General features: G+C 47.0%; 4 protein-coding genes across 5 annotated transcripts; 2 read left to right on the top strand and 2 right to left on the bottom strand.

The window, feature by feature from the left end:
• Window positions 1-23,716: 23,716 nt before the first annotated feature.
• NDUFA6 (NADH:ubiquinone oxidoreductase subunit A6) lies at window positions 23,717-32,202 on the top strand. The gene is made up of 3 exons (XM_047066890.1): window positions 23,717-23,872; window positions 30,910-31,025; window positions 32,002-32,202. Exons 1-3 carry the CDS (start codon window positions 23,734-23,736, stop codon window positions 32,131-32,133), a joined length of 387 nt encoding a protein of 128 aa, XP_046922846.1. The 5' UTR covers window positions 23,717-23,733; the 3' UTR covers window positions 32,134-32,202.
• A 1,540-nt stretch (window positions 32,203-33,742) lies between these two features.
• Window positions 33,743-37,071, bottom strand: SMDT1 (single-pass membrane protein with aspartate rich tail 1). Its single transcript, XM_047066754.1, has 3 exons — window positions 36,819-37,071; window positions 35,203-35,343; window positions 33,743-33,993 (listed from the first exon to the last, which is right to left on the bottom strand). Exons 1-2 carry the CDS (start codon window positions 37,002-37,004, stop codon window positions 35,206-35,208), a joined length of 324 nt encoding a protein of 107 aa, XP_046922710.1. The 5' UTR covers window positions 37,005-37,071; the 3' UTR covers window positions 33,743-33,993; window positions 35,203-35,205.
• A 495-nt stretch (window positions 37,072-37,566) lies between these two features.
• On the bottom strand, window positions 37,567-41,946 carry PHETA2 (PH domain containing endocytic trafficking adaptor 2). Its single transcript, XM_047066753.1, has 3 exons — window positions 41,690-41,946; window positions 40,867-40,950; window positions 37,567-39,824 (listed from the first exon to the last, which is right to left on the bottom strand). Exon 3 carries the CDS (start codon window positions 39,817-39,819, stop codon window positions 39,037-39,039), a length of 783 nt encoding a protein of 260 aa, XP_046922709.1. The 5' UTR covers window positions 39,820-39,824; window positions 40,867-40,950; window positions 41,690-41,946; the 3' UTR covers window positions 37,567-39,036.
• Window positions 41,947-44,363: 2,417 nt separating this feature from the next.
• On the top strand, window positions 44,364-52,100 carry NAGA (alpha-N-acetylgalactosaminidase). Of its 2 annotated transcripts, none has more exons than XM_047066451.1 (10): window positions 44,364-44,463; window positions 44,908-44,992; window positions 45,739-45,874; window positions 46,277-46,448; window positions 46,942-47,119; window positions 47,467-47,561; window positions 48,328-48,489; window positions 49,798-49,995; window positions 51,071-51,214; window positions 51,465-52,100. In XM_047066451.1, exons 2-10 carry the CDS (start codon window positions 44,977-44,979, stop codon window positions 51,597-51,599), a joined length of 1,236 nt encoding a protein of 411 aa, XP_046922407.1. In that variant the 5' UTR covers window positions 44,364-44,463; window positions 44,908-44,976; the 3' UTR covers window positions 51,600-52,100. The 2 variants fall into 2 exon arrangements, with proteins under 2 accessions (XP_046922407.1, XP_046922408.1); XM_047066452.1 differs by lacking the exon at window positions 44,364-44,463 and adding an exon at window positions 44,627-44,713.
• Window positions 52,101-70,098: the final 17,998 nt, after the last annotated feature.

Here is a 70,098-nt window from a genome sequence, read left to right as displayed (position 1 = left end):
GGGGGGCGGGGGGGGGGGGGGTGCCACTACCCCTGGGATTCCCCTGCCACGAGCTGGGGTGTCTCTGCGCCTCATGGAGCTCTGACAGGAGCCAGCCTCACTTACCTCGGAGGCTTGCTTCTTCCCACTCCTGACTCTGCGTCTCTAACAGAGGAAAACAGAAGTGACTCACAGCTGCGAGGGGCTGGGAGTCCTTCCCTGCCTGGCCCATCCTCTCACTGAACCTACCAAGGACGCCCAGGACAGCCACCCCATTCCAGGGGAAGAGGGGTCCCCAGCCCTTACCTGAGTGGTCACAGGGTAGCACTTATCCATCAGCCCCCACACTGGCCTTAAGGTCTCCCCTGCGGGCTGCGTGACAAGGAGGGAGAGGAGGGAGGCAAGGCTGAGGTGACGTCTAAGGCCACCTCAGCTACACACTAATCCACTGTTGATGTCTGCATGCACAGACACCTAAAAACTACCAGTAATTTGAGAAAAAGTTCAAACAATAATTGGTAACTTTGCGTTCATGAAACAAGAATGGGCTGTAAAACAGAAATGTTCAAAAAACCTCTAACTCTTGCACACAAAAATATGATATAATAATGGGAATGAAAAATCCAATCCAAGTGTAGAAGGTAAAGTTGGAAAAAAAAAATTTTTTTTCCCAGAAAGAACAGAGAGGAGATCAGGAGCTCCCACAGCTAAATCACAGATCTTTCTGAGAGAGGGAACAGAGACCACAGACCGAGGTGGCAGGGGAGAGATACCAAATGAATACACCCCTTTTTTATCAAGACAATTTCCCAAAGGGGAGGGACAGGAGTTTCCAGAAGAGAAGGAATCACCAAGTACCTAGGACAATGGATGATGGAGACCCACCCCCAGAGCCTTCCATCAATACATTTGAGAGCACTGAGGACAAGGAACCCCCAAACTTCCAGAAATACAAAGAAAAAAGTCTGTTTCAGGAATTCAACTTTCGTCAGACTTTCCTTTGAAAGTCGTTGAAGCCAGGAGACAGGATCTTCAAACGCTATGAGAAAAATACTTCTAGTCTAGAATTCTGTATCTATCCAAACTCTTGGTCGAATATGAATTAAGACTGTTTCAGATATGTGAGATCTAAAGACGCCCCCCCTCGGGAAGCAGGGGTTCTCCTAGAGGTTGGGTCCCCCCCAAATGAAGGAGTGATGTGGGCTCCCCAACATGGAAGTGGAGTGCTCCCCAGACCCATGAGAAAGAGAGGTCCCGGGACAGCTCAGCGGTGAACATCGTGAAGGGTGTCCTGTCCATATGGAAACAGAAGGAGGGAGGGCTCCATGAGCTATGGCTCCACGAAAACCATCATATTGATAAAGCACCTAATTTTTCTAAATGTATTGCAAGGAGACTGATTTTTTGGCAGACAGCTTGGATAAGTTGTAGGTAGAAAACTAAAAAAGAGGCAAGACCAAAATCACACACGAAGAGTGGCCACGGTATACTATTCCTGGCTCCGCTAGGAATATTATTTTTCATAGTTTAAAAATGTAAACCCTCAATATTGGTCTAATAAAAATTCTGATATACACCCACTGGCATGGCTAAAAACCAATGGCAAGTGCTGGGGAGGATGTGGGACAACCGGAACCTCGCATTCGGGGCCGGTGTGAGCGCAGAACGGCAGCAACCGCTCTAGAAAAGTCCCGGTTTTCTTGCGGGACTAAACGCACACTTAACCACACGCCCCACTCCCGGGGCCAGGTGTTTACCGAAGCGGAAGGAGAACCGATGTCGACACAAAACTTGTAGACAAATATTTAGTGCGGTTTTATTTGTCACTGTCCCAAACTAGAAACACCCAAATAGCTCAAGTGGTTTGTGGACAAACTCTGGTCCATCCCCACGAAGGACGCCTGCTCCGCTGCAAGGCACAAACTACTGCTGCGCATGCGCCCAGACAGGCCTCAGGCGCACCCAGCGCAGCGAGGGACCAGAAGCGCAGCCGCGTCGGGGATGCCTCCACTTCCGGGACAATCTGGCCAAGGCAGCAGTATGGGAACGGAAAACTCTTCACTGGGTCGGGGCGGGGGCAGTGGGGAAGGACTGGCTGCCCGTGAGTACGGAGGGACTGTCAGAAGGGATGGAACTGTTCTGGTTTGGGTTGTGGTGCTGCTTACACAGCTGTGTATGCCTGTCAAAAAAGGGGCCACTGGGGCGCCTGGGTGGCCCAGTCGGTTAAGCCTCCAACTTTGGCTCGGGTCATGAGCTCACCGTTCGTGAGGTAGAGCACCGCACAGCTCAGAGCCTGGAGCCTGCTTTGTATTGTGTGTGTGTTTCTCTCTCTGCCCCCCCCCCCCACTTATGATCTGTCTCTCTCTCTCTCAAAATAAACATTTAAAAAATTTAAAAAAAAAAAGAAAAAGAAAAAAGAGCCCACTGCCGTGGTGGGGGGCTTAAAAGCCAAAATGATATAAATACAGCAAAACAGCAATGTTACTTAAAGGATTTTAACAAGCAAAAATGTCATTACTCAAAAATTTTACAACCCCAAAACAAGGCTATAGCTGTCTACACTGGAAGGCTGGGGGAGGTGAAGTGCTGGAGGGGCAGTAAATGTGCAGTTGTTACGAGAGCTACATCCTCAGCTTCCACTGTAGGAATTCATTGGCTAATGTTTATTTTTATTTTTGAGAGAGAGAGAGAGAGAGCGAGTGGAGGAGGGGCAGAGAAAGAGGGACAGAGAGAATCCCAAGTAGGCTCTACACTGCCCCGACTTGGAGCTCCATCTCACAAATCACGAGATCACGGCCTGAGCCGAAATCAACAGTTGGCAGCTTAACCCTATGAGCCGCCAGGTGCCGTGACAATAAATTTTTAAATGGAAATTTGACCGGTTGCTTTAAGAATCAGCAACAACAAAGAAAGGAGGTGAAGTTGGATTCAGTGGTCTCCAAGGCACCTGCCAACATGGGCCTTCTTAGGGTCTCCCCACCTCTGAATGGTCACCCCCAGAAGGTGTAGCACATACTTCTCAGAGTTTCTGGGCCACCGATAACCTTGTTTCTATGGGAGTCTCCTCTTCCCAACAGTGCTGTGCAGAAAACAGGAGGCCCCCAGAGATCAGGTATGTGGCTCTGTACTATCACTTGGGCGACCTGGATCTAGTCCCTCTGGGGGCCTGTTTCCCATCTGTGTAAAGTGTGAGCTGCTGGGTTGCCGTGAGGCTCAAATGACATAACAGATGGACAGCACGTAATCTAGCACGTGGCCCTGGGTGAGCGTCCAGCATCCATTTGCGTTCTTCTGACCCAGGGCTGGGAGCAGGGGCTTCGGCCATAGGTTCTCGGATCTGGGACATGGGGGAGAGTATGCAACCCCAGGCAGGTGTCCTGCCCGCCACCACCTCATCCACCCATGGGCGCTGAACCACATTCCACGGCTACTCACATGAATGGGGGATCATCTGTTCCTTTTGGATGGTGGAGGCCACTGCCACAGAGGCCCGGGGTGACCAGCCAGCCAGCCCGTGGGGGGTGGGGCCTCTGTTTTAACACTTTGCCAGGAACACGGCAAATTTCTGCAGAGCCCCCGCATGCACACACATACACACACACGGTCAGTCAACAGTTGAGGTCAAGGAGCGTGACCCCTGTTCAGGCTACAGTGAGACCATCCCAGCCTCTAGGCCCCCGAGGTGCCTACCTGTGGGGATTCCCCAGCGATCTCTTGGTCCGGGACTGGCTTCCCCACAGACTCCTGAAAATAGTAGTACACCACTCCTGAGGGCGGGTGGAGAAAGACCAGTTAAAACATTTAAAAGAGTGATGTAATCACTTTAAAATGTCAGTATTTACAATATACCAGAAACCATAGCCTTTTAAACTGAACTTATAATGAAAGATGGTAGGCAGCAAAATGTATGCAGGGTGTATGATTTCTCAAAAGGTATGCAAGCAAAAATTGGAAGGTCACTGCTGTGATTGTATGGGTTTTGGTTCCTGGATTTTCTGGGGAGCGTGGAGGCATGGGTTTTAGAAGCAAACGTGGGTTCAAATCCTAGTTTAACTACGAAGGGCAGAAAGAAGGGAAGGGAAGAAAGGGACAGAAGGGCAGCCTTGACTCTGAGCTGCACGGCCAGTCCCTGGGAGCTGGGCGGCCTTCGAGGGGCCCTTAGGAGCCCCGGTAGGCGGTCGGAGGTGGGGGTGGCCCTGAGGCGGGAACCAGCTTCCCAGCTCCTGCCGTCACCCACTCCCAGGCTCCTACCTGCAAGAACGAAGACCTGTACTATGTACAGGGACTTGTAGAGCCTGGAAGGAAAGCAGAGTTGAGTGTAAGGCTGGGGTGTTGTCTCATGCCCTCGCTGGTGGGTGGGTACCGGCTTTCCTCCCAACCCAAACCCCAGGACCACATCCACCAGAGCGTGTCCGACACTGTGGGTGGATAAATCCTTCAGCCGTAACAGGGCCCAGCCTGGGCTTTCTGCTGCCCCGCAGGCAAGGCTCAGTGCCTCTGCCAACTTTGACAGCCAGCCTTGGAGCCTGGAGCACACTCCCTTCTCCTTTCCTCTTGTACTTGTTCCACGGGTCCACCTTGCCTTCCCGGCCAGGGAGCAAGGACCCAGCGTTGGCTGGGCATTCATCGTTGCTCATTCAGCGCTGGGTCAGCTCTTCTCCCTGAAGTCCTCCAAAGCTCCCCCTACTCTGGGAAGATCCCACAATCCAGATCAGAAATAGTATCCCCGTGACTCACCCTCCTCTTCTGGGACCCCTCCCTTGGGAGAAGCAGAGCATCTTGATGCTGCCAGGACACTGGCTCCCAGTGTGTGTGTGTGTGTGTGTGTGTGTGTGTGCGCGCGCGCGCGCGTGCGCACACACACACACACACACACACACACACAGAGGCATGTCCCCCACGTGCCAGGACCAGGCCCTCCACCCCAACCCTGAGTCCCAGGGATACTGTAACAGTCAAGGAAAAGGGAAGAGAGAACCCTATTTTCCTTCCTCTTAGACCCGGGGGCGGGGGGGGTCCCCCTTCCTGGTCATTGGAGGCCCTGGAACAGGGCCCGCTGAAACCTCACCTCTCTCTCTGGCAGCATAGTCCAAACACCATTTTCAGTCTAAGAAGAAAAGATGGTCAGCAGTCAATGCGTCACGCAGACCGGGGATCCCAGCGTTCCTTTACCTGGTGGCTTGTGGGGACTGCAGTGGGCCAGAGGCAGTGGGGGGAATGGCAAGGACATCTGCCCACAGGGCTCAGCCCGGGGATGGCCTGCAGGTCACAGCCGGAAGCCAAACTCAGGATGGAGTGGGCTAGCGATGAGAGCTTGGAAAACACTCAGGGATTCCTCCCAAGACCTCAGAGCCCCAAGCAAAAGCTGGTTTCAACACCCTCAGAGCTGGAAAGGCAGCTCCCAGAGAATCGGGATGGGAAAAGGGGGTTGGGAGAGGAGTAAGGAAAAAGGTATCGCTCTATTGAACATTTGGTAAAAAATGACCCCAGGTGTAGGTGGCTAATTATTTCAGAAATGCTGCATAACGGAAACTACTCAAAAGTATCGGTAGCTTTTAATCACTATTATTTACTAGTATAATTTAGGAGTCCTGGGGATATCCCTGGCCTCTTCAAAATACCCTCTCTGACTGAAATCCCACCATCGGTGGCCGATTCCATACGAACCACCACCACTGTGAAGTCAAGGTCTCCACTGTGAGCGGGACCCAGTGTGGCCTGGAGCCTCTGCTTCCCAGGGAGCTCCCCACTCTCACCAGGGACTATTTCGGAATCTCCCTTTAAACCTCAACCCCCACTCCGCCTTCCCCACTTCCAGCAAAGAACACAGACGCCCCCACATGGGCGTTCCCTCAACTCTCTGCCGCCTCGCTGCTCCCAGGCCGTTTTATCCTCAGGAACGCGGCTGCCCTCCACTCTCTGGGCCCAGCCCCACCGTGTGCTCCACGCCATCGGTTTTCTCACAGCCCGGGTGTTTGGGGTCCCCTCTCTCACTGGTATATTCAGCCTTTCCTTCTCTACCGGCTCCTAATCAGCATTTCACACATCACTCGTGTGTTCCATTAAAAACAGGCCTTCTCGAGGCGCCTGGGTGGCTCAGTCGGTTAAGCGTCCGACTTCAGCTCAGGTCGTGATCTCACAGTCCGTGAGTTCGAGCCCTGCGTCCGGCTCTGTGCTGACAGCTCAGAGCCTGGAGCCTGCTTTGGATTCTGTGTCTCCTCCTCTCTCTGGCCCTCCCCTGCTCATGCTCTGTCTCTCTCTCTGTCTCAAAAATAAATAAAACATTAAAAAAAGAATTTTTGAAAAAGGCCTCCCTTGAACCAGATCCCTTCCCAGCTACCGTTGTAATGGCGCCCTATCCTTCACACCAGCCCTCGGGCCGTCTGCAGGGAGCGTCTTCACTCCTCCCCTCGGTCCACGGCTGCTTCAGCGTGGTCCTGTCCCCGCAAACCTCCAAAACCTCTCTCGCCAAGGTCACCAACAGCACTGAGCCACCAAGCCAGTGGGCCTTTTCCAGGCGTGGCTGACTTCAGCTCTCCGCAGGTCACTACGGTGCCTCCCTTGTCCGGAGTCACCTTCTCTGAGAAAAGTGCCGGCAACATGTTTGGCAGGAAGCTTTCTAGTCATTTCTAACTTGGCGTGAGCAAAGTTATCAGGCTTTCTCCGAGAGGCGGTTTGGGGGCGGAGAGGAGAGTAAATGAGTCCTGAGAGGGAGAGAAGAGGGAGAAGGGGAAGGCCAGGCAGGAAGGGCTGCGGGGACAGTGAGCTGAGAGTCGCAAAGACAACTTCCACCTGCTCCGGCGCACTACTGAGGGCCGCCCTTCGAGCCGCCTTACCACAGCTGCCCACCTTGATGTCAGCGATTTGCAGAGTGCCCTTGGACCCTTTCAGTGTCCAGGCAGCCCACTCACCTCCCTCTGGCTCCAGGACCGAGCCCGTGAAGGGCACTGCAGCCCGGCTCAGTGTGGGGGGCCGGGGCGCGGCCCCTCCCTTTTGCAAGGAGAGTGGTGTCTGTGTGTGACATCACGTCCCAGGGGGCTTTATGACAGGACAGCCTCTCCACCTGTGGCCAGAACAGCTTGTCAGTTGCCTCAGGGTGGCTTTAAACCCCCTACAAAGGTCAGAGGCGGGACCTTTGGAGCTGTCTCTTCAGTTCCATTCAAGGCCACCACCGCTGCCTGAGCCCCTACGATGTGTCAAGTTACGTGCCGAGTCCTGTAGGGACTCAAAGACACAAAGGTGTGTAAGGCTCAGTCTTGTCACGCAACCCAAGAGGATGTTTTCTGCATCAAAAACAGGAACACAGCCTAACCATTTCTGACTGTCATCCATTCATCCATTCATTCAACCAGGGTCCGCTGAGCCTCCGTTTGGGGCCAGGAAAAACGTGGAGGGGATAGAAAGGCAAACAGGACATAGAGCCTGCCTTCGAGGAGCTTGACAACACCAAATAGACATATTCTGATTCAAGACAGTAACTTTTACCCTCCCCAAATTACTATGAATGTAACTAATAATGACAGAAGTATGGGTGAGTAAAACTGAGGAATGCTTAGGGGCACGTGGGTGGCTCAGCCCGTTAAGCATCCGACTCTCGATTTCGGCTCAGGTCATGATCTCACAATTCATGAGATCGAGCCCCATGTGGGGCTCTGTGCTCACAGCACGGAGCCTGCTTGGGATCCTGTCTCCCTCTTTCTCTCCCTCTCTCTGCCCCTCCCCCCCATAATAAATAAAACGTTTAAAAAAGACCCTGAGGAATAGTTTCATATATACATGAAATATTTACCAAGATGACCACATTTGCAGCCATAAAACAAGCCTCACTAAATTTAAAAGATTAAAGTCACTTCTGGGGCGTGCCTGGCTGGCTCAGTCAGGAGAGCATCCAACTCCTGATCTCAGGGTTGTGAGTTCATGCTGCACATTGGGTGTGGGGCCTACTTAAAATTAAAAAAAAAAAAAAAAGTATGTTCTTTGACCACAATGGAATTAAATTAGAAATCTGTAACAGAAAGATCCCTGGAAAATCTCCAAATATTTAGAAACTAAACACACGTTTAAATAACATATAAGTGAAATAAAAAATCTAAGAGAAAATTCAAATGTTTTTTGAACTGAATGAAAATGAAAAAAATATCAGAATGTGTGGAATGCAGTTAAAGTACTACCTAGAGAAAAACTCACAGTACTAAAAATATCTATATTAGAAAATAACAGGGGCACCTGGGTGGCTCAGTCAGTTAAGTGCTGGACTCTCAGTTTCGGCTCAGGTCATGATCTCCTGGTTCATGAGTTCAAGCCCCGCATAGAGCTCTGTGCTGACAGCTCAGAGCCAACTTGAGATTCTCTCTCTCCCATTCTCTGTGCCCCTCTTCTGCTCTCTCTCTCTCTCTCTCTCTCAAAATAAATAAATAAAATTTTAAAGATTTTTTAAAAAGGAAATAACAAATGTGGGGTGCCTGGGTGGCTCAGTCAGTTAAATGTCCAACTTCAGTTCAGGTCATGATCTCATGGTTTGTGAATTCAAACCCCACATAGGGCTCTGTGCTGACAGTACAGAGCCTGCTTGGGATTCTCTATCTCTCCCTCTGTCTCTGCCCCTTCCATGCTCTATGTCTCTTAAAAATAAATAAACTTAAAAAAAAGAAAATAACAAATGTCTCAAATGAATTGCCTCAGTTTCTACTTTAAGAAACTGGAAAGGGAAGAGCAAATAAAGCCCAAAGTAAGCCCAAGAATTGAAATAAAAAAGATTAAAGTGAAAATAATTGAAATAGAAAACAGAAAAACAATAGGAAAAAATCAACAAAACCAAAAACTTGTTTTGTGAGAACAAAATGCATAATTCTATAGACAGACTAAACCAGGAAAAAAATAAGATATGAGTGATTAATATCAAGAATGATAAAGGTGACAATGAAGCAGATTCTATAGATACCAAAATGATAATAAGGGAATATTATGAACATGTCATGCCAATAAATTGGACAACATAGAGGAAATAGACAAAATCTTTAAAAGGCACTAAATACCTCATCTCAGACAAGAAGAAATACAAACACTGAATAATACATCTATTGACATTGAGGGCAGCATTATCTGATATCAAACCCAGACAAGAAAACTACAGAACAACATCCCTCATAAACATAGGTGTAAATATTATTAACAAATTATAACTTGAAACCAACAACGTATGAAAAGTATAATACATAATACCAAAGGAGTTTACCCTCAGGAATTCGAGGTTGGCTCAACCTTCAAAAAGCAATCAACATAATTCACCATTGTAACTAAATAAAAAAGAAAAATCATGTGATTATCTCAACAGGTGCATAAAAAACATTTGATAAAAATCAGCATCTATTCCTGAAGAAAAACTTCCAGAAAACTAGGAGTAGTTGAGAATATCCTTGACTTGATGGAAGACATCTATGAAAAACTTAGTGCTAACAATACACTCAATGGAAAATACTGAATACTTTCCCCCTAAGTTCAGGAATAAGGCAAGGATGTCTGCCCTCATCATTTCTATACAATATTGTGCTGGGAGTTTTAGACAATGAACTCAGTGAAAAAAGAGAAGTAATTGCCCCTTACACCATTTGTAAACCTACCCTACTCCTGAATGGTGCAATGATGTCAGTGAGAAAGCATACATCGAACATCCCTTACCATGCCTCATCTAGTCCAATAACCAACCTAACGTCTGCAAATCTGATTTATTATCACTTGCCAGTTGTTTTCCTGAAGTCAAACTGTATACTTTGAGTAACAGATTTCTAGAGTCAGAGCCTCATTACTGCAATGATTCATCCCTTTATATAACTTATAATACTGTTTGTGTCCATTTCATAAAAGAGCTGTAACATTTTCTCCATCAATTTCTGTAGCAAATTGCAAATGAGACCAAAGCCTCTCACTTGCAAATGTATAATGTTGCTTATTGATTAAACTAATGTTTTTCAAATTTGACAATCAGCGTTAGCCATTATAAAAGACGACCAATCCTTCCAATGAACTTCAAAGCTTAACATAAAAAGAAAGAAAACTGGAGAGACAGACAGAGATGTAAAAGGCGATCAGATTGGAAAAGAAGAAGTAAAACTATCTTTATTTTACAGACAACATGATTGTGTATAAAGTCCTATGGATCATACAAAAAACTGCTATAGTTTAGCAAGGTTGAAGGATACTAGATCAATATGTAAAAATAAATTATATTTGCAGTGAACATAAAACTGTTCTAAAAAATAAAGTGTATTTAAAAATCAATTATATTTCTATATAATAGCAACAACTGGGAATTGAAATATTTTTAATTATACCATTTATAATACCATCAAAAATATGAAATTTATAGGGGAAAATGTGGCAAAAGATGTATGCGAGATCTGTACAGTAAACACCACAAGGCACTGCTAAAAGAAGTTAAAAAAGACCTACATAAATGAAGAGATATACCACGGTCATGGATCAGAGGATTCAAGATTGTTAAGATGTCAATTCCACCCTCAAACTGATGTATAAATTCAGTGTAATTGTAATAAAAGTTCCAGTGAACTTTTTTTCGTTGTTAAAATCAATATGCTTTATCTAAGGTTCATAATGGAAATGTGAAGGGCCTAAAATAGCCAAACAATAAAAAAAATAAATAAATAAAGTTGTTTAGGAATCAAGACAATATGAAGTTGTTGATGTCAAGAGAGACTGGAGAGAATAGAATCCAGATAAAGGTCCGTACACTGTTGATTGATTTTAGACAAAGGTGCAAAGGTAATTCACTGGAGGAGTCTTTTCAATAAATGGTCCTAGAGAAACTGGATATTCATAAGGAAAAAAGTGGATTTTGATTCATATCTCACACCATGTACAAAAAATAACTCAAAATTAATCATAGACCTAAATCTAAAACCTAAAACTATAAAATTTCTAGAGGAAAACATAGGAAAAAATCCTCGTGACTATGGATTAAGCAAAGATTTCTCAATATAACACCAAAATCATGATCCATAATAGAAAAAAACTGATATCCTGGACTTCATAAAAATCTAAATCTTTCCTTCTAAAGACACTATTAAGAGAATAGAAAGGTAAGCCGCAGACTCAGACAACATATTTGCAAATTATATATCTAATAAAGAAATCTGTCTAGGATATATAAAGAACTCTCAAACGCAATAATAAGAAAACAAACAAGTGATTTTTAAAACGGGCAAAAGATTTAAATAGGTACTTCACCAAAGAAGATAGATAGATGGAAAATAAGCACATGAAAAGGCTCTCAACATCACCGGTCACTAGGAAAGAAAATGCAAATTAAACCATAATAAGATATCACTGCACACCTACTAAAGACTCTCTCAAATTAAAAAGACTGACCATACAAAACATTGATGAAAAGTGGAGTAACTGAAACTCTCAACCACTGCTGATAGGAATATAAAATGATGCAACCACTTTTTGGAGTTTGGGAGTTTCTTTAAAAATAAAAACACATGGGGCGCCTGGGTGGCTCAGTCAGTTAAGCGCCCGACTTCAGCTCAGGTCATGATCTCAGGTTTGTGAGTTCGAGCCCCACATCTGGCTCTGTGCTGACAGCTCGGAGCCTGGAGCCTGCTTCGGATTCTGTGTCTCCCTCTCTCTCTGCCCCTAACCCACTTTCATCCTGTCTCTGTCTCTCTCAAAAATAAATAAACATTAAGAAAATAAATAAAAACACATGGGGCACCTGAGTGGCTCAGTCGGTTAAGCTCCCAGCTTCGGCTCAGGTCATGATGTCACAGTTTGTGAGTTCGAGCCCCATGTCTGGCTCTGTGCTGACAGAGCCTGGAGCCTGCTTTGGATTCTGTGTCTCTCTCTGCCCCTCCCCTGCTCGCTCCCTGTCTGTCTCTCTCAAAAATAAATAAGCATTAAAAAAATTTTATAAAAAAACAAAAACATAGACCTACCCTGTTACCTAGCCATTCCCCTCTAGGTATTTACCCAAGAAAGAAAGCATATTCCGTACAAAGACATACACACAAATATTCATAAAAGCTTTATTTATAATAGCCCCAAAGTGGAAACAACCCAAATACCCATGAACAAATTGTGGCGGCACATCTGTATGACAGAATACACTCAGCAATAAAAGGAATGGGCTACTGATCCCCATAACAATAAGGACGAATCTCAAAATAATTTTGTTGAGTGAAAGAAGCCAAAAAAAGACGAATACATACTGTATGATTCCATTTATATAAAATTTTGCAAAATGCAAGTAAGTTTTCACGACAGAAAAGCACATCAGCGGTTGCCTGGGGATGGAGGTAGGAATAGGAAGAGATGGGATGGAGGGATTACAAAGGCACATGACGAAGCTTTTAGGGGTGCCGGCTTCGCTCACTGTCTTAATTGTGGTGATGCTTTCACAAGTGCATATCAAAATATCAAACGGTAACACGTGCAGTTTGCTGTATGTCAACTACACATCGATAAAGTTGTTTTTAAAAAGAGTAAAGTTATATGAACGGTCCTATCTTCTCTTCCTCCAGACTATAAACACTGCAAACATCCTTTAAACGTTTAAACAGGTACTCGCGTAATCTCCAAAAGAACCTACCTCAACTCTTAACAGAGCACACATAGGTATTTCTTTATAAGGATAAGAAACAGAAAAAAAAGGCCTGTGGAAGGAACTGGCGACCCAAAAGGAGGAATTCCGCAAGAGGATTCAGAGCAATCAATGACCTCCTAAGCGACAATTACCCCCCAAAATAGCAGAAAACTAGAAATGTCCTATTTTGTATTCTCAACAATATTCAAGAAGACATTGTATCTATGAAACTGTAGGCAGTAACAAAAACTTACCCTGATGCAGGCCGATAGTTAAATTTTATTATTATTTTATTTTTTGGAAGATTTTATTTTTTAGGTAATCTCCCCACCCAGCTTGGGGCTTGAACTCACAACCCCAGGATCAAGAGTGGCACGTTCCACCGCATGAGCCAGCCAGGGCCCACTAAGTTTTGAAATGTAACGGAGGGGCGCCTGGGTGGCTCAGCCGGTTAAGCGTCTGACTCTTGATCTCGGCTCAGGTCATGATCTTGCAGTTTGTGGGATTGAGCCCCGTGTCAGTGTGGAGCCAGCTTGGGATTCTCACTCTCTCCCTCTCTCTCTCTGCCCCTCCTCTGCTCATTCTCTCTCTCAAAATAAATAAATAAACTTTTAAAAAATGTAATGGAAACACTGACTAGCAGGTTGGATACTACAAAAACAAAACAAAACAAAACAAAACTGAATTAGTGCATTAAGAGAGGAGACCAAGAAATTCTCCCAGAACACAGAGGCAAAAGATAAAGAATGGACACATTTGAGAGAAAACAGATGGAGGACAAACCTAGAAGACCAAATAGTCATAAATAAGAACACCAGGGGGAAAGAGAGTTGAGGGAGAGGCAATGAAATAAAAACGTTCCCTGAAGTAAAGGAAGCTTTGACTCTTAATCAGTCACATGCTTTTAGATTAACTCAATAAGGCAAAAATAACACTAAGCATATATATCTTGGTAAGATTTTTGAATTTTAAGGATAAAGAAAATATTAAGGGGGCACCTAGCTGGCTCAGTCAGTGGAGAAGGTGACTTTTTTTTTTTTTTAATGTTGATTTATTTTTGAGAAAGAAAGAGACAGAGTGTGAGCAGGGGACGGGCAGAGAGAGAAGGAGACACAGAATCTCCAGGCTCCCGGCTGTCAGTACAGAGCCCAATGTGGGGCTCAAACCGTAAGATCATGACCTGAGCCAAAGTCAGACGCTTAAAGGACTGAGCCACCCAGGAGCCCCTGGAGAATGTGACTCTTAATCTCAGGGTTGAGAGTTCAAGCCCCATGTTGGGTGTAGACACTACTTAAAATCTAAAGAAAGAAAGAAAGAAAGAAAGAAAGAGAGAGAGGAAGAGAGAGGGAGGGAGGGAGGAAGGAAGGGAGGAAGGAAGGAAGGAAGGAAGAAAGAGAAAGAAAGAATGAGAGAGAAAGAAAGAAAGAAAAAGAAAGAGAGAGAGAAAGAAAAGCAAACATTAAGGCAGAGGGGGAAAACCCCAGATTACCTAAAAAGAATAAAGAATCAGAATGCGTCAATTACCACACGCAATACAGAACGTCAGAGGAGAGTGGATGATGTTCTACAGAGTACTGAGAGAAAATGATTGATTGTGACCCAAGAATTCTAGGCTGAGCCAAGCTGTCAGTGTCAGGACAACAGAAAGGTTCTCCGTGGCCACTGGGCCCAGACAGCAGCCTGCCACCTGTGGACACTGCCTCTCTCCTGCCTCAAACCACAGAGGTAAAAGAGAGTAGACCTGAAAATAAATCCGTAATAGTGCTGGAAAACAAAGAACGGGGCCCTGTTAAACTAGAAGCTATAAGGAACCCCTCAAGAATGGAAGGCGGGCAGAATGAGGTTGACAGAGGAAACCAAAGCACAGATTATAGGCAGGAGCATCACCGTGAAAGGTGGAAGGTCTCTGGGGGTCTCTGTTCATTAAAATGCTAGATCTCGGGAGCAGGACAGAACCCTATTAGGATAACTGCTTGGGGGATTCATGTGAAGCAGAAAGTTGATGGGCTTCCTCTCTCCTCACCTGTGGCAAAGACAAAAACATGGATTAATCACCAGGTGAGAGCAATGAATGTGAGAATTTTTTTTTTTATAATGTTTTATTTATTTTTGAGACAGAGAGAGACAGAGCATGAACGGGGGAGGGGCAGAGAGAGAGGGAGACACAGAATCGGAAACAGGCTCCAGGCTCCGAGCCATCAGCCCAGAGCCTGACGCGGGGCTCGAACTCACGGACCGCGAGATCGTGACCTGGCTGAAGTCGGACGCTTAACCCACTGAGCCACCCAGGTGCCCCAAATGTGAGAATTCTTGGCCAGAGAAGTGCTTTATGGCTGGTAACTAACACCCAGCAGGAATGGGGAGCCCCGGTGCCCCAAAGTCTAACCACAAGCATACCCTGATTAGCAGTGTGTTTTCATGACCCTACATAGACTAATAGCACTCCACAATAAATAAAAGCATTCAAAGAGAGTCTACCAAAGTATTTAAAAAGTATGTTTGGGGGCGCTTGGGTGGCTCAGTCGGTTAAGCGTCAGACTTTGGCTCAGGTCATGATCTCATGGTTCACAAGTTCGAGCCTCGCATCAGGCTCTGTGCTAACAGCACGGAGCCTGGGGCCTGCTTCGGATTCTGTGTCTCCTTCTCTCTCTCCCCCTCCTCCACGTGTACTCTGTCTCTTTGTCTCTCAAAAATAAATAAACATTAAAAAAATGCTTTAAAAAAAAGAGTAGGTTGTAACCCAGGAGTAGAAGAGATCTTCTTACAAGTAAATTTATACTATGTAAATATTTAAATCTCTATATGACAAAGCCATCAACAAAATTGAAAACAAACAAGAAATGGAGGTTTGCAGTGTATGTGACAAAGATTAATAGAGAGACTACAAAAGGCATTCCTACAAATCAATAGGACGATGAAATAGAAAAATGGGCAAAGAAGATGAAGAAATGTAAGTGGCCACATAAAAAGCTCAATTTCATTAGTAATCATGAAAATTAAAACAAAGAGCTGTTGGGGTATCTGGGTGTCTCAGTTGGTTGAGCGGCCGCCTTCAGCTCAGGTCATGATCTCGTGGTCTATGGGTTCGAGCCCCATGTCGGGCTCCACGCTGACAGCTCAGAGTCCGGAGCCTGCTTCAAATTCTCTGTCTCCTTCTCTCTCTCTCTGCCCCTCTCTCGACCACGCTTTGTCTCTGTCTCAGAAATAAACATTAAAAAAATTTTTAAACAAACAACAAAAAAAGAGCTATTATTTTCTCCCCTTAAATTGGCAAAACTGTAAAACTGACAATGTTAAATGTTCAAGTGGGTACAAGGAACCCAGTACTTTCAATCACTGATGAGAGCAAAATTTGGCAACATCTATTCAAAACACACATACCTTTTGCCTCAGCAATTCTATTTCTAGTTATCTAGTACAGAGAAATACCCACTCGGGCAGGCATAAATGAGGCATGAACGAGGATGTACTTTGTTTTTAAAGATTCTTTTTTTTTATGTGCGGGGGAGGGGCAGAGAGAGGGGGGGGAGAGAGAGAGAGAGAGAGAGAGAGAGAGAGAATCCCAAGCAGGATCTATGCTCTATGCAGAGCCTGACGGGGGGGTCCATCCCTTGACCCAGGGATCATGACCTGAGCCGAAATCAGGAGTCAGATGCTCAACCAACAGAGCCACCCAGCCACCCCGTATGTATTTTTTTTTTAATGTTTATTTATTTTTGAAGGAAAGAAGGATAGAGTGTGATCAGGGAAGCGACAGAGAGAGAGGGAGACACAGAATCCGAAGCAGGCTCCAGGCTCTGAGCTTCTGCACAGAGCCCAATGCGGGGCTTGAGCTTCTGCACAGAGCCCAATGCGGGGCTTGAACTCACAGGCTGCGAGATCATGACCTAAGCCCAAGTTGGACGTTTAACTGACTGAGCCACCCAGGCGTCCTGTATGTCTCTTGTTTTTTTGTTTGTTTGTTTTGTTTTTTCTTGTTTGTTTCTTTGTTTTAATGTTTATTTATTTTGGACAGAGAGAGAGACAGAGAGACAGAGCATGAGTGGGGGAGGGGCAGAGAGAGAGGGAGACACACAATCCAAAGCAGGCTCCAGGCTCCGAGATATCAGCACAGAGCCCGACGCAGGGCTTGAACTCACAGACCACGAGATCATGACCTGAGCCGAAGTCAGACGCTCAACCGACTGAGCTGCTCAGGTGCCCCTGTCTCTTGTTTTTTGTTTTTTTTTTAATTTTTTTTTTCCAACGTTTATTTAGTTTTGGGACAGAGAGAGACAGAGCATGAACGGGGGAGGGGCAGAGAGAGAGGGAGACACAGAATCGGAAACAGGCTCCAGGCTCTGAGCCATCAGCCCAGAGCCCGACGCGGGGCTCGAACTCACGGACCGTGAGATCGTGACCTGGCTGAAGTCGGACGCTTAACCGACTGCGCCACCCAGGCGCCCCGGCTGTCTCTTGTTTTTAATAGCACAGAGTTGGAAATCACTTAGGCCTATGAATAGGTGAACAACTGACATACGAAATATGCTATATCCACATTACAACTTCTTTCCAGAACTAAAATGAATCAGATCTAGATGAACTGAGAGAATGATCTTGGAGAAAAAAGGGAGATGCAAAACAGCAGGTATGATAGAAGTCAGGTATGGACACCCTCCCCCAAAATTTCAGCCCACAAATTCAAATGTGCAAGAAATGGTAAAAGAGCACACTTCTTTCTTGTTACATAAACATTTGTAAGTTACATGTCAGTTACATAAACATTTTAAACTCCAAGCTCTCAGGGATCCTCTGTCTCCCTTTCTCTCTGCCCCTCCCCTGCTCACACGCATGCACGTGCTCTCTCTCTCAAAAATAAATATTAAAACAAAACAAAACAAAACAAAGGGGCGCCTGGGTGGCTCAGTCGGTTAAGCATCTGACTTCAGCTCAGGTCATGATCTCACACTCCGTGAGTTCGAGCCCCGCGTTGGGCTCTGTGCTGACCGCTCAGAGCCTGGAGCCAGTTTCGGATTCTGTGTCTCCCTCTCTCTCTGACCCTCCCCCATTCATGCTCTGTCTCTCTCTGTCTCAAAAATAAATAAACGTTAAAAAAAAATTAAAAAAAAAACAACAAAAAACAAAACTCCAAGCCCTCAAGTTTGTGGGAAATGAACCCTAAGTAATTCTTGAGGCATTGCTGCCCCTCACCCTCAACCTAGAATTTTACCCAGATTTTGGGCAGTGCCGAGGCTTGTGAGGGCAAGGACTGTGTCTCCGTCTTCTCCAGGTCCTCTGTATTTGGCTCAATGACCAGCAGAGAACGCCACTCAGGAAATGTCTGGAAAATGCATGCGATGGTCACACAGAGGATAAGTGGCCGGGCCCGAGATCCAGACTCCTGTCCATTACTCTCTGCTGTGCAACATACACAGCCCCGTGGGGCCCTGTGCTGGGCTTCACCACACTTGGTGATCTCCCCCTTCCTACTGAATATTGTCAAGGGAGACCTAGTGGAGAGTCAGGACTTTCACCTTCGATCACGGGTAAAAAGAAACCTCCCTCTCATGGTGTCTGTGGAAGCCACAAGGGGAGGAGCAATCATGAGGCACTCCCACCCTTACCAGCCAGACAGCAGGGAGGTCTGAGAGGAAGACTTGTAGGGAGCCGGAACTCCCACTCCTGCTAATTACCCTGAGGGCTCCCCACCCCGCCGCTCACAGTCAACTGAGGCTCAGTGGAGGGCCTGGACCTCTTTCCTCACTTGCAGTAATAAGGAAGCTCCACCATTTCCCCTGCAGGAGTGGTCTCAAAGGAAGCTACCTTAAAAAAAAAAAAAAAAGTTTAGGGGCACCTGGGTGGCCTTGTCAGTTAAGCTTCGATTTCAGTTCAGGCCATGATCTCATGGGTGAGTTCAAGCCCTGTGTCTGGGCTCTATGCTGACAGCTGAGAGCCTGGAACCTGCTTCGGTTGTGTCTCTTTCTCTCTGCCCCTCCCCTGCTCGCACTCTGTCTGTCTGTCACTCTCTCTCTCCTCCCAAAAATAAATTACAAAAACATTAAAAAATTTTTTCTTTAAGTTTAAATAAGATCCAGGGTCTCCTAACATAATATCCAAAATGTCCAGGTTTCAATAAAAAAAAAAAAAAAAATCACTCATCATGCCCAAAACAAAGAGTATCTTAAACTGAATGGAAAAAAAAAAAAATCACTAGATGCCAACAGCAAGATGATAAAGGCAGAATTATCTGTAAAGATTCTAAAGCAGCCATCGTAAACATGCTTCAACAAGCCTTTATGAACATGCCTGAAACAAAATAAAAAATAGAGTCTCAGCAAAGAAACACTAGATAGAAAGGAGAACCGGATAGCGATTCTAGAACAATAATTGAAATAAAAAGCTCAGTGAATGGGCTCAAAAGCAGAAAGGAGAGGACAGGAAAAAAAAGCCAGTGAACTGGAAGGTAAAACAACAGAAATTATCCAGTCTGAACCACAAAAACAGACTGAGGAAAAAACGAGCAGAGTATCAGGGACGTGTGGGGCTATTTCAAAAGATCAAACATCATGTTATCAGAATGTTAGGAGAGAAGAGAGAGGGCAGAGCTGAACAAATACTCAAAGAAAACTTTCCAAATTTGGTGAAAGGCATAAAATGACAGACTCAAGAAGCTGAGTGGACTCCAAACAAGATAAATCCAAACAAGTTTACACCAAAACACATTATGGTCAAACTTCTGAAAACTAAATAAAGGAGAAATCTTAAGAGTAGCCAGAAGGAGGGCGCCTGGGGGGCTCAGTCGGTTGAGCGCCCGACTTTGGCTCAGGTCATGATCTCGCGGTCCGTGAGTTTGAGCCCCGCGTCGGGCTCCGTGCTGACAGCTTGGAGCCTGGAGCCTGCTTTGGATTCTGTGTCCCCTCTTTCTCTGCCCCTTCCCCACTAGTGCTCTGTGTCTCTCAAAAATAAATGAACATTAAAAAAAAAATTTTTTTTTAAGTTAACAGGATTCTCATAATCTGATTGGTAGACACAGGAAAGAAAACTAATACTTATCAAACATCTGTGTGCCTCGAAACACTCTCCTAGGCACTTCACATTATCTAGATTATCTCACTTACTCCTCACAACCCTGGGTGATAGCCACCATTATCCCCATTTTACAGATGTGGAAACCAAAGTTCATGGGGGAACGGTAACTTGACATACAGCTTGTAACTGGTATCAGGAACTGACAATAAATGTTTTTCACCATATACTACATTGCTTCTAAGTCTACAGAGGTATTTATTTTCTGTACTATCCTATTTCCCAATCTTCTAAAGTATTTTTAATAAAGACAAATAGGGTTGTTGTTTTTTTTCTTTCTGTTTTTAAGGTGATGAGAGCAAGAAGGCATTATTAGCTGGGCTTTACACATTTGAGAAATCATCAGATTCCATGTTTTCCAGCAGCTTTATTGAGATATAATTAACATTAACGTAGAATTTATCCTCCATCCGTGTTAAGTGCACAATGTAATGAATTTTAGTTTATTTACAAAGTTGTACACTGTGCCACAAACTAATTTTAGAGTATTTCCATCAGCCTCAACAGAAACCTCATGCTACATTCACTCCTCATTTCCACTCAGCCCACTCATCTATATAGATTTGACTTTTCTGAACCCTTCATATAATTGAAATCATACGTGTTTTGTATCTAGCTTTTTCCATTTAGCATAATGTTTTCAAGGTTCATCATAGCTACAAAGTATTCCATTGTATGGATATGCCACATTTTGTTTATCCTTTTTTTTTTTTAGATCCATCCAATTCACAGATTTTTAGTTACTGTGAATAATGCTGCTATGAACATTTGTTTATATGTCTTTGTACGGACAAATGTATTCATTTCTTCTGGACAGATACCTAGGATTGAAATTGTTGGATCACATAGTGAGTCTATGTTTAACTTTTCTTCCAGGGATACATTTATTTATTTTTTAAAGTTTATTTATTTATTTTCAGAGCGAGTGAGAGTGGAGGAGGGGCAGGGAGAGAAATCCCAAGCAGGCTCTGTGCTGTCAGCACAGAGCCCAACGTGGGGCTCGATCTCCCTCCCCAACCGTGAGATCGTGACCTGAGCCGAGATGGAGAATCAGATGCTTAACGGACTGAGCCACCCAGGTGTCCCTACGCTTAACTTTTTAAGAAACTGCCAGACTGGTTTCCGACGTGGCTGCATTATTTCACATTCCCGCCAGCAGTGAAGGAGAGTTCCAATTTCTCCGCATCCTCGCCAACACTGACTATTGTTTCTCTTCTGTTCTGGGCATTCGAGTGGGTGAGAAATGGCATCTTGTTATGGTTTTGACTTGTGTTTAACTAATGACTAACAATGCTGAGTGTCTTTTCATGTTATTTGTTGATCGTTGTGGCTCTTCTTTGGAGAAATAGCTATTCACATCCTTTGCCCATTAAAAGAATAAGACTTTGGGGCGCCTGGGTGGCTCAGTCAGTTGAGCGTCCGGCTTCGGCTCAGGTCATGATCTCACAGTCTGTGAGTTCGAGCCCCGCATTGGGCTCTGTGCTGACAGCTCAGAGCCTGGAGCCTGCTTCAGATTCTGTGTCCCCCTCTCTCTCTGCCCCTCCCCTACTCATGCTCTGTCTCTCTCTGTCTCAGAAATAAACATTAAAAAAAAAAAAAGAATAAGACTTTATTTTTTGGAGCAGTTTTAGTTTCACAGCCAAACTGAGTGGAAAGTACAGAGATTTCTCATATACCCCTTCCCCCCCCCCAGGCTCCCCTACTATATATATCCCCCATCACAGCGCAACATTCGGTACAATCGGTGAACACGGACATATCATTGTCATCCAAAGCCCATAGTTTGCATTTCGGTTCATTCTATGGGTTTGGGCAAAGGTATATGACATGTATCTACCACTATAATATCATACAGAGTCTCATTGGCCTAAAAATCCTGTGTTGCGCCTATTCATTCATTGATTCCCCCCACCCCCTCCCCGCCAGCCCCTAGCAACCAATGATCTTTTTATTGTCTCCATAGTTTCGTCTTTTTCCGTTAAGCCTTGTAGCTGGAATTATACCGTATACAGCCTTTCCAGGTTGGCTTTTTTCACTTAGTAATATCCGTTTAACTGTCCCCCGTGCCTTTTCATGGCTCGATAGCTCATCTCTTTCCAACGCTAAAGAACACTCCACTGTCCGGATGTACAAAAGTCTATTTACCCATTCACCTCCTGAAGGACTTCTTGGTTGCTCCCAAGTTTGGGGAATTATGAATAAAGCGGCTGTAAACCTCTGTGTGCAGGTTTTGGGGTGGACAAAAGTTTCCAACTCCTACCCATCACACCAACGAGCGCGATCGCCGGATCATACAGTAAGAGCGCGATCACTTTTGTGAGAAACCGCCAAGCCGACTTCCACAGTGGCTGTATGATTCTGCATTCTCACCAGCGATGAGAGGGAGCTCCTTCCTGCTGCTCCACATCCTCACTGCCACGCGGTGCTGTCGCCCTGGCTTGTTTTTAAATTGGGCTATTTGTCTTTTTATTGTCGAGTTGTAAGAATCTTTTACATGTTCTAGATATAAGTGCTTTATAGAATATATGATTGGCAAATAGTTTCTCCCCAGTTTGTGGGTTGTTTTAGGGGCCTTTTTTTTTTCATTGAAAAAAAAAATAATTCATGATAGCTACTAAATTCACGATAGTGGTTACTCCTGGAGGAGGCAGGAGCATGGAGCGGGTTAGACTGCAGCAAGGAGATATAATGATGTAGGTGCTGTGAGAGACGGAGCACAGACTCCGGGGTCAGCTCCTGGGTCTCAAACCAACCCTGTCAAGTAACTTCAGCTCTCCATCTCAGTTTTCTCATCTGTAAAATGGGTCTAACAGTGCTTATTCCACTGGTGTGGTGTGATGCATAAACAAGTTAATGCCCCTGGAGAACTTAAGCCAGTGGCTGTCAAGAACACAGTATGCTTATATAAACTTCTTAAGGTGGGCACGGAAGTTCTGAAGTTTCCATTTTCTTATAATGCTTTAAACTTGAAGACGGTGCATGTTTTCTTTTAACGCACAGCACACTTAAATGCACAGATTCATTTTAAAAGGTACTACAGGAACAAAAATCTGATTCTTAGCCCTTTCGAATGGGAAAGCCTGGGACAGATGCCAGGGCCATGTTCCATGCTGGCTGACCTCAGCCCTAGCTCCTGCTCCTCCCCCAACACACTCACAAGGTGCCTCCCAGCTGCGTTTGGAGGTCAGGACAGGAGGGTCACATCAGGTAGCAGGTGGCCCAGACGCTACACCTCAGTTTCCTCACCTGTAGAAAAGGGGTGCTAACAGAACCTCTCTGATCCATGAGTTTAAATACGACCAAGTAGAATACCTAGTGCACGTTAACTGTTACTTTTCCCTTGGCACGTCAGGGCTCCCCGGGATGGTCAGGGGTAACCTCAATGCCAGCAACGACGGGGATACCCAGGATGGATAATGCAAGGCTCCTTCCAGCCCCAAATTTCTAGGCTGTTTTTCAGAGAGATCCACAGTTTGGCATGAAAATGTTCTTGCATAAAATGGGGCTGATGATAGAACCTACCTTCCCAGGGTGTGGAGAAGCGCCCCGAAGCTAATGGCCAGGAAAACGCTTTGGCATCTACACAGCCCTTGCAAAGAGTTGGTTTATAGGGGGGAAAAATGTTGTCGCAGAAAAACCGCACAGGGGCCAGGCCATCGCCACGACAGCCCAGGAGCCACGTGTGCCTCCGCCGCCCTTTGGGGCCAAGGCCAGCGCCGGGAGGCTGACCGGCGAAGCTCTGCGACGCCCGCGCGCCCCCAGGCGCAACCAAAGGAGCGAGGCGGGCAGGTGGCCGGCGCCACGCTGGGGGAGGCCGGGCAGCTGCTCGACGGCCACCCTGGCGCTCGAGCGTCCCCTGGCGGCGCGGTTATGCCACGCTTAGGACCACCAACGTCTGAGCTGAAGTTTCCGCACAGGAGCATGCGCAGCCCCCAGCGGCCATCACCGAGGCCTCCCAGCCAATCAGAGACCCCGACAGCTCTCCTCCCGCCTACCCGTGTCGTTTAGGGGCATGGCGTTCAGTTTTAGCCAATGAGAAAAGATTTTCGTCCTTAGGCCGTACTCGCGGGAGGGGTTTCTCCAGCAAGATGGCGGCGAGCGGTCTCCGGCGAGCTGCCGTCGCGGCTCCCACTTCAGTGAAACCCATTTTTAGTCGGGACATGAACGAAGCCAAGCGGAGGGTGCGCGAGTTGTACCGCGCCTGGTATCGAGAGGTGCCGAACACTGGTGAGAGGCAGCGGCGCACGCGGGGCTCCGGATGCAGCCGCCCAAGGTCGCAGCCGTCCTGGCCTCCTAATTCTCCCAGGACGAGCTGAGGTCACCGACTTGGGAACAGGCGACTCTGGGTGCTTCAGGGGAGGAGGGTGCCTCGAGCATTAGTGGACCGGATCTGGCGGCCGCGCCCGAGTCAGACCAGCCGTGCCCCGCATCCGGATCGCGCTTCTAGGCGCCCTGGGCGCTTTGGCCCTTTAGTAATTCTTACCGAACCCGTGGGAGGGAAAGCAGGGACTGTCATTGACGTGCTTCATTTTACAGATGAGGCACCTAGAGGCGAAGTGACGCCCCTGAGGCCCAGAGCCAGCTCTTGTTGGATCTGGAACCCAAAGTCAACCGTAGAGTTCCTGAATATATGTTCAGGTGCCCATTAGGTTATGTAAACAAAGTGGCCGTAGGACTTGAGCGATCATCCCCCCACACAAAAACAGACAACCAGAGAAGGGACGTGATTTTCCCAAGGTCATCCAGTTAAGTCAGTGATGCCTCTTCCAGTCCAGGTGAGATGAGTGTCCTCCCATTTCCAGTTTCCCAAGCTTGTTCCCTAGATCTGTGTGTAGTATTTCTCAGGAACTCTCCTCTCCCACCCCACTAATGGCCTGCTCGCTACTACCTCCCTGTCCCCTGCCTTCACTTAGATGTCGGAGAATCAATCTGTTCACCTGAAGGATTGAAATAGAAGCTCCCTGGGTACAGAGATTCTGTTTTCTTATTTTGGTATTCCCCCTCGGTGCTGCCTGTTGTACTTAATGAAAGGAAGATTGGGGGAAATTCCACTAAATCGTCAAGGGCAGTACAAATGTCATTGAATGGGCTGTCGATATTTTATTTTGTTGATTTGATTTAGTTTAGTTTGATGTGGACTGTCACTGCCAGTCTGAGAGGGGAGGTGTTTTTAAGCGAGTTGGAGCATAATAGCACCCTTCTGGGCTGCCTGTTCCCTGCCTGTGAGAAGCAATAGAATGTGGTGGTTACAGAGACTTGCCTCCAGACCTTGCCCCTTAATATAGCTGTATGACCTTGAGCAAATTATTTCATCTTGCTATGCCTCAAGTTTCCTCATCTGTAAAATGAGCATCATGATAGTACCTTCTTCAGAGAGTAGCCCTTATTAAATAGGAAATATGTCTAAAGTGGTTAGGGTAAGTCCTGGCACTTAGTTAGGCATGCATTGAATGTTGGCTGCTACTGTTATTGTTATTATTATTATTATTATTATTATCACTGTTATTTATAGCAGGAGCCTCCATGCAGAATCCAGTTTTTTGTTTTTTTTTTTTTTTTTATCTTTATTTATTTTCGGGAGAGAGCAAGAGAGGGATAGAGAGGGAGAGAGAGAGAATCCCAGACAGGCTCCGGCGCTGGATCTCACAAACCATCAGATCATGACCCCAGCTAAAATCAAGAGTCAGATGCTTAACTGACTGAGCCACCCAGGTGCCCCAGAATCCAATTTTTTTGATGTATGAGAACTGTTTGTTCCCCAGTGTCCCTGACTTTTTGAGAGGTTGCCAATGACCAGAACTTAGACCCACAGGATACTAGGGAGGGAGAAACTTGAGTGCACTGCTGGTTTGGGGACTGCAAATTTAAATGCCTTCAGGGGGCAGGTGGATAATAGGTATAGGGGAGTGACTGTAGCAAGGGTGTGCGGATGTGTGTGTGTGGGGGGGGTGGTGTATTCAATTGCAGATGTTTAAAAACAATGTTTGCCTGGCAGAATACTTCTGTGAGTGTCCAGAACCCTTTCTTGTTGCAGAGAGGAGCAGGAGGTGGGGAACAAGACCCACATGCAGGAAGAATGGTTTCCGTAGGGTTAAAAAAAAAAAAAATCCGGTGGCTCAGTTGAGGATAGATCCACTTATCCACCCTCAGGAACCAGCTCTTTTTAAACCATCCCCTGCCAGGAATTCCCCACAAATACTGTTCGGGAAGATAAACCCAGAGTCAGAAAGGTCCTGACAGGAGGAGCCTAGAGAGCAAGGGAAGGGATGAGAGGGAAGGGGTTAAGGGGGTGGTACATTCTTATGGGGAGGATTGGTGGTCTGTAGCTGGTCAGTTGCTCAGGCCTGTGTCTACACCAATGTCATACTATCCATCATTGGGATTCCAGCTGAGGAACCAAAGCAAAGAATTGGGAATAAGTAATAGCATTTATAGTAATTAACGTTTATTGAATTGCATACATAGAGCCCAGCATTATGCTAAATGCTTTACATTGCTTTCTTTTAGGGTAGGTTCTGATTGTTTCCCTGTCTTTCAGAGAAGAAAACCGAGGCATGTAGATGTATCTCACATCACACCATTAGTTAGGGGAGGAGCGTGACATAGGAGACCCTGACTGTCCAGCTGTTACACCTGGCTCCTGCTGTGGTTTTCCCTGAATCTCAGGGGACCCAGTTATGCCGCACTTGGAGAGCAGCCACGTGCCTGGGTGGTGGCTGCCTTGCATGGGAACACAGGGACAGAACTACCTGCTGAATCCCTCCACTGAAAAAATATTAACCTGAGGCTTGGTGGTTACAGAACAGGAGACTTTCTGTAGAAACCATTTAATTTCCATTTCATCGGGTATCTCTTGTAGTACAGGGTCAGTACTAAATGCTTAGAGATACAAATGTGAATAAAACAACCCTGCCTTCAGGGGTCTTATGGACTAGTCAGGAAGATCGGCATATATCCAGATTATTAAAACTTAAAATAGATATATGGGGAATAAGTGCTGAAAATTTTAACAACTAACATTTGCATTAGCTTTACTGTTTACAAGATGTTGTCACTTGAGTTTTGCCATGTTCCTATAAAGGAATTAAGTCAGAGGTTATTTTTTTCCTATTTAAAAAAATTTTTTTAATGTTTATTTATTTTTGAAGGAGAGAGAGACAGCGTGAGGGGGGGAGGGGCAGAGAGAGGGAGACACAGAATCCAAAGCAGGCTCCAGGCTCTGAGCTGTCAGCACAGAGCCGGACACGGGGCTTGAACCCATAAACCACAAGATCATGACCTGAGCCGAAGTCAGAGGCCCAACCAGCTGAGCCTCCCAGGTGCCCCATTCTTTCCTATTTTTAATTTTTTTAATTTTTTTAATTTTTTATTTTTCTTTTCAAAAAATTTTGTTTAATGTTTTTATTTATTTTTGAGACAGAGAGCATGAGCAGGGGAGGGGCAGAGAGAGGGGGAGGCACAGAATCTGAAGCCGGCTCCAGGCTCTGAGCTGTCAGCACAGAGCCCAACGCGGGGCTTGAACTCAACGGAGTGTGAGATCATGACCTGAGCCGAAGTCGGACGCTCAACCGACTGAGCCACCCAGGTGCCCCTCTTTCCTATTTTTTAGATGAGGAAACAGGCTAAGGAGGCTGTACCCTAGGTAAGGTCATAGTTCACAGAGGTGTGGAGACCTTACCCAGCTTGTTTGACCCCTGAGCCCATGCTCTTTTCCAGCACACTGGGCTGCCTTCCCATCTAAGGATCTCCCAGCGCCTGTTATGAACCCTACCAAGATGAATTGGAGCAAACAGCTGAGAACCATATCACTGTCTTGCTTTCTTAACGTGTCAGAGCCTTTCTGACTCAGAAGAACCTTAACAGTAACTTTGGGTAAACACACAGAGGCTGTAGAAAAGGCACCTTCATCCAGAAGGGCCACATTGATGTCTTCCTCTTGAGCCTCTCAGATCTTTCAAATTGCAGTTTAAATATTCAGAATTCGAAGAATAAGCCAAAGAGCAGTTGGAATTAATTTATACCAGGGTTTCTTGACCCATTTGTGCTGGATAATTCTTTGTTGTGGGGGCGGTCCTGTGCATTGTAGATTAACAACATCTCTGGCCTCTACCCACTGGATGCCAGTGACACTCTCTCCTTGGTTGTGACAACCAAAAGTGCCCCCAGACATTGCCAAATGTTCTGGTGGGCAAAATCATTGCTGGTTTAAGAACCACCGAGTTAGACCAAAGAACAATTCCGCAGGCTGTAGCTATTTACCTCCCGCAGCCTTTCTCACTGGTGGGGTTCAAGGGGTTGGGATGGGAGGAGGGAGATTAGGAGAAAGCTATGGAACTTGTCTCTCTAGAGACAAGGGTTCTTAACCTCAGAGGATGGGCATTCAGGGGTCTGTGAACTGACACTGTAAGCAAAACTTGGCGTTTGTGCCTGTGAACATTTTCCTGAGGAGAAGGTTTGTCCACCTGATGCCCGGGTGTGTGGTTCAGGAGGTCATGAGGAATGAGAGCGGATGGACACCAGCTCCCCTGGTACAGAGGGACCTTGTTTTTTTAAACTCCCAAGGTTGGACAGGAATCTAATATAAAAATGCAGGAGAGATAAGCACTGACAGCAGGTGAAGATTCCTCATATTCATTTCCTTTAAAAAGCACCAGACTGTAAATTAAAAAAAACAGGGGCTTTTGGGTGGCTCAGTCAGTTAAGAGTCAGACTCTTGAGGGGCACCTGGGTGGCTCAGTCAGTTAGGCATCTGACTTTGGCTCAGGTCATGATCTCATGGTTCGTGGGTTCGAGCCCCGCGTCGGGCTCTGTGCTGACAGCTCGGAGCCTGGAGCCTGCTTCAGATTCTGTGTCTCCTTCTCTCTCTGCCCCTCCCCAGCTTGTACTCTGTCTCTCTCGCTCTTAAAAATAAATAAACATTTAAAAAGTTGAAAAAAAAATGTTAAGAAAAAGAGTCAGACTCTTGATTTCCACTCGGGTCGTGATCTCACGGTTCGTGGGTTTAAGCCCAGCATCAGGCTCTGCACTGACAGTGCGGAGTCTGCTTGGGATTTTCTCTCTCTGCCCCTCCCTGCTGGCACACTCTATCTCAAGATAAATAAACTTAAAAAAAAAAAAATAGAAAATTAAACATTAAAAACACTAAACCTGGATTCCAGGTCCAGGTTTGCCAATAGTATGACATCAGGCAGGTACCCACAGTGCTGTAGGCCCCAATCTCCCCAAGTGGAAAGGTTCTAAGTTCCTGGGTGCTTGTTGGTTTGCATTTATTTTTGTGTCTCTTTGTCTTATTATCCCTGTGTTTCCTCTTTTCTAAAATTCCTACTATGATACTGACTGTGGTGGGAACCTAGATTTAGAGCATCGATCATTTCTCGTGGTGCCAGTCCTCCCACCACGATTGATTTTAAGCTGCCAAAGTGAAGTCACTGAAGGCCGATTTGGGAGGAGAGCCTCCATGAGAGCCAGCTCCATCACACCGCTGGAACCGAGTTGAACTCTTTCCAGTGGGAGTAATTTCTCTCCTCTGTTAACACCTATGAAGCCGGGATACAGCTTCTCCTATTAGATTTCCACTGTTGCTTACTCCCTGGTTGGATCAGCATGGCATGGGATTTCCCTCAGCAGAAGCCTTATTTTTCTAACACTGTCGCTAAATTAGGAGTAGAGTTAAAGACTCAAACTTTATTGTTGATTAATTCAGTCACTACATAGCCCTCATGGTTTTCGGAGCTGGCTTTGAGAATCCTGTAGACTAGAGTGGACATGTCCCAGGAATGGCCACAATGCAAGGGATCCTCACCAAATGAGCACACAGGTCTCCTCAACCACAGGCTCATTCTAGACTGTGAGCCTTGTTTATGCTGTTCACTCAGCCTAATGCGCCCCCTCTTCCTAACTCCACCTACCACACAAGGCCCTGTTCGTGCCCTTGTTGTCATCAGCAAATCCACTGAAGGCTGACTTCCAGAGGATGGGAACACAGATGACTAAAACCTAATTTTCAAAGGACATAACATGGGCCTCCTCTGAAGTCCCAGGTCCCTAAGTCTGTGCCACTATTTTAGGCACTTCGGGATTGCTGAATATGGTGATTTTTCTTTGCATTCGTGGGTGGCTACCTCTGACTATAGAGTTTAAGAGAGTAGGAGTCCCATCGTAAACTACTCCTTCCTTCCCCCAAGTAACCTAATGTGGTGGTCGTCCCTGGCTGGATTGAAGCCCCTCCTCTGCACAAACACTCAGCAGCCTCCCTCAACCCCAAGCTTGTGTGCTGCACAGACCTATACCCCCATCACTGTTGGTTAATTTCAACCCTGTCCTCTTTTGCCAGTTGTTCTATGTAATAATCATGCTAACGTTTTTGAGAGCTTATTCCATGCCAGGCATGTTCTAAGCATCTTGTATCGTCTCCAGGAATCCACAATGGCTCTGGGGTTATACATGCTCTTTTTTTTTTTTTTTTTTTAATTTTTTAAGTTTATTTATTCACTGAGAGAGAGCACAAGCAGGGGAGAGGCAGAGAGAGGGAGGGAGAGAGAATCCCAAGCAGGCTCTACACTGTCAGTGGAAAGCCCGATGTGGGGCTTGAACCCACGAACCGTGAGATTATGACCTGGGCCAAAGGCAGATGCTTAACCGACTGAGCCACCCAGGCACCTCGCTCTTTTTTTTTTTTTTTTTAATTTTTTTTTAACATTTATTTATTATTGAGAGACAGAGAGCACGAGCAGAGGAGGGCCAGAGAGAGGAGGAAACACCGAATCCCAAGCAGGCTCCAGGCTCTGAGCTGTCAGCACAGAGCCTCACGCGGGGCTTGAACCCACAAACCGTGAGATCACGACCTGAGCCAAAGTCAGACAGTTAACCGACTGAGCCACCCAGGCACCCCAGGGGATTATACGTGCTCTTAATCATCCTCATTCACTCAGAAATAAATACTCTCAGGCACAGAGAAGTTAACGTACGCAGGATCATGTAGGTGACAAGTTGACAGAGCTGGGGTTTGAAGCCAGGTTGTTGATATTCAAACTACACTATGCTGCCTCGGGTCTGGTCTCCTCAAACAAACTAAACTGCTTGAGAGCAAGCGCCGTGTCTCACTCTTCTCTGCAGCCTCAAGCACCTAGTTTAGGGTCAAGCAAATACTTGGTGAATGAAACGAATGGGGAACCTGTTTGTGTCTATGAATATCCACTGACTCAATTTTTGTAAAACATGTCTTGATCATATAGTTTCTACCCTGAATCATGTTTTCTCTTTAGTGCACTTATTCCAGCTAGACATCACCGTGAAACAGGGACGGGATAAAGTCCGAGAAATGTTCATGAAGAATGCCCACGTCACGGACCCCAGGGTGGTTGATCTTCTGGTCATTAAGGTAACTGACCCCTCCCAGACTGACCTAAAAGAGCAGCCACCTTGTCCAGAGCTTCTCAGTCGTCCCGTTTGTCTCCCAAGCCTGAAAAGCAACTACTAGGTCAGCTACTTTTGCTTAGGGTTTCAAAGAAACAGATGAACTTAGAGGTTATCACCTCTAAGATTGTTCAAGAAAAAAAAAACACTGGGGTTTGCATTTTTAAAAAAGATGAGGAAAACATTTAAAAATTTTTAAAAAGGAGGGGGAGGCGCGTGGGTGGCTCAGTTGGTTAAGTGTCCAACTTCTGCTCAGGTCATGATCTCACAGTTCGTGAGTTGAGTCCTGCATTGGGCTCTGTGCTGACAGCTCCGAGCCTGGAGCCTGCTTTGGATTCTGTGACTCCCTCTCTCTGCCCCTCCCCCGATCTCACTCTCTCTCTCTCTCTCTCTCTCTCTCTGAAAAATAAATAAACATTAAAAAAAATTTTTTTAATAAAAAAAGATGAGGAAAGTTTGAAATCTTCTTGAACCTCCTTCCTGGAAGTTACTGCTTCACTGGGTTGCTGCTTACAGCTGGAAGAGGCAGGCAGGTTAGCTGAACCCTGTGTACATAGTTCAGATCCCAGACCTGATTCTGGATCTCCAGTCAGTCACATTAGCATCAGTGCATACTTTAGCACGGACCAGTACACCGCATGGAATGTTAAGCAGAAACCAGCCAGTCAGGTTAGGCAGTCATGGGGCAGGGGCCTACTGACCTGGGAGGCTCTCCTCTCGGAGTCAGTTAGCTACAGAGTTAAAGAATATCGGAGAGGCCTTAGAGATCAGCTAGTACAACCACCTCGTTTTCCAGATGCCCAAATGTGGTCTAGACCAAGGATGTTACTTGCCCAGAGTCACTCGACAAGTCCGTGCAGAGCAGAGCACAGAATCCTGGCCTGTATGGTGGTATTCTTTCCAGCCACTCTGACTGAACACCTCTCCCCTCACCTGTGCAGGGAAAGATGGAACTGGAGGAAACAATTAACGTCTGGAAGCAGCGGACACACGTTATGCGGTTCTTCCATGAAACAGAAGCGCCGAGGCCGACGGATTTCCTGTCCAAGTTCTACATTGGCCACGACCCGTGACTCAGTGGAAAGGTGCATGTTGACATTTAGATATTTTAGAACACAAATAAACTCAGTATGTGATGGTCACTTCCTAATAGAATTCCACTGGTGAGCCAGGGGGAAGTTCTCCTTCTGCAGTCTCTCTCCCTTTTTGCCTGAACAAGTGGGGTCTTAGTATACACACCACCTGTTCTTTCCCTTTCCTCAAGTGTGGTGTTTCCTATAAATCAGACTCTCTTTTCTCAGAGCCTTGCATGTCAGTAAACAGGAAGGATGAGGCCATCTGCTCAGAAACCATCATTCCGGGTATAAGGCTGGATGACTCTGTTAATTTAGCTGTGTTTCCACAGCCTCCAGGATAGCTTGGTGTCACGGCACAGATTATCCAAAATTAGCTCTTGCCGTTCGGGAGAGATGAGAGTAACGCTGAGCGGCACAGAGTTAGGGCTGACGGGCTGGGCTGCTCCTCCCTGGGCTCTGGAGCGAACGGCAGCTCAGAGGCCCAGCCCCTCTACCTGCAACAAGCGTCAGTTCTTAAAAGGACATGAGCTTCCTACCCAGTTAGGCGCTCTGCTAGGAACACAGCTGTTTAGTGCACAGACAACAGAAATAGCTCTACTGTTTGCAAATGGGACTGTGGCTCCAGGGACAGGAGAATCAGTGTTGACGCAGATTAAATAACTCATCTTTGTTTGCTTTTGGTGGTTCCTTCCCTGGGCGGCTAAATGCTGGAGATGGGTTCATTATTTGAGTACACGGTCACCCTGGGCATTGCCACATTTTTTAGCACCACCAACCCCTTTACTATCTTTTCATCTAAGGAACCCAAGTTTTGAAAGATTCATTCTAAGAATGATGTTTTAAATTTTTTTAAATTTATTTTTTTTTTTTTAATTTTTTTTTTTTCAACGTTTATTTATTTTTGGGACAGAGAGAGACAGAGCATGAACGGGGGAGGGGCAGAGAGAGAGGGAGACACAGAATCGGAAACAGGCTCCAGGCTCCGAGCCATCAGCCCAGAGCCCGACGCGGGGCTCGAACTCCCGGACCGTGAGATCGTGACCTGGCTGAAGTCGGACGCTTAACCGACTGCGCCACCCAGGCGCCCCTAAATTTATTTTTGAGAGAGAGAGATACAGAGCGCAAGGGGGTGAGAGGAGATGGAGACACACACAGACTCTGAAGCAGGCTCCAGCCTTCAAGCGGTCAGCATAGAGCCCGATGCGGGGCTTGAATCCATGGACCGTGATATCATGACCTGAGCTGAAGTCGGATGCTTAACCAACTGAGCCACCCAGGCACCCCTAATAATGGTATTTCTAAGGAGTTTTAAACAAAGCTTATGATTAGCAGGTGAAAACTAGCCAGCATTCCTCAACACAGAAAAAGCTGGAGGCTTTAGTTAGCTTGTACATCTTTACTGAGGGGAAAGTTTCTGCTGGGCTTTTGTAAATAATGAAAATAGGTCCAAGGCACCCGCAATTACTTTCGTAGCTCCAGAGGGGCCCGGGAATCTTGGGTTATAAATCAAAGACCTGTTATGTTCAGCTGCTAGAGAAAGGTCAGCAGGGACAGGAAACGGCAACTAGGGTCTTACTCATATTGAGACACTTCGGCCACCACTCAGTCATACATAGCTGATATTTATTATGTTTATTCGTAAGTTGATTGTGCTCAGTGGATAGCACATTTTTGGGGAACCTCCCAGAGCCTGGGGATCTGGGGTATGGTCACAGACGGTGCAGGAGGCTTCGCTGGAGTCAGGAGGCTGAGGGGTTTCCCTGGGCCCTTCCGCTGATAGGGAAGTAGGAGAGGCTATGAGGATCATCATATCTGAATTAAGTTAGGGCTGTCTCCTTTCTGTACTTCCTCCATGTCCTGTAAGAAAGGAATGTAGCAGTGAACTGGGCACGGAGCAGCGCTCTATCCACACACCAAAAAGAGAATTCCAGGGAGGTTCTACCAAACAAGGCAGAAGCAAGGCAGTTTTATTCTTTCATACATGTACTGAACATTCACCGGAGACCAGGCACTGGGGGCCCAAAGGTATAAAAGACATGTTCCTTGGGGCACACGGCTGGCTCAGCTGGTAGAGCGTGAGACTCTCTTGACCTTGGGGTCATGAGTTCAAACCCTATACTGAGTGTAGAACTTACTTTAAAACAAAACAAAACCCCCTGTCCCCTGCCAGGAGGAAGCTCATCGTCTAGTAGAATTTGGAGGTGTGTGTGTGCTTAAGTGTATAATAGTGTCACAAGAGGGACTGGGCAGAGGGCACAGCCTCACTTTCAGATGGAGGAATGAGGGAAGACTTCATCAAAGATCATGAAGAACTGTGAAAGTAAGTGTAGTGAGAAATAGCCTTCCAATGGCAGGAAGAGTGAGCCACTGCTCGGGGGTGGGTAAGCCTGTCGGTAATTCAAGAAACAGTGAATAGTGGGGATAGGTGTGTGGTTGGGAATATGGAAGAAGCGGCTGGAATAAGAGGTGTGACCAGATCATGTGACCAGATCATGGCAAGCCTTGAATCCCAGACTACGGAGCCAGAACTGTCTTTATCTACAACAGAGAGGCAGCCAAGCAGCCCACGTTAGAGCACCAGAAGCCAAGACGTGAAAGGTGAAAAGGACAGGCACCGGGGGAAAGGTTTGTGAACAGCCAGGTTGCGGTGCCTGTACAGCCTGTACGGGTACGGAGTTTGGTAACCTTGCGAACCATGGTGAGGATGTGCAGTTTCTAAATTTCAATGTGGAGAATGAAGCTGTTCGGGGTGGGTGTCTAAAGCATATTAAACCGTTAAGAAAACTTACGGGTTGAGAGAACGAGGGTACATAAAGGGCAAATAAAAAGGCTGGTTGGGATCAACTTAGTCGGAAAAGATCCCAGTGAAGTTCTAAGTAAGATAGTTGTCCTCATCCAATGTAGAGAAAAGGCAAAATAAAAACATCAGCCAAGTGAGTCACTTTATTAAGGGTCTGCACTTCTGCTTCAAGTGAGGGAAACTACCACAGGGCCAAACTGCATCACAGTTTAGATGCCCCACCCCACTTCCTGTTCCCAGTGCATGTAGGGGAAAAGAAGTCTTACCTGTTAGTCATCGTCGTCGTCATCCTCTGGGACAAAAATGTCATGCTCCTCAAGCAGAGCAGCAAAGTTCTTGCTAATGAGCGTCCCGACATAGAGAAAGGGGATCACAATGGAGAACACACGGAGAAGGCCGAAGGACATCTGCAGAGGGTCAGAGTGGTGGCTGTGAGTTCTAGAGCCCACTCTGGTGGGACCACAGAAGGCCCGGCCCTCAGGGGCACTCCTGTGGACCCCAGACCTGTGATAAGCAACTACTTGGTTTTAAAGTCCTCGGAAAAAGAGCAAGAAAAATAATTCAAAGAATTGATAAGATGATGGTCATCAAAGTGGATACTGGGAAGAAAAGTATAAGGCATTCTAGACATCTAAAAATTAGGGCTCAACCTGGTAATTACTTGCAGATACAAACAGGTAAGAAAGTACTAAGAGCTGGACTGTGGAAACAGAGCTCACCTCTACTTGAAGACACCAAATACGTGAAAATGGATTACAAAACAATGAGCATGTACAGTGAAAGGATACAGTCCTTTAACTGATTCCCCAGGGCCTGAGAAGTTTAATTGCACCACATTAAATGTTCAAAACAAGCATGTTTTGAAAAGTGAGCATGTCTTCACGCTAAAAGACTGGCTGTTTTAGATGGACTAAGGGAGTTTCAGTATAATCTCAACATATCCTCTCATATTTTCCTATGGAGTTTCCAAAAAAATTTTTTTTTCAGCTGTGCCTTCTTATAAGGCAGCTCTTCCCCAGCATGGACCCTGCTGCTTGCCATGAAATAATCCTGAGCTCACTGGCCGGATTAGCTTTAAGAGAATTTGTTTTTGTTTTGTTAACTCCCACGCAGCACCGGAGTCAAAAAGCAAACTTGTTTGGCTTAAAGGGCTGTTTCCATTTTACTTAGAAAAATCCAAGGGTACTCAGGGCACGTGAGAGCATTCAGTGGTGGAAAAAATAGGACCTGGTGGAGGTGGGCGGGGGAGGAGGGTCGACCAGCAAGAAACCTGGATTCCAGGACCTGACGGGCTGCTCGCTTTGGAGCCTCACTGGCTTCACTGCTTTGGCCCGATTCTTCATTTATAAAAACTGACTGTAATACCTCCCTGCACACCTCTCAGAGTTGCAAATTACATGAATTAAACACTAGGTCAAAACTCCTACGAAGAAAAGGTCTGTCCCACGTACAATTTATTTACAAAGTCCTTTCACAACTCGTTATTTCATCCCATCAACTCTGAGGCTGACAAGAACAGAGTGGTTACGTGATTTGTCTACACTGGGTGCATATAGCCGAGTCTTGTGGCCCTGGAGAACTCGCGCACCGCGCTCCTCACGATAAACTAGTGCAACGTGCAGTCCTCAGCTCTCGCTCCCCCACCCCTCCATCCTCTGTCTCCTTGCGCCCAACTCAATCAACACCGGGATCTGACCCGACCATCTCCTCCCACCTGTCAAAATTCGCAGGGCATCATTGCTAAACTTTGTCCTTGATCCGTCTTCCGGTCTAAGGCGGTTGTATGATTGGCCTTTGCACCTATCAGTCGGCGTCGACCCGCACACACTCCCCATAATGATTGGCCTCGGCCCCTTCGCCCCGCCTCCAGGCAGACACTCACTTTCACCGGTTTGGGCAAAATGGCGCCGCTGCGAGTAACGATGACTGACCTCGACGGTACCAGGCTCCGACCTGAGCCACCCCCTCCGGCGGAGACATCGCCACCTTTCCTCAAGCTCGGCCCGCTCCGTAAAGCCCCGGATCGGACGGATGCCAATGCCAGCCAGCGAGCCGCTGCGGACGCCATCTCCCAGCTCCGCCCCTAGCTCGGCACCCGGGCCGCACCGCCCAGCCCCTGTGACGTCCTCGGGGAGAGCACGGCCGCAAGCCTCGCGAGACCCTTGAGATCGGACGAGAGGCCCAGCTCTCACACTTGCGCAGTGCGCCTAGTTCCCTGTGCGGTAGAAAAGAGGCGTTTGTTACCGGCCGGACGTGGTGACGTCACGAGGAGGATGCCGATGCCCCAACAGCCGGCTGATTCTGGGCATGCCGGGCGGGGTCTTCTGGCTGGCGGTCCTCGTGGGCCCCTCGAATTGTTCACTCACCCAGAACAGCCAGGGTTTGGCAGAGTGGGTGATTGTTGAGAAGAGAAATCACTTTAATTGAGCTTGAAACAATTGTATTTCTCTTTTTAATATTTAAAAAAATATAAATTTATTAGTTGTACTACTTGGGTGATTTGGGAATTTTATTTCTTGCCAAGGTGTACGTTCTCTATAGGCAAATGTAAACCATAACTGAAGGGGAGAAATGGGGCTTTTGCACAAATTGGTCAAGTGGTTGTTAAAATAAACTTTGAGGAACCAAAATGAGTAATAAAAACCTAATGTTTTAATCATATAAAAATACTGTAACCATAAGAAAGATAAAAGCCTATAGTGTCTGTGTAGAAAACAAGGCGCAGTGGGCTGTGGGACTCCGGTACAGGGTTCGGAAGGTAGCCCCTCTTCTTAGGACACAAGCCTGGCAGGAACCGGTTCTGGACTCTGGTGGCCTTGGGCGTGCTGGACTCAAGAGGCTGTCGGTCACAGCCTCTGGACCTCGTTGGCCCTGGTCAGGCTACCCAAGGCCCTAATAAGGGACTGAGAGTCTAAGAAGGGGCAGACTGTGTGTATGGAGAGGGGGGGATGTCTTGACCAGGTTCTGCATCTTCCATCCAGCCACCGCTGCCACACCTCTGGGGCTCAGGCTAGTCTGGCTGCTGGCTCTCTAGACGCAGCCACTTTGCCTCCCAAAACAATCGATAAAGCACTTGGCGCCATGCTGCTGAGAGTAGCAGCGAGAGGGTCTTGGCAGATACGCGCCGGCTGACAAGCAGGAGGGTGAATGAGTTCCTAGGAGGGGTTCAGGGTTGGGAACAGCTCTCTGGGAGCAGTTAGAAGAATTTATCCTGGTGTTCAAACTCCCAGAATGCCCTCGACTGAAAACCAAAATAACAACCTGGCTTCCCCAGGGAGCCACATTGCCTCCTGGCTTCTTTGGCTTCCCACTTGGCAGCTCCAGGAGCTGGCTGCTAAGGACAGAATACAGGAAGGATTTCTGCTGACATAAAAAGCTCCCAGCCCCTCTTGGGACAACGACCAGCACCATCTATAGACAAGGCAGCCAGGGAGAGAAGATGGGGGCCCCAACACTTGCTGAGAAGAATCAATCCCTCTTCGTTGGCTGAAGGCCCTGCCCCTCCAAAGGGCCCCACCCAAACTGCAGTTCCTATGCCCAATCTTCCCACCGCTCAGGAAGAGCTGGGCCCCAGAAACCCCCAGGACAATAAATCCACTTTCTCTGACAGTGTCAGTCCCTCGAGCCAACATTTCAGCCAGCTTCTGGTATTTAAATGTACACACGACTCCCTGTGTTAGAAGTTGTGGTCGTAGAGTCTGTTGTTAGAAGTTGTGGTTGTAGAGTCTGTTGTGTAGGTAAACAGGCAGGGCAGCCTGAGGCCATGCAATAGTCCCCACTTCCTCCATTTCATTAATATTCCCTGAGAGCGGAGCAGTCCAGCACAGAGTCAGGAGACTTGGGTCTGGCCCTGTGGTTGCTGAGCAAGCATCCCCTCCTCTCTGGGCCTCAGGAAACAAAGGGGTTGCAAGTTAACGATTCCTTGGTCCCCCTCCAGGCACAAAGGTGGATCTGGAGCCTGGAGGGGGCCTAAAAAGCAGGAAGGAGAGAAGCCTCTCAAAAAAAGCAACTTTAAAACAAATAAACATTAAATTCCTGGAGAAGCACTGGCTCTGGTGTCCTGACCAGCAGGACAAGGGCAGAACCCAAAGAGCCGAGGCTCAGTGCCCATCCTGTTTCTCACGTTCTGGCCGGCTCCCCCGGGCCCTCTGCATCCACCTCTGCCTCAGCTCCGAGATCTCCTGGCCATACCAATTGTGCAAGGCAGAGAAGTAGAAGGTCTCAGGGAACAGGGGGCTCTGCCTCCTGCCCGGGAAGAGGCCGGCAGGGCCCTGCAACTCGGCCAAGCCCTGCCCTGCTGGCCTGCTGCCCCTTTCTTCACCCAAGTCCACAGGGCTGCAATCCTTGGAGAGGGAGTGGCCGTTTTCCAGGCCCGGAGGCCGATGGTCAGGAGCCTGGGGCTTATAGCGGCTGGTAATGGCCTTCCAGGATGAGTGGCGATGCAAGGCCAGACTGTGGCGGGCATCTCGCAACTGGCTCTCCAGCTCGCGCACCACCAGGCGCATGTAGCCAAAGCTCGCCCTGGACAGTGCCTTCACCCAGGCCTCCTGGGCCGCGGGCCCATCTGCCGCAAGCAGGTGTGGGCGCACACCAGGGGCGTCGAAACGGATGGCGAAGGCAAACTCCTCAGACATTGGAGCCTCCGCCAGCTCCACCGTGCAGCCCTCCAGCACCACCAGGCTCAGCGGGGCCCTGCTCTCTCGGCTCTCAAAGGAGAACAGCAGGTTGCCTTTGAGAACAAACCAGCACCTTCGGCCAGTGCCACTGGGAGTGGGGGGAGTCCCTGCCCCGCCCCAAGTGCGCAGAAAGCCCGTATGGTCTGCTGGGGAGTCGCTCAGTGCATAGTGGGCTACACTCCTCTCGTTCAGCTTCATGGCTCCCATAAGAACTGTGAGGGGAAAACATTTTTAAAAAATTAAAAAGGGGGGGGCACCTGGGTGACTCAGTTGGTTAAGCATGAGTTTGAGCCCCGCATCAGGCTCTGTGCCAACAGCTCAGAGCCTAGAGCCTGCTTCAGATTCTGTCTCCCTTGCTCTCTGCCCTTCCCCACTCGCACTCTGTCTCTGTCTCTCTCTCTCAAAAATAAAATAAAAACATTAAAAAAAAAAAAAAAGTGGCGGCGGGAGAGGGCGAGAGAGGGAGGCAGCCTCTGTGCTCCTGTGGGGAAAAGAACGCTGGCTCTGGAGGAGACCTGGGCCCCAGCTCTGTGGCCTCTACTCACTTGCTGTGTGCCCTGAGGCTCTCACTGTCTTCATCTGTGAAATGGGCTAGCCTCCCCTGACTTTTCTCTCAAAGGGTTGTTGTGAGGGTCATGGAAAAAACTGGACACCAGAGGGCTCAGAGAAAATGATAACGTGTACCAGACCAGGAGGTATGGAGGGCTTTGACACAGCTTTTTAAAATCCAAAGAAAAAGGTATCAGCTGAGCTGAAATGGATCCTGAGGCCACAGAACCCATAGAAATCATTATGCCTAAACCATCCCCTGATCCAGGGGCCCCTTAGCTCCAACCCTGAGGCCAAACCTCCAGGGTTTCTGTGACCCTCCTGGGCCCCCGCGGCCTCTCATTCGTTGATGGCGCAATTACCCTTTAGTAAGAATCCGCAGCCTTCAAGGCCAGATGAGGGCAGGGTGAGGCAGGCCTGCCCCATTCCTCCGTCAGCGGGGGCTTAGATATGGATCTGTGCAGTAAACGAGTGTGGTACAAACACAAGGCGTGGCTGGGTAGGACCATCCTCAGCCATTGACTGCCGGTGCCTCACGGATCATAAGTGACACCTAGTTCAACTGTCCTCCTGACTCATGAAAAACTGAGGCCCAGAGCAGTGAAGATGAACTGCCCAAGGCTGCATGACCAGCCAGAAGCAGAACTTGGGTCTCCCGATTCCCTCATATCTTCTAGGGGCAAGCCTTGGCAGTGACTCACTTACCAGCAGAGCTCACAGCAAGAGGGCAGGGGCCTGGCTTGTCTGGCCACACGGCTCAGCCCTTTGACTATGTGGTTCCTAGGGCACCTGCAAAACAATTGTCAAACCCAGTGACCCCCCCTCCTAGGGGATGAGAACTCCTGCTCAGTCTTAGGAGCCCAGTAAAAACCACCACCTCTTCCAGGAGGCCTACCCTGATCATCTCCCTACCCACCCACTCACCCAGGCCAGGCCCTTAATAAGGAGCAATTGAATATCACTTCTCAGAACTCAGTACTCTACTCCCTAGGGCTAGGTCAGAGTTAAGTGTCCTCAGCTTCCTGCTTTTCCCTTCTAGCACATGTCGCAGGTTGGCTTTAAGTCACCTAATCTGAGAGGTCTGTCCTGATGGCTGTATCTAAAGTGGTCTTGATCACCAAGGTGACCCAACCAGCAGCTCCCTCACTTCTGTTTGCATTTCCTTCATGCCACAATGATCTATCTCATTTGTGTTTACAGCATTATCCCCAACCCCAGAATGGGCAGGACTCACCTTGGCTGCCACCCCCCTCCCTCCCCCCCCCCCCCCCCCCCCCCGCCCCACGCTCGCATTTGACTTCCAATATCCAGGAAGAAAGTATTCAAATGAGTGAGAAAACGCCAACGGACAAAGCAGCCCCTCCCTCCTGGAGCCTGAATTCAAGCGGGGAGACACAGTGTAAACAGACAAAAGTAAATAATGAATGTAAAAATGAATTACGGAAGAAATAAAGTAAGGATCAGTCATGATAAGGCCTAAGCGGGGGCCCACGAGGGTGGGGTGGTCGCAGGAGGAGGAGGAGCTCACTGAGGTCTGCCCCGGCCGCGCCTTGCGTCCGCCCGACACCGGGGCTCGGAGAGGGGCTCCGGAGCGGGAGGAGCAGGTCTCCCGCCCCCGCCGCGAGCCTGGGGAGGGGTGCGAGGCCCCGACCGCGGAGCCGGCAGGGAGTCGGTGCACCGCGTCTCGCCGGTCTTTTTGTTAGAGGAGCTGGACGGGCTGGGGCGCTGGACCCACCGGGTGGACTCCTGACCCGCCACCGCCCTAAAACAGCGGTCGCCTCGCCGGGAACCTCAGTCTCCGGGTCCGCGCAGTGGGGCTGCCCCGCCACGTCCCCGCTGGCCACGCCCTCCCGGGAGCCGCCTCCTCCAGAGCCCGCGGGGCCCGCGCTCACCTCCGCGCCGACGGGCGCGCCGAAGCTCGGGAGGGCGGTCCGCGCGGTGGGCTGCGCCCGCGGCCTGGGGCGATCCGGACTCCGGCCCCCGCGCCTCCGCGCCTCCGCCGGGGCGGGAACGTGGCCGCGGACGCCGGGAGACCCCTTCCGGGCGGCTCGAGTTACCACCCCCCCTCCCCTCCCACAGCTCACCCGGGGATCTGCGAAGCGGCTTCTGGATCCACGCGGGAGGGAAACTGAGGCCGGAGAGGCCGAGACTTGCCAGAACCACGGAGCTGGTCAGCGGCGGGCGACCTCGAACCCAGGGCCCCGCCGCAGGCCGTCCGCGGGCCTCGGACCCAGCCCACCGCCAGGAGAACTCGGAGTCCTTCTCTTCCCCTCTCCAGCCCCCCTCTCCCCGCCCGGCCCACTTTTCCCACTGAGCCAAGCCTGGGACGGCTTGGGCCCGGCGCCTCCTTTGGGCGGGCTCCTATCCAGTCTGCGAGGCCCCGCCGAGCTTCCTGGCAACCCCACCCGGCTCCAGAAGCGCCCACGTTTCTGTTTCTGGGGATTATCGATTTCTGCTTCCGCCACTCCCACCGGCCTGCAGCCCACCCGCGGTCCCCAGGGCTCTGCCTGGAATTGGTCCAAGGGTAGGCTTGTGGTGAGGGTTCCCCGAATGCACAACCAAACGCAGGAGGCTGGGGGTTCCTGACGGCCCTGGAAGCCAGGGAGGTCGGAATATCTGCCCATGAATTTGGTGGTTCCCAGCTCAGAGCTCTAGCCTTTGCAGTTCCTGCAGCCTAGAATGTTCCTTCTTACCTCTATCCCTCAGTTCTAACTTCTCAGGGCTCCTTCACACCAACTAGGTCTCGGCTTAAATGTCCTCTCCCTGACTATGCGATGTCAAGTAGCTCATCCTCAAGTCTATCACATCCCTGGGGTGTATTTTCATGATAGCACTAGCCACTACAGAACATTCCCTATACTCATGCTTTTATTTCCTGTTTATTATCTGTCTCTCCCACTAACTTTTATTCAGTTAATAACAGAAACCATAACAAATGTGTTAGAAGGTAATAAGTGGTATGGAAAATATAGGAAGTCATACTGAGCTTGGGAATTGCTGGAGCAGCGAGGTTGCAATTTCAAATAGGATGGTCAGGGTAGGCCTCACTGAGAAGGTGGCATTTGAGAAATACTGGTAGGAAATAAGGGAGCCAGTCATGCCAAAATCTGGAGGAAGATGATTCCAGGCAGAGGGAACAGTTAGTGCAAAGGCCCTGAGACCAGTTGTGTCTGAGGAACTGCAAGAGTGTGGCAGAGAGGCAGGGAGGAGGGGGACAGCAGCAGGAGATGTGGTCAGAATGCGTGGGGTTGGGCCTTGTAAATCTGTGAGTCTCCAGACTGAGATGAACAGCTGTCACAGGGTCTTGAGCAAGGAGTGACCTGAGGTATGTTGTGAAGGAGTACTCCAGGGGGGCCTTGGTGGCTCAGGCAGTTAAGCATCTAACTTGATTTTGGCTCAGGTCCCTGAATCAGGCTCTGTGCTGACAGTGTGGAGCCTGCTTGGGATTCTCTCCCCCTCTACTCATGTGCACGCTCTCTCTCTCTCTCTCTCTCTCTCTAAATAAGTAAATAAACTTAAAAAACATATTTGATGAGGGGTGTCTGGGTGGCTCAGTTGGTTAAGCGTCCAACTTCAGCTTAGATCATGATCTCACAGTTTGTGGGTTCCAGCCCTTGTTCTGACCGCTCAGAGCCTGGAGCCTGCTTCAGATTCTGTGTCTTCCTCCCTCTCTGCCCCTCCCCCTCTCATGCTCTGTCTCTCTCTGTCTCAAAAATAAATAAAACATTAAAAAAAACACAACATTTCATGAATGTAGGAGGGAAAGAATATGTAGAGTGCCTGGGGCCAGTACAATGGGTGGCTGGCCCAGAGTGTCAGGTAGGGGAGGAGAGCCTCCTGGCTCCGCAAAAACAGTGCCCTACACCATGCATCATGGCATTTTCTCACTTCCTTTTTAAAAAGCAGATATTCACTCCATAGTATTTATTAAGCGTTTACATTGTGTCGGGCACTGTGCTCGCCTTCAGGAACCCCGCAGAGGTGAAAGGACTAGCCTCTCGGGGAGCCACGGTAGTCAGGTCACCCACCCAGTCCATAGACTTGCTCCGCGGGTGGTGCCTGCCTGAGGTGGGCGGGGAGAAGGAACTTGAGGGGGCCGGGCTTTGAGAACTTCGGGGGAGGGCTTATGGGCCCACAGGGGGCGGGACACGACATTGCTAGGGGGATTCTGATAGGTTCCGCCGGGAAGGCTTGCCGCCGTCAGGCTCCGCCCCCTGTGGAACGCTGTAGGCAAATCAGGTTACAGCAGCAGTCGGTGTTCCAGAGGCCGAAGCCTGTGGCGGTTCTGGATGCGTCCGCAGGGTGAGTTCCGCGAGCGGGGCACTCTGAGGGACGGTCTCCGCGCTAGGGCTGCTGGGCTGCTGTCCTTGGGGACGGGGTGGGGACGGGGTGGGGGCGGGGGCAACCCAGAGCCGGTGGGAGTCCGAAGCCTGGTCCCAGGCCGATGCCTCCGTTCTTCCTGGGCGTCCCAGAGGCGGTCGCTGCCTTTTTCTGGCCCCGGCTCGGCGGAGGGCCGCCCGTGGGGCCGGGGGTTCCCGGCACTACAGAGGGGGTGGGGTCTAACGTCTAAGACATCTTGTTTAGTATTTCTGAAGGAAGAACCCAGGCTCGGGGAAGTGATAGCTGGGGGCCGGAGGTGGTGAACAGTGAGGGCGGCTTGTGGGATCCACGCTCAAGGTTGAGAGCGGTAGAGCTAGCGAGGCAGTAGTGGACCCCGGTGCTTACCTAACGTTTCTTACCTTCCAGAATCCAACGTATAAAGCTGGTGAAAGGAGAGCAGATCCGGTCGGGTCCTGAGACGCTGAGTCCAGAGCGATGTTGCTGAAAACAGGTACCTACGCGGGTGGGGGTGGTTTGGGGAGGGCAGGAGACCCGATGGGGATAGGGGCTCCCTGGAGGAAGTTCCAGCCCTCTGGTGTCTGGGCCTCTTTCTTTGATGTGGGTATGTGGGAGACATGTTCCTCTCTCTTACTCTTGGAGCTGGGCCAGCAAGAAGGAGATGCTCCCCACCTAGGAATCAGTTCCCTTCCAAAGAGGCCACTTCCTTTCTCTCCCCTTCTCCCTCAAAGTACAGAGGACCTGCTTTATGTGTTATCAACACCGCAGTAGTTGTTCCGTAGATGGCTAGATGCAGATCCAAACCTGACTAATCTCTTAAGCCCTTCTGAGGCCTTTTGGGGGTCTGTGGTAGAGAGCAAAGGGCCTTGGGTGAGACTCAGGAGACCTGGAGTCTGGCCAAGTTCTGTGTACACTGAGTTGGGGGAGCTAGTCAGGGTGCAGAAAGGATACAACCTCAAGTGTTAGTTTTTTACCGATTCCGGCACTGCTGTGGCAATAGCAGGTGGGGACTCAGGCCTCAAACACATTGCCCTGCCCCAGGCACCGTGAGCCCACTCACTGTAACTGCTGGAGCCGGCAGTTACAATAGGAGCTAATTCTTCTCAAGCCCAGGAGTCTGGTTGTTCCCCTAATGTGAAGTCCAGCGGCCTCTGCAGAGCCCAACAGCATATGGGTGGGGTGGGGCGAGGGCTGGGGCTAGGGGAGCCACTGACAGTCATCCTTCTGACTCCCCTGCAGTGCTCTTGCTGGCCCTGGTGGCCCGGGTGCTGGTGCTAGAGAATGGGCTCCTGCGGAAGCCACCCATGGGCTGGCTGGCCTGGGAACGTTTCCGCTGCAACACTGACTGTGACGAGGACCCGAAGAACTGCATCAGGTGAGTGAGGTCCACACCACCTAACAAGCCTTGCCCAAGACCCCGGGGAGTAGGGGCAGGGAGTGGAGGGCAGGAAAAGAGCGCCCGTGCCAGAGAGGATGCAACCATAGGTGACCTTTGGGACATTGACAGCCTTGTGACCTGCTTGGGGCTTCTGTGGGAGCTGTCAAGCCTGTGGGGCAGGGGCATTGTGGCGGGCCCAGCCCCTGAGATCACTGAAAGATCATTGCTACAGCCAGGCTGGCTCAGTCTTGCAGCCTGGGGCCAAACGGCTCCTTTCTTTCCACCCTGCTTATGGTTCTCATAGCCTGGATTTACACTCAGATCCTCTGAAAAGTCTGAAAAGCTCTGAGGAAAGGGGTGGGGGGTGACTGAGCTGCCCCATCCCCTGCCTCTTACCAGCGAGCGGCTCTTCATGGAGATGGCCGACCACTTGGCACAAGACGGATGGCGGGACCTGGGCTACACATACCTTAACATGGATGACTGCTGGATTGGTGGGCGTGACGCCAAAGGCCGCCTGATACCAGATCCCAAGCGCTTCCCCAATGGCATTGCCTTCCTGGCTGACTATGTGAGCCCCACCCCAGCCCTGCCCTTTAGCCTGGGGTCCAGACCAGGGTCTTCATGCACCCCCCCCCCCCCCCCCTGCTCAGGGCTTATTTCCACAATTCCTCTTGAGAAATCAGTCTGGTGGGGAAAACAGATAAATGGACAGCTAGTTTCGGCCCACCTCGGTGGGTAAGAGCCAGGAGGGGCATCTTTTCCAGCCTGGGATTTCAGAAAGATTCACCGGAGGAGGCAATTCTTGAGCTGCTATAGAGAGACGACATTCGAGGCAGAGGGGATGACAGAAGCAAGGCCTGGAGGCCAGCAGCTGCCCATGGGAGGTGTGTGTTGGAGTGAGGAGAAGGACCATAGTTGGCAGGAGACAGACCAGCAAACACACTCTTTCCTTTCGATAGTGGGGAGCCGATAATTTTCTAATGAGGACTGGTCAGATGTGCCTGTGAGGTGGCTCCCTGCGGGTCCTGCCTAAGCCCACTTGTGTCCTCAACCCTCCACAGGCTCACTCCCTGGGCCTGAAGCTGGGCATCTACGAGGACATGGGCAACTTCACCTGTATGGGTTACCCAGGCATCACGCTAGACAAGGTGACTCAGGATGCTCAAACCTTTGCCGAGTGGAAGGTGGACATGCTGAAGTTGGATGGCTGCTTTTCGACCCCCGAGGAACGGGCCATGGGTGGGTCCTGGAGCTGGCCGGGGGCCATCAGGTAGACAGGGAGGGGTGGCCATGGAAAGCTCACCGGGGCCTACCTGGCCGAGCTGGTCTGTCTGTATGGCCCCCAGGGGGTAGTATTTTCCAATTCCCTGCATCCAGAGGCTGGGAGGATTATTGCCTCCCAGGCTTCCTAAAGATGGGTTGGCACCATCCCCACCCAGGAAGTGTTTGTAGCTCTGGGTACAGGGGGGAGGCACCTCCTCTTTTGAGCCTCAGTTCCCTCACATTTGGTGGGAGGTTTGGGCTGAGGCCCCAGATTTCATCCTGTGCCTCCTCAGGCCTAAAATGTAGGGGTGGGGTTTTTCCAGGATACCCCAAGATGGCAGCTGCCCTGAATGCCACAGGCCGCCCCATTGCCTTCTCCTGCAGCTGGCCGGCCTATGAAGGGGGCCTTCCCCCAAAGGTAAGCCATTCCGTGAGCCCACCTGGCAATGCTCCCCACACCCAAGCCTCCTCCCCTCCTGTGCAGTCAGGGTTGCTCTCATCATAGTTGCCGGTGTGCTGATTTGTCAGTCTAGGAGAGGGTTCTGAGTGCCCCAGAGGGGGCCTCAGCCAACCCCGGGTCTAGAGAAGAGGAGGCACTTCTCAGGTGGGCCGAAGGGGTGGGCGTCCAGGGCATGGAACTACATGTCATGTGCTGACACACATCATGCAGCCAGTGGTCAGAATCCTGGTTGTACTGAGTGGGCTAGGACATCTAGAAGGCTAGTGAGGCCATGCAAGTGGGGCTGAGCCTCTGAAAGGCATTGTGGGCATATCACCAGGGGCCCTTCAGCACCTAGGACACTAGAAAGGGTGGGACCAGACTTGTAGACCTGAGGGAGAATGCTGGCAGACGGCGGGGCTCACTGAGAGAATACAGGGGTGGGTGTGCAGTAGCGAGGGTTGTGGGTATACCAGCCTGGGCCCGTTCCCCGGGCTTGGCCCCAACGGGCATGAGAGGGCAGGGCAGACTTCCGGCACCAGCACAGGTGGAGATGAGGCCTGGGAAGCCCCAGGGCAGGACCCCGCTTTCTGAGACCTTCCTCATCGTGATCTAGCTCAGGGCCTGTTCTCTTCCCCCTTCTGCACCCTGTGTGTCTCCTGCTGAGGCTCCTCCGCCCCCGTGCAGGCCTCCAGGCAGCAAGGCGTGACTCTGCTGCTGGACTCTGCCTTCCCCCGACATCCAGGTGAACTACAGTCTGCTGGCAGAAATCTGCAACGTCTGGCGCAACTATGATGACATCCAGGACTCCTGGAGTAGCGTGCTGTCCATCCTGGACTGGTTTGTGGACCACCAGGACATACTGCAGCCAGTGGCAGGCCCTGGACACTGGAACGACCCAGACATGGTACCAGCATGGAGGGGGATGGCCCAAGGCCTGCGGGCTGTGACAGACCTGCTCCCCCACTGCCCTGTGCTGTCTTCCTGGATGCTCACTGCCAGGTTCTAGATCAGTGTCTCTGAAATGTGTCCTTGAACTAGCTGCATCAGACTCACCCTGGGAGCTGGTTTATATGTCTGTTCCCAGGGCCCCACCTCCACTTTTTGGATCAGGATGTTCGAACGGGGCCTGGGAATACCCATTGTTAACAGTCTTCCCTGGCGGTTCTGATGTTTCTTGAAACCTGAGAACTTGGTCTGTAGTGACTCTTGTGGGACACTATTCCTCGGGACAGTGAAGATAATGAAGAGTCCACATACTCCAGTCATTCCTTCCCTAGACTGTCCTTGCCAGGCCTGCTTCTGACCACCTTTCAATGCCCTGTGCCCTCTTCCCCTCCCACAGAGCCTCTGCAGGCAGAGTCGGCCCCTCACACCTACCTCACTCATAGCCCTGACTTCAGTGTTTTTGCACTTTATCTTATGACTTGCTAGCTATCTCTTCGTTTAGTCAACAAGCATTTACTACCAGTGATTATAATCATTACAGACACCAGGCCAGATAGACACCTGGAGAAACACCAATTAGCCTGCTTTCGAGTTCTGGTTCCCGCTCGGCCACTTATCCTTGGGAAAATGACTTAACTTTTTCTGTGCTTCGGTTTTGTCAGTTGGAAGATGAGAAAAGTAGCTACCTTATATAGGGTTGTTCTGGGTATTAAAATGGATGACCCTTTAACACGCTTGGCACAGTTTGGCACATGCAGTGCTGTGTTACATGGGTATCACTAAGTATGTAACCATGTTGCTTAGCGGTAATTGTGTCCAGTCTTGGATTGGTTGCCCTGGGGTCAGGAAGTGTCCCCCTCAGTCTTGCCACCTGTGTTTAGGGCAGGTGGGTGACTTGTGGCAGGAGCAGAGACTCTGTCCAGGTCTGGTGCCTACCGCTGCCACCCTGGCTGTATTTTTTGACTTTAGTGTGTCGGTGTATAAATGCTTTTGGCAACAGGACCCCACTGGCTCCTCTGGACAACCGATGCCATGGCATATCACCACCCCATAATCTTGGTGAAATAAAAAAGCTGAGGCTCAGAGGGAGAGTGACTTACTTGACGCACCCCAAGGCCACGCTCCTAGGGAATAGTGTTCGCTGGACCAGGCCCCACAGTGTCCTCCCGCTCCATCTTCTCTTGCCTGGGCTACATGTCTAGAGTTGGTCCCCGTGCCCACTTTCCTAAAGAGGGCAGAGCTGACCGATCCTCTCCTCTGCCCCCAGCTGCTCATAGGGAACTTTGGCCTCAGCTTTGAGCAAGCCCGGGCCCAGATGGCCCTATGGACAGTGTTGGCAGCCCCCCTCTTCATGTCCACGGACCTGCGTACCATTTCTGCCCAGAATATGGACATTCTGCAGAATCCACTCATGATCAAAATCAACCAGGATCCCTTGGGCATCCAAGGACGCAGGATTCTCAAGGTACTGGAGTTTGGGGGGAGGGAAGGGAAGGCTGAGGGACTAGGCCCCCCCCTGAGAACAAGGTTGCCAGCCTGGAGGTTATGGAAGGCTGGGCCTCAAATCTGCTCAGCTCACCTTCCTGGTTGTATTCGGTCAAGGATTCTACCGGGAGCTGCTCCAACCGTCCCCCCATTTGCCTGGGTGAGAACAAGGCCAGAGCAGGACAGCTCATGGGATCTGGGAAAGGGAGACATTACCACACAAGTGCACACGGAAACAGTGGGGCCCCTAGGTTTGGAAGTACGAGACTTCTGCACATGTCTGTGATGTCTGGCAAATAGCTAGGGCTTCCTTCCAGAGCTTAGGAGTTGTTTGAGCCAAGGGATGCAACTGCTACTAGCACTAGACTAGCATTTACGATTTATTGAGCACCTACTGTGTGCTGGGCATTCTGGGTCCCTTTTCTGAGAAGGTAAATACTTCCCTGCTTAACTGAGACTTGAAGAGTCTAAATAACCCAAGGCCACACAGTTGGTGAAGGGTGCAACAGAACTTGACTCCAACAGTATAGCCTCCCAGCTTGTGCTCTTTGCACAGATCCTCACCTCTCTAGTTAAAAGAAATCCACACAACTATAGAAGGCACATATAGAACTGGTGATCCCCAGAGGAGGGAACTAATCCTGCTGGAGGAGCTGATGGTGGAACCAGGCCCACGGACCTTCTGAAGGACGGGGCATCACCCTCCCGGCCGCTCCGGGCAGAGTTCATCAGTCTTATGGACAGTGTCCTCCGCTCCAGTGCCAGCAGCTGCCCACGTCTATCCCTCCCGTTAGCCTATGAACTGTCTGAGACAGGACCTTATGCACTTGTATCTGTGTTCTAGCGTGGGGCCTGGCACAGATTAAGTGTCGGGGAGCATCTGCTGAGTCAGGGAAGAATAAGTTGGGGGTGCTGGAGGGCTGGGGTATCCTCCAAACTTCTGCATGACATGGAGCCATGGGTTAGGGGGGCCCAAAGCTCGAAGGAGGGCCAGGGAGGGGATTTCAGGGCCTGCCTGAGCAGGGAGCCCAGCCGGTAGCCACCTCTGTGTCCAGGAGAAATCCCACATTGAAGTGTACGTGAGGCCCCTGGCCGACGAGGCTAGCGCCTTAGTCTTCTTCAGCCGCCGGACGGATATGCCTTATCGCTACCACTCCTCCCTCGCCCGGCTCAACTTTAACAGCTCCAGCACCTATGAGGTGAGTATCCTACTACCTGTGGGGCTTCGGGCTTCCCCGTGTGGGTGTCGCTGGGGGTGGTCCTCTGGCAGGAGCGCAAGGGGCAGCTGCAGGCATCGAGGGCTGTGGCTGGTACCCTTCCGGGCTCCCACTTCTGTAGGGCACGCTGGAGACCCACCCCAGGCAGGCCAGAGTCCAGGCTTTCACACCCTCTGAGGGGGTCTCTGCAGCCATTCTTCAGTAGTACCAGCGATACCTCTTTCCACTACAGGCCCAGAACGTCTACACGGGTGATGTCATCAGTGGCCTCCACCCTAAAACCAACTTCACGGTGGTCATCAACCCTTCAGGGGTAGTGATGTGGTACCTGTATCCCATCAGGAAGCTGGGGAAGTCCAAGCAATGAGGACCTGAAACATGTGACAGGCTGTGGCGGCATCACTGAGACCAGACCATGGAGCCTCCACATGCCGAGGGCTAGTAAGTGGGGTTCTCTGACACCCAGGCCCACTCGGTGACCTGGCCCCATGAGACCCAAAGTGCAATCTGAGGGCCAGGCTCCACACCCTGCCCAAGTGTGAACCTTCTTGGAAACTTGTCTTGGGGCGATTTCCTATGGCCTTCCTGGTTTCTACCTTGTCTGCATGGCCCCACAGATGTGACTGAACAACTGAGCCAGCGTCCTGAGCCCCCACAAGCAGGGCCACTGATACCCTCCGATCTTCTTTCTGTTGACTCTGAAATCAGGACTTGGAATTTCTCTTATGATTAGGACTGGAGATCTGACCTCTTGTCAGGAACTCCCACAAGTTGTGTGATCGGTTTGCCTGCCTGGATAAGGCCTTGCAGGCTAACACCAGCCAGGTTACCTTGGTTCCCTCTGGTTACCAATAAAGCTGTTCTTTAATTGGGTAGTTGCAATATGGACGTGGGGTCATGGGCACCTTCAGTTAGGGACTCTGGGCAGCAGTGCACAGGGTGCTGGTTTGAAATCTCACCTCACGTGGAAGATGTGTGGCATCTTCTGGCTCCTTATTTTCCAAAGTGACCTGCAGATTCTACTTCCTAGACATGCCAGATTTGCCTCTCGCCAGGGAGCCATCCTGCTCTGCCCAACTCAAGTGGTGGTGACAACACAGCCAGGCACAGGCCTTTTGTCTCGCGCACCCCTTCCCCACCCCCTTCAGGCTCACTCCTCAGCCCTCCTGCTGCACACAGACCCTGATCTGCTAAGGATTTTGCATTGTCTTCTGCACCTTTCAGCTCATGTCCCCTTTTCTGCCAGGGCTTCATTCAGTGGCACCGTGGGGTTGGGTGCCAGTGAGGGCCAGCTAGCCTCTCTCCCACCGGGCTGCTGCAGTTGGTCCTTTGCCTGGCAGCACCCCCAGCCCCTCCATTCATTTCTCTTCTCCTAACCTGGCTTCAGAGGAGGCTCAGACCCACCCCCACCCCCCACCAGTGTCCGAAGACAAGTCTAGGGGCTCTTTGCGTCTTTTTTTTTTTTTTTAAGTTTTATTTATTTATTTTGAGAGAGAGCACGAGCAGGCAGGGGAGAGTCAGAGAGAGAGGGAGAGAGAATCCCAAGCAGGCTCCGTGCTGTCAGCACAGAAGCCAATGTGGGACTCAAACTCAGAAAACACAAGATCATGACATGAACCGAAACCAAGTCAGACGCTTAACCGACTAAGCCACCCAGGCGCCCCTCTCTGTATCTTAAAATATATTTCCTGCTCCTCCTCTTCAGGAAAGTAAAAGAATGGCAGGTTCTTGACTGCCTGCCTTTGTTGCTATTTTCCAAGCCCTGTTCCTTTAGCTAAGGCCACAGGGTACCTGTGGTCCCTGATGGTTCTTGTCCCCATTTGGAAAGCTGGCAGCAGAGCAGGCTAGGTGGGTTTTCCTTGGGCTTGAATGTGGGAGCACACAGCGCCCCGGGTCTGCACTGTCTTGCCCTGTGGAACTCTTCTGGGTAGATCTCCCATACTCCCTCCCTCAGGGTTTGAGATCCTTGTGATGAGAACAAAGGCAAGAATAATGTAGTTTAAATGAAATCTCCTTACAGCCTGCAGCCCACTGACAGATACCTGAGACATGCAGTATGTGACATTCCTCAAGGAGTCCATGGCTGCCTTAATGCCTCAATGTTTATATTTCATTAAAAACTAAAAATAATCTTATCTTGACAATAGTCAAATCTTCAGTGTCCTATAAGACCCTGCTTTCAGCATACAGAAATTCCTTAGAAACCTCCCCTGCCTCTACAAACTTAAAGTATATAATCAGTCACCCCTCACACTTGCAGGTGCAGCCCTTTCTGCCCACGGGTTCTGTCCCTGTGCTCTAATAAAATCACCTTTTTGCACCAAAATGTCTCAAGAATTCTTTCTTAGCCGTTCGTTCTTGAACCCTACTTCAAATTTCATCACTGGTATTTAAATTTTTTTTTTTTCAACGTTTATTTATTTTTGGGACAGAGAGAGACAGAGCATGAACGGGGGAGGGGCAGAGAGAGAGGGAGTCACAGAATCGGAAACAGGCTCCAGGCTCCGAGCCATCAGCCCAGAGCCCGACGCGGGGCTCGAACTCACAGACCGCGAGATCGTGACCTGGCTGAAGTCGGACGCTTAACCGACTGCGCCACCCAGGCGCCCCACATCACTGGTATTTAGAATATGGTGTAAAGAACTTACAAGTACATATTTTACAACGTCATTTAAGATTACTGGGGTTACACTGATGGAGTCTGGAGTCATCAGAGAGCATTCTCTTTCCCCAGTTGATGTCTTAAGGCTGTGGGTTACTTAGAAGGTCAGAAACCTACCACATCCCAGGCCTCTGTCCTTGGAGGCCTGTCACCCCATGCATAGCTCCAGCTTTGGGTCTTGATCATAGTGCTGTTTTAGCCAAATGGAATGGTCTCAGGTGGGTACACTTCTTTGGCCAGTCCCAGGAAAGAAGTCTTTCCCACTACCCTGGGATGTGGCAGGGGATGGTGGTTGAGACCATGGACTTGGGAGTCAGGATTAGGGAGCAGCCTTCCAGACTGAGACACGGTTGCATGTCTTCACTTGTGATATAACTTGCACTTTTATCCTGGGGGTGCCTGATTGATTCTATCCTTTTAGCCTTCACGCTGTCAACATCACACCCTGCCTATCTTCCAGGCATTGTTTTATTCTCTTCTACCCACAGCCAGTTAGGGACTCAATTTTTTCCCAGTTCAAGGCAGTCTTGTTTGGATCCAAGGGCACACCTCTTCTTTTAAGAATTATTTTATTATAAAAATTTTCAAACACAAAAATAAAATGGTGCAGTGAACCTCCATGTACCCATTATTCAGTTCTAACAACCATCAATATGTGCCATTATTTCATATCTCTCTTCCCACACATACTTTTTTCTTGTGAGCTAGAGTATATAAGTATAGAGTATATTAAGGTCACCTTAATATATGTGACCTTAATACAATTTTCCTGTCCAAAAAGTTAAGTTTTTAATCTAACAACCATTCTGTGTTCAGTTTTTGCCAACTGTCTCAAAAATATCTTTCTATAGTTTATTTGAATCAAAATCCAAGCAAGAAGTCAACAAAAAATGGTCCAGTAATAACCACCAAATGTTTGTTCCCTCCATAAAAGCAATGAAAACCTTGCCACGTGTTATCAGAATCAACTTTCATAGAACATTGGAAATTAACCAAAAGTCTGCAGCAGCCCAGAGAGTATTCAGTTAAGAAAGTTGAATCTTGGTAAGAACAGAGCAAGCTTTTTAATGTCTTTTTTTTTTTTTTAATGTCTTAATTTACCCTAGTATCAGATTTTAAATCAGCTAGTTTAAATATGTTTGAAGAGCTAAAGGAAACCATGTATAAAAAACTAAAGGAGGGGCACCTGGTGGCTCAGTTGGTTGTGTGCCCAGCTCTTTGTTTCAGCTCAGGTCATGATCCCAGGGTTGTGGGATCAAGACCCATGTCAGGCTCAGTGCTGAGCGTGGAGCCTGCTTGAGATTCTCCCTCCCTTCCTCACCCTCTCTCCTCTCCTCATGCTCTCTAAAAAAATAAAATAAAACAAAACAAAAAAACTAAAGGAAATAATAAGAATGATGTCTCAGTAAATAGAGAATATCAGTAAAGATATTGAAGTTACAGAAAGGAACCTACAAGTTGAAAAGTCTAGTAACTGAAATAAAAAAAAAAAATTAACTAGAGGGGCTCAACAGCAGACATGCCCAGGCAGAAAAAAAATCAGCAAACTCCAAGATAGGGCCATTGAAATTAGCCTGTCTGAGGAACAGAAGAAAAGAAAAATGAACAGATGCTCAGAGACCTACGAGACACCGTGCAGCATACCAACATACACAGAAGAAGAGAGAAAGGGCAGAAAGAATATTTGAAAAATACTGGCTAAAAGTTCCCCATATTTGATGACAAAAATTAAGCTACACGTTAAAGAAATTCAATGAATTTACCCTCCAAATAAGGTAAACTCAAAGGGATGCATACCTAGACACAGCATAACCAAACTCTCAAAAGACAAAGGCAGAATTTTGAAAGAAGCAAGACAGAAGCAAGTCATCACATACTAGGGAAAATACTTGACATGAATGAAAATGAACATAAAATGTACCCAAAACACTACAATACAACATACCAAAACTTATGGGGTGAAAGCAGTGATCAGAGGGAAATTTATAGCTATAATTTGCCTATATGGAAGAGAGAAAAGACAACCCCCACAGTGGGAGAAAATATCTGCAATTACATATCTGATGAGGGACTTCTTTGTAAAGTATATGAAGAACTCTCACAACTCAATAATAAAAAAACAACCCAATTTAAAAATGGGCAAAGGATCTGAACATTTTTCCAAGGAAGATCTGCAAATGGCCAGAGCTCAACATCACTAACCATTAGGGAAATGCAAATAATAAACCACTTCACACCTAGAAAGGTGGATAGAATAAAAAAAGTCATAGTTATAAGGATGTGGGGAAATTAGAACCCTCATATATGCTACTGGTAGAAATGTAAAACTGGTACAGCTACTGTGGAAAATAATCTGGCAATCCCTCAAATGATCAAATGCAGTTACTATATCACCACATCTAGGTATATATCCAAAAGAAATGAAAGCATATGTCACACAAAACCTTGCACACAGATGTTTACAGCAACATTATTCATAGCAGCCAAAAGGTGGAAAGAACCCAAATGTCCACCAACTGGTGAATGAATAAACAAAATATGGTTAACCATACAATGTATTATTATTCAGCCACAAATGGAGTAAAGTACTAACACATGCTACAACATGGATGAACCTTGAAAATTATGCAAAGGGAAAGAAGCTGGTCACAAAAGGCCACATACTATATGATTCCATTCCTTTGAGGGTCCAGGAAAGGGAAATCTGTAAGACAGAGAGATTAGTGGTTGTTTATGGCTGGGTGGGGAGAATGGAGGGATAAGGGATAACAACTAAAAAGTACAAGGTTTCTTTTGGAAGTGATTAAAATGTTCTCTCTCTCTCTTCTTTCTTAGATTCAGAAAGAGAGAGCACAAACTGGGAAAAAGGGCAGAGGGAAGAGAAAAAATCTGAAGCAGGATCTGCGCTCATCATGGAGCTAGACAAGGGCTGATCCCATGACCCTGGGATCATGAGCTGAGCTGAAATCAAGAGTCAGATGTTCAACCGACTGAGCCACCTAGGCACCCCTGAAAATGTTCTTGAATTGACTAGAGCCATCGATGGTTGCACATATCTGTGAATACACTAAAACCCATTGAGTTGTATACATTAAATGAATTATAGTATATGAATTATATCTCAATGAGGCTGTTAAAAAAACTCACACCAGGGGTGCCTGGCTGGCTCAGTCAGTAGAGAATGTGACTCTTGATCTCAGGGTTGCAAGTTTTAACCCCACGTTGGCTGTAGAGATTACTTTAAACTCTTTAAAACAATGACAACAACAACAACAAAAAAACTCACACCCACGTCTATTGCAGTATTATGCACAGTAGCAAAGACATGTAACCCAAAAATCCATTAATGGATGAATGTATAAAGAAAATTAGGTATATACATACATATTATTTTCAGCCTTAAAAAGAAGGAAGTTCTGTCACATGCTACAACATGGATGAACCTTGAGGATACGTTAAGTGAAATAAGCCAGACACAAAAAGACAGATACTGTATGATTCCACTTATACGAAGTACCTAAAGTAGTGAATTTTGTAGAAACAAAGTAGAATGGTAGTTGCCAGGGACTTGGGGGAAGGGAAATGGAGTTGTTCAGTGGGTATACAGCTTCCGTTTTGTATGCAAAAATCCTAAAGATCCACTACTCAACAAAGTGAATATAGTTAACACTACTGAAGTTTACACTTAAAAATGGTTAAGATAAGCTTTATGTTCTGTTCTTACCTCAACTTTTAAAAAAGAGATATATATCTCTGAGACTCAACCAGAAGACACCCAGCATTTTAGGGGTGCTGGCTGTGGAGAGGCTCAGGTCAATAGGGTCCAACACAGCTAGGAAGTAGTACATGAGCTTGTGAAGAATATGCTCAGTCTGGATCACACACAGGACAGCAGCATTCGCCAGGAATGCAACAATGAACACAAAGAAAAGGGGAGTCCAGTCCAGATGCGTAAATCTTCCAGCCCTGGGATGCCCAAGAGGAGGATTGAAGAAGGATAGGACTGGGTATCATTAGGAATGGACATCCTCCTGCCATTTTCAGACCTTGTGCATATCAGTGCAAAATAACATTGTAATATTCCTTTTATCCCATTCAATGTTATCCACACTTTTCTGCCATCCTTACCTCATTATCAGATGGCTCCAGGAATGGAGACAGCCTCTCTCTTTCCCATATCATTTCCCTTCAAAAAAGGGTGAACAAGGAGAAGGGAGAACATAATCTGTCAGGTGGATATTCAGGGTAAAGAGTAAGAATTTAAAAAAAAATTTTTTTTTCAACGTTTATTTATTTTTGGGACAGAGAGAGACAGAGCATGAACGGGGAAGGGGCAGAGAGAGGGAGACACAGAATCGGAAATAGGCTCCAGGCTCTGAGCCATCAGCCCAGAGCCCGACGCGGGGCTCGAACTCCCGGACCGCGAGATCGTGACCTGGCTGAAGTCGGACGCCCAACCGACTGCGCCACCCAGGCGCCCCAAGAGTAAGAATTTTTAAAGTGGGGTAGCTAAATAAGCTATCCCTCACGTACCACACCCCCACTCAAAAACAACAATTTGGCATCCATCCGCAGACAAAAGTGCCTGGTGGGAGATATGGGATTCAGCACCACACACCAAGGAGACTGGGAGGGAAGAGTCTTGACCACCAATGTATCAAGTAATAGGTGTACAGACCTCAGTCCCACCTTGAACCCTGCAGTGGCCTGTGAACTGACTCCAGCCCCTCTTAGCCACAGCCTAGGAGACCCCTGGAAAACTGTCTTAGACAATCACCCACAGACAAGAGAACCTTTGTGGAAGTTCATGCTTCCAGTAGAGAAGTTCTAGCACACCACTGGAGAAAGAATATAAGAAATTGGACTCACTGGAGAGGGAAAGAGGAACAGTTTGACTTTACGCACATCCCCCTTCCCCCAAGGCTGCACAGCTCATGCCAACGGAGATGTTCTTGGACCTTGATTTCCTCCACAGGGGGAAATGCAAGCATGTGAGGGAGTACATGGCTTCCCCAGCTGTGCAGCATGTTGCCAAATGGGTCTATTTCTCACTCACTCCAACCAGAGTACTGAGTCATAAGCTGCATGACTTGAGGGTGGGGAAAGGCTGGGAGAGTGACAGATAAGACTTTCAGGGGGCATTAAAGAGAAATGGATCCTATGTGTTTCAGACTCCAACAAGAAGCCTGCCCACAAGCTGCTGGGGAGACCTTGACTGCAAATCCCCCCAACTGGCCCAAAGGCACCCCTGGTGATCCATGCACCTCACCCCACACACCTTCACCCTACAGCTGGCTCTCTGTGCAAACTCTTGATGGTGGCAAGAGTGAGCTTTGGCAGATGGCTAGTGAGCACACATGGAAAGCCAGCCTGAGTCTGCAGATCAGGGGAAGACCACAAACTTGAACTCTAACCCTACCCTTGGGAAAAAAAAAAAAACAAAAAACAAAAAAAACAGGCTGTCAGCACTCTTTCTGGTACAGGATCAAGAGAAGGCAAACAAGCTTAAGAATTCTGACACAAGTGAGAGCAAGAAGTATGGAGGAGGTGTATCCATAGAAAGTCTGAGAAAGAAAGCTTCAGTCTCCCTAGCATGACTGATAGGAATTTCTCCCCTGAAGTCAGTTAGCAAGAGCTGAAGGAGGTGACTGCTACCACAACATGAAGACAGCAAAGCAAGACTTCAAGGAACATGAAGAATCAAGGAAACATGACACCCCCACAGGATCACAATCATCATCCAGTAACCAACCCCAAAGACGTGGAGAGCTGCATTTTACCTGCCAAAGAATTCAAAATAGCTGCTTTAAGGAAGCTCAATGGGCTATAAGAAAACACAGAAAGACAATTCAATGAAATCAGGAAAACAATACATGAATAAAATGAGAAGTTTAATAAACAATAGAAATCATATCAATAAAAAAACAAACAAATTCTAGAGCTGAAAAACACAATGAATGAGTGAAAAATGCTACAGAGGGCATCAGCTGCAGAATGAATCAATCAGGAGAAAGAATCTGTGAATTACAACAAAGGGACTTTGATATTATCCAAAGAGTGAAAAAGGAAAAAGAAGGCAAGAGTGAAGAAAGCCTATCTGATCTATAGGATGCCATCAAAAGAAGCAATCTGCAGATTATTAGAGCCCCAGAAGGAGAAGAGAGGGAGAAAGGGGGGGGGGGCGGTGGGGAGGGGGGAGAAAGCTTAAAGAAATAATGGTCTAAGTAGAATTTAAATTAAAAATAATAATAATAATGGCTGAGAATTCCAAAGGTCTCAACTTCAATAGATCTCCTCCAAGATACATTAGGATAAAAGTGTCAAAAATCAAAGACAAAGAATCTTAAAAGCAACAAGAGACAAGGAAGAAGTCAAACTTTCACTCTTTACAGACAACCTACATGGAAAACGTATAAAATACCTAGGTATTAACCAAAATACCTCAGTATCAAAATACCTAGGCATCAACCAAAGAGATAAAAGATATGTATGCTGAAAACTATAGAATGCTTATAAAAGAAATTGAAGAAGACACAAAGAAATGGAAAAACATTCCATGCTCATGGATTGGAAGAATATTGTTAAAATGTTGATACTACCCAGAGCAATATGCCCATTCAATGTAATCCCTATCAAAATAACACCAGAGCTAGAAAAAACAATTCTAAAATTTGTATGGAACCAGAAAAGACCCCAAAGAGCCAAAGTAATGCTGGAAAAGAAAATCCAAAGCTGGAGGCATCACAATTCCGGACTTCAAGCTATATTACAAAGCTGTAATCATTAAAACTTTATGGTACTGGTACAAAACCAGACACATAGATCAATGGAACAAAATAGAGAACCCAGAAATTGACCCACAAATGTACAGCCAACTAATCTTCAACAAAGCAGGAAAGAATATCCAATGGAAAAAAGACATTCTCTTTAGCAAATGGTGCTGGGAAAACCAGACAGCAACATGCAGAAGAATGAACCTGGACCACTTTCTTACACCATACACAAATATAAACTCAAAATGGATGAAAGGCCTAAATGTAAGACAGGAAACAATAAAAATCCTAGAGGAGAAAACAGGCAACAACCTCTTTGGCCTCAGCCACAGCAACTTCTTACTTGACATGTTCCCAGAGTCAAGGGAAACAAAAGCAAAAATGAACTCTTAGAACAGCATCAAGATAAAAAGCTTCTGCACAGTGAAGGAAACAATCAACAAACTAAAAGGCAACTGAAGGAATGGGAGAAGATATTTGCAAATGACACATCTGATAAAGGGTTAGTATCCAAAATCTATAAAGAATTTATCAAACTCAACACCCAAAAAACATATAATCCGGTTAAGAAATGGGCAAAAGACATGAATAGACACTTTTCCAAAGAATACATCCAGATGGCTAACAGACACATGAAAAGATGCTCAACATCATTCATCATCAGAGAAATACAAATCAAAACCACAATGAGATACCATCTCACACCTGTCAGAATGGCTAAGTTAACAACCCAGGCAACAACAGATGTTGGCAAGGATGAGGAGAAAGGGGAACACTTTTGCACTGCTTGTGGGGATGCAAACTGGTGCAGCCACTCTGGAAAATAGTATGGAAGTTCCTCAAAAAATTAAAAATAGCTCTACCCTATGACCCAGGAATTGCACTACTAGACATTTATCCAAAAGATACAAAAATGTTGATTTGAAGGGGCACATGCATCCCAATGTTTGTAGCAGCACTATCAACAATAGCCAAATTATGGAAAGAGCCCAAATGTCCATTGACTGACGAATGGATAAAGAAGATGTGGTGTATATGTACAATGCACTATTACTTGGTGATCAAAAAGAATGAAATCTTGCTATTTGCAACAACATGGATAGAACTAGAATGTATTATGCTAAGCAAAATAGTCAAAGATAAATATATGATTTCACTCATATGTGGAATTTAAGAAACAAAGCAGATGAACACAGGGGGAAGAAAGGAAAAATACAATAAAAACAGACAGGGAGGTAAACCATAAGAGACTATTAAATTCAGAGAAAAAAGCTGAGGGTTGCTGGTGGTGTGTCGGGTGGGGTGTCCACTTGGAGGTGGGCTAAATGGGTGATGGGCATTAAGGAGGGCACTTGTTGGGATCAGCACTAGGTGTCATAGGTAAGAAATGAATCACTAAATTCTATTCCTGAAACCTTTATTACGCTATATGTTAACTAATTTGGATTTAAATACAATTGTAAAAATGATCCCTGAAATAATAATAATAATTTTTTAAAAAGCAACAAGAGGGGTGCCTGGGTGGCTCAGTCAGCGAAGCATCTGACTTCAGCTCAGGTCATGATCTCATGGCTCATGAGTTCAAGCCCTGCGTCAGGCTCTGTGCTGACAGCTCAGAGCCTGGAGCCTGCTTCGGATTTTGTGTCTCCCTCTCTCTCTCTGTCCCTCTCCCACTCTCTCTCTCTCAAAAATAAAAATAACATTAAAAAAAATTTTAAAGCAACAAGAGAAATGAAGAGTGTAACTTACAAGGGAAGCCCCATAAAGCTACCAGTGGGCTTCTCCACAAAAACCTTATAGGCCAGGAGAGAGGGGGATGATATATTCATAGTGCTGAAAGAATAAAATTGCCCACCAAGAATGATCTGGCAAAGCTGCCCTTCAGAAATGGGAGAAAGATTACCCCAAACAAGCAAAAGCTGAGGGAGTTCATCACCACTAGATGTGCCTCATAAGAAATGTTGAAGTTCTTCTTCAAACTGAAATGAAAGTATGCTAATTAGTAACATGAAAACATATGAAAATATACAACACACTGGGAAGGTAAGTACAGCTGACCCTTGAACTACACAGGGCACTGACCCCTGCAGAGTCAAAAATCCCCTTATAATTTTTGACTCCCCAAAAACTTAACTACTAATAGCCTACTGTTGATCAGAAGCCTTACTGATAACATAGACAGTTGATTAACACATATTTTGTATGTTATATGTATTATATACTGCACTCTCACGATGAAGTAAGCTAAAGAAAAAAATGTTAAGAAAATCGTGAGAAAGAAAAAGTACAGTACCATATGTATATTTATTTAAAAAGAATCTGTGTGTAAGTGGGCCAAGCCAGCTGGGCAGTGTGGCCTGGGATGGCAATGTTCCACAGCCTGGTGGTTTTTGGCTTAGTAGCAGTGGCCACCAGGAAGGTCTGCGGCAATGACAGTGGCCTGGAGGTGAGCTGTCCCATCTGCTTGGAGGTACATCACTGGCCTGTGGCCATCAGCAGCTGCAGCTACATGTGAATGCACTGGCTTCTGGGAAGCCAAGGGTGGGGATGGGGACCACTGTGGGAAGGGGTCCACACCCAACCTGGAGGGAGGGGCCCAAGGTCTATGGCTGCCCTGGCACAGCCCTGAAACCCATCTGGAGCACTCAGGGGGCAGGGGTGCTGGAGTGCAGGGCCCCCTGTGCAGCACTGTGTCTGCACACACAGGGCACCTTGCATCCCTGCCTGGTCCTGAGTCCCCTGCAGTTGCTGACAGTCTCTGTGGGCCTCCCCAGGTACCTACAGAGCAGCAGGTATGACCTCTGCACCAGTAACCTTCTATTCAGTCTGTGATGACTGGGGTCAGGAGTTGTAAATAAATGCCTTGTGGCTTTTGCTGTCAACTCTAAAAAAATTCCATGTGTAAGCAGACCTGCACGGTTCAAATCCATGTTGTTCAAGGGTCAACTGTGTAGTCAAATTCAGAATGTTCTAATACTGTAATATGGCAGTGTATTAGCCATTTAATTCTAGTATAAAGGTTAAAGGACAAAGGTATTAAAAATAATTATAACTACTTGGGGCACCTGGGTGGCCCAGTGGGTTGAATGGCCAACTCTTGATTTCAGCTCATTGTGCTGACAGCATGGAGCCTGCCTGGGATTCTCTGTCTCTCTCTCCTCTCTGCCCCTGCCCCACTTGCACTCTCTCTCTCTCTCTCTCTCTCTCTCTCTCAAAAATAAATAAAAACATTAAAAAATAGTAATTATAACTATAATAATTTGTTAATGAATCCACAATATAAAACAAGGTAAACTGTGACATCAAAAACATAAAAAGAAGGAAGGTAAAAGGAGAGATTTTAGAGAGGGAGGCAAACCATAAGAGACTCTTAAATACAGAGAACAAATTGAGGGTTTCTGGAGGGAGGGGAGGGTTAAATGGGTGACAGGCATTAAGGAGGGCACTTTTCAGAATGAGCACAGGGTGTCATACGTAAGAGATGAATCACTGGGTTCTACTCCTGAAGCCCAGACTACACTGTATGTTAGTTAACTAACTTGAAAAAAAGATGCTCATAAAAAAAGATAAATAGGGGCACCCAGCTTGCTCAGTCGATAGAGTGTGTGACCCTTGATCTTGGGGTCATGAGTTTGAGCCCCACATTGGGTGTAGAGACGATTTGAAAAAATAAAATCTAAAAAGAAAAAAAAAAAGGAGTTTTGCATATGGTTGAAGTGAAGTTGTTACCAGCATGGAAAAGACTTGTATCTATAAGATGTTTTATGTAAGCCTCATGGTAACCATAAAGCAAAACCCTGCAATGATAGATAAAGGCAATGGAATCAAAGCATAACACTACAGAAAATCATCAATTCACAAAGGAAGACAGAAAAAGTCGTAGAAAGGCACAAGGGAACTAAAAACAGCCAGAGAACAATTAGTAAGATGGCATTAGTAAGTCCTTACCTATCAATAATTACTCTTGATATAAATGAATTAAAAAACAAGATCCAACAATATGTTGCCTACAAGAGACTCACTTCAGCTTTAAGGACATACATAGGCTCAAAGTGAAGAGATGGAAAAATATATTCTATGCAAGAGAGAGCAGGGATAGCCACACTTACATCAGACAAAATAGACTTTAAGCCAAAAACTATAACAAATGACAAAGAAGGTCATTATATAATGATAAAAAGTTCAATTCATCAAGAGAACTTAACAGTCATATATGCATCCAACATAAAAGTAACTATATTAAGCAGATATTAACAGATCTGAAAGGAGAAATAGACAACAATCCAATAATAGTAGGGGAATTCAGTACCACACTTGCAACAATGGATACAGACTGAAAATCAAAAGGAAATATTGGACTACCAACCAAATGGCCCTGACAGACATATGCAGAACACTGCATTAAACAGCAGAATACTCATTCTTCCTAAGTGAACACAGAACATTTTTCAGGAGAGATAATATGATACGTCACAAAACAAGTCTTAGCAAATTTAAGATTTAAATCATACCAAGTATCTTTTCCAACACATTGGTAGGAAACTAGAAGTCAATAACAGGAGGAAAACTGGAAAATTCACAAATATGTGGGAATTAAACAACACACTCCTGAACAACCAGCAGGTCAGAGAAGGAATCAAAAGAGAAATAAAAATATCTTGAAACAAACAGAAACACAACATACCACATGCACAGTAAAAGCAGTGTTAAAATAGAAAAGTTTATAGTGATAAATGTCTACGTTAAAAAAAAAAGATTTCAGGTAAACAAAATTGATAAGCCTTTACCTAGACAAAAGAAAAAAAAAAAAGAGAGAGAAGACTTAAATAAAATAAAAAATGAGAGAGCAGACATTATACATGATACCAAAGAAATATAAAAGAGCATAAGAAACTACAATGAACATTTTTTTTTTTGAGCAGCAGACAAAAGTTTATTAGAGTATAAGATCAGAAAGTAAGAATAGTAGGAAAGCTCTCTTTACAGAGAAGGGGCATTTGAAAGTGAATGCCCCACTACTAAGGACAATTATACACCAAAAAGTCAGATTATCGAGAAGAAATGGATAAATTCTTAGAAACATGGACCTAACAAAACTGGATCATGAAGAAATAGAAAATCTAAACACACATAATGAGTAATGGGATTGAATCAGTAATCAAAAATCTTCCAATGCAGAAAAGCCCAGGACCAGATAGTTTCTCTGCTGAATTCTATCAAACATTTAAAGAATTAAGACCATTCTCAAAATCTTCCAAAAAAAAACTGAAGAGAAGGGAAGTCTCTCAAACTCATTTTACAAGGCCAGAATTCCCTGATACTAAGGACAGATAAGGACACTATAAGAGAATAAAACTATAGACCTATATCCCTGATGAATATAAGTGCAAAAATTCTCAAAATATTAGCAAACTGAATTCAACATCATATTAAAAGGATAATACCATGATCAAGTAGGATTTATCTCTGGGATGTAAAGATAGTTCAACATATACAAATCCATTAATATGATAATGATAATGTTGTTGTCTACCACATTAATAAAGTGAAAGATAAAAATCATACGATCACCTTAATAGATGCAGAAAAAAAATTTGATATAATACAAATCCAAACATTGCTGAAAGAAATTAAAGACCTAAATAAATGGAAAGACATTCCTATTTGTGGATTGGAAGATTTAATATTTTTTTAAATGTTTATTTATTTTAAGAGAGAGAGAGAGAATGCCAGCTGGGGAGGGGCAGAGAGAGGGAGACAGAATCCCAAGCAGACTCCACACTGACAGCACAGAGCCCGATGTGGGGATTGATCTCATGAACACTGAAATCATGACCTGAGTTGAAATCAAGAATCAGACACTTAATCGACTAAGCCACCCAGGAGCCCCAGAAGATTTAATATTGTTAAAATGTGCCCCATATAGATCTAACAGATTCAATACAATCCCTATCAAAATCTCAATGGCCTTTTTACAAAAATGGATAGCTGATCCCGAAATTCATTTGGCAAGGGACCCAGAATAGGTAAAATAAATCACAAACAAAAAGGAACAAAATTTGAAGACTCACACTTCCAATTTTAAAACCTATTAGAAAGCTACAGTAATGAAAACAGTGTGGTACTAGAATAAAGATAGACACATAGATCAATGAAATATAGAGTCCTGAAATACACCCATACATCTATAGCCAACTAATTTTTGACAAAGGCACTAAGACCAATCAATGAGTAAAAATGGGTCTTTTCTTTCTTTTTTTTTTTTTTAAATGTTTACTTATTTTGAGAGAGAGAGAGAGGGATAGAGAGAGCAAGCAGGGAAGGGGCAGAGAGAGGGAGAGAGAGAATCCTAAGCAGGCTCCACACTGTCAGCTTGGAGCCTGACATGCAGCTCAAACCCACAAACTGTGAGATCGTGACCTGAGTCGAAACCAAGAGTCAGACGCTTAACCAACTGAGCCACCCAGATTCCCCCCAAATTGGGTCTTTTCAGTGAATGTAGCTAGGACAACTAGCTATCCACACAAATTAATTTGGTCTCCTACTTCACACCATATACAATGCATTCAAAATGGATCAAAGACCTACATGTAAGAGCTAAAACTATAAAAAACTTAGAAGAAAACATAGGTGTAAATCTTTACGACTCTTCATTAGGCAATGGTTTCTTAGATATGACACTAAAAGCACAAGCAACCAAAGAAAAAATAAATAAATTGGACCTCATTAAAATAAAAAAAAATGTGTGTCAAAGGACACCATCAAGAAAGTGAAAGACAACACACAGAATGGGAAAATATATTTGCAAATCCTGTATCTGTTAAGGGTCTATTTTTGGAATATATAAAATACATTTACAACTCAATAATAAAAAGACAAATAGCCCAACTTAAAAATGGCAAAATAGGGGCGCCTGGGTGGCGCAGTCGGTTAAGCGTCCGACTTCAGCCAGGTCACGATCTCGCGCTCCGTGAGTTCGAGCCCCGCATCGGGCTCTGGGCTGATGGCTCAGAGCCTGGAGCCTGTTTCCGATTCTGTGTCTGCCTCTCTCTCTGCCCCTCCCCCGTTCATGCTCTGTCTCTCTCTGTCCCAAAAATAAATAAACGTTGAAAAAAAATTAAAAAAAAAAATGGCAAAATATTTGAATAGACATTTCTCCAGAGAGATTATACAAATAGCCAATAACACTATGGAAAGATGCTCAACACCATTAACTATCAGTCACTGTGTAAAACTATCTGGAAATTCCTCAAAATATTAAACACAAGTTACCACAATGACTCAGCAATTGCACTTGGATGCATATACCCAAGAGAAATGAGAATATATGTCCACAAAAAGACTTACATATGAATGTTCACAGCAGCATTATTCATAATAGCCAAAAAGTGGAAAAAACTTAAATGCATGTCGATTGATGAATGGATGAATATGTGATATATCCATACAGTCCATACAATATATATCTGCACTGATACATGCTACAACATGGATGGGCCTTGAAAATGGTACAAAGTGAAAGAAGCCAGACACAAAAGGGTTCTTATCATAGATTCCATTGATATGAAATGTCTAGAATAGGACAATCTATAGAGCTAAAAAGTAGGTCAGTGGTTGACAAAAGGGAATGTGTAGTGATTGCTAATGGGCAGGGGTGTTCTTTTTGGGTGATGAAAATGTTCTAGAATTAGATAGTGCTTATGATTGCACAACCATCTCTCTGTTCAAATAACTGATGTGGTTTCTGTCTCGGCTGGATCTTGACAGGTACCCAAAGAGCCTGTAAACAGCTATGCAAGGGTCCAGTTGAGAGACAGGAAGGCAGGGGACAGGGGGTGGTTGCAGTGAAGATTAAGCAGAGGGAATGGCCAGACAATCCATAACTGAGTGGCAATGGGGAGAGGACTGCTAAGGCAATATGCACAGGCCAAGGACATGCTGTGTTGTCCTGGTTGATAAGTACCTATTCCATTCCTCTGTCTCTGGCAACAGTCTAGCATTTCTAGGCTTCCCTGAAAAAAGGGAAAACGAGAAAATTGGGTTCCTGTTTAATATTCCCCTAGGCAGTCCCTAGATAGGGTGTGTGTGGGAGTGGTCCTACAAAGCTGACCTCTTGCTGAAAGAGACCCTTTGTCTTTCCGGGTTGGAAGAGAGGCATCTGAACTGACTTGAATGTGAAAAATAATACATTGGGATGATTTCTCTCATTCAAAAGATCACCCAGTTTATAGAATGAGAACAAGTTGCATGTAGTGATTTACTTACATAGTCTAATATCTAGATTTAAATCTTGGCTCCGCTTAAAAACTGTGCAATCTTGAACAAGCTACTTAATTTCTCTGTGCTTCCATTTCCTCCTCTGTAAAGTAGGGATGTTAATAGTTTATATAGGATTATTGCTCAAGAACTACATGAGGTAATTTATGTAAAGCACTTAGAATGGCACCTGAATAAGGAATTATCCATGCCCAGTCTTCTTTATGTTGTGGGTTTTGTCCCTAAGCTCGGGAGCCCACTGCAGGAAGCTGTGGGAAGTAATAGCCTCTTCCCATTAAGGGGTCCCCTGTCCCCATCTCTTCTTCTCTGCTACTAGTCCTCATCTTTCCCTCCCACCCTTTTTAAAAGAGCAATTCTAGGTTTAGTGAAAAACTGAGCAGAAAGTCAAGTATCCATATATCCTCTCTACTCCCCAGGCCTCCTCCACTGTGTCCCCTATTATTAGCATCTTGCATTAGTGTAGTACATTTGCCATAACTGATGGCAATATTGATATGTTATTAGCTACAGCCCATAGGGTTCTCTCTTTGTGTTGTACATTCTATGGGTTTTGACCAACCTATGACATGTAACCACCATTACAAACTTCACAGAAGTGTCACTGCCCTAAAATCCTGGGCTCCATGTACTCATCTCTCCCACCCGCACCTCAACCCCTGCAACTACTTATCTTTTCATTGTCTTCCTAGTTTTGCCTTCTCCAGAATGTCATAGAGTTGGAATTACACAGTATGTAGCCTTTTCAGATTGGCTTCTCTCACCCCACAATATGCATTTAATGTTCCCCCATCTTTTCATGACTTGATAACTTATTTCTTTTTATTGATGAAAATATTCCATTGTACATGGATGTACCACCACTTATCCATCCACTCAGCTACTGACGAAGAACATCTTGGTTGCCTCCAGATTTTGGCAATTATGAATAAAAACCTTCAGGTGCAGATTTTTGTGTAGACATAGGTTTTCAGCTCATAAGTACCAAGGAGCTCAACTGCTAGACCATACAGTAAGAGTATGTTTTGTTTTATAAGAAACTGCCAAATTGTCTTCCAAGTGGCTGTTTCATTTTATACTTCTACCAGGAATGAATGAGAGTTCCTGTTGCTCCACATCCTTGCCAGAATTTGGTGTGGTCAGTGTTCTGAGTTTTA

This window comes from Lynx rufus, unplaced genomic scaffold (assembly GCF_022079265.1).
Source record: "Lynx rufus isolate CCGP_SWC_20201006 ecotype Redwood Valley unplaced genomic scaffold, mLynRuf1.p SCAF_7, whole genome shotgun sequence".
Taxonomy (NCBI): domain Eukaryota; kingdom Metazoa; phylum Chordata; class Mammalia; order Carnivora; family Felidae; genus Lynx; species Lynx rufus.
Note: the sequence above shows the minus strand (reverse complement) of the source record. Positions and strands in the feature narration are given on the sequence as shown.

Coding starts and splice junctions, on each gene's coding strand:
- NDUFA6 (XM_047066890.1), top strand. CDS start 23,734: ATGGCGGCGAGCGGTCTCCGGCGAGCTGCCGTCGCGGCTCCCACTTCA. Junction 23,873..30,909: donor TCGAGAGGTGCCGAACACTG/GTGAGAGGCAGC, acceptor TTTTCTCTTTAG/TGCACTTATTCCAGCTAGAC. Junction 31,026..32,001: donor TTGATCTTCTGGTCATTAAG/GTAACTGACCCC, acceptor TCACCTGTGCAG/GGAAAGATGGAACTGGAGGA.
- SMDT1 (XM_047066754.1), bottom strand. CDS start 37,004: ATGGCGTCCGCAGCGGCTCGCTGGCTGGCATTGGCATCCGTCCGATCC. Junction 35,344..36,818: donor TTTTGCCCAAACCGGTGAAA/GTGAGTGTCTGC, acceptor GACCCTCTGCAG/ATGTCCTTCGGCCTTCTCCG.
- PHETA2 (XM_047066753.1), bottom strand. CDS start 39,819: ATGGGAGCCATGAAGCTGAACGAGAGGAGTGTAGCCCACTATGCACTG.
- NAGA (XM_047066451.1), top strand. Junction 47,120..47,466: donor CCCCGAGGAACGGGCCATGG/GTGGGTCCTGGA, acceptor GGGTTTTTCCAG/GATACCCCAAGATGGCAGCT. Junction 49,996..51,070: donor AAGGACGCAGGATTCTCAAG/GTACTGGAGTTT, acceptor CTCTGTGTCCAG/GAGAAATCCCACATTGAAGT.